Source organism: Papaver somniferum, chromosome 6 (genome assembly GCF_003573695.1).
Source record: "Papaver somniferum cultivar HN1 chromosome 6, ASM357369v1, whole genome shotgun sequence".
Taxonomy (NCBI): Eukaryota; Viridiplantae; Streptophyta; class Magnoliopsida; order Ranunculales; family Papaveraceae; genus Papaver; species Papaver somniferum.
Window position 1 is genome coordinate 94,657,305 of NC_039363.1, and position 72,089 is coordinate 94,729,393.

The 72,089-nt window shown below is 36.8% G+C and overlaps 4 protein-coding genes and 5 non-coding genes across 9 annotated transcripts; 8 read left to right on the top strand and 1 right to left on the bottom strand.

Annotated features, from left to right (window-relative positions):
• Nucleotides 1–21,630: 21,630 nt before the first annotated feature.
• On the top strand, nt 21,631–26,454 carry LOC113288459 (tubulin alpha chain-like). The gene is made up of 4 exons (XM_026537501.1): nt 21,631–21,845; nt 24,720–24,954; nt 25,039–25,409; nt 25,545–26,454. Exons 1-4 carry the CDS (start codon nt 21,753–21,755, stop codon nt 26,199–26,201), a joined length of 1,356 nt encoding a protein of 451 aa, XP_026393286.1. The 5' UTR covers nt 21,631–21,752; the 3' UTR covers nt 26,202–26,454.
• Nucleotides 22,142–22,228, top strand: LOC113292270. The gene has a single exon (XR_003331754.1). It is a non-coding gene; the product is annotated as a small nucleolar RNA U61 (small nucleolar RNA).
• On the top strand, nt 22,354–22,435 carry LOC113292280. The gene has a single exon (XR_003331766.1). It is a non-coding gene; the product is annotated as a small nucleolar RNA snoR14 (small nucleolar RNA).
• On the top strand, nt 23,055–23,134 carry LOC113292282. Its single transcript, XR_003331768.1, has one exon. It is a non-coding gene; the product is annotated as a small nucleolar RNA snoR14 (small nucleolar RNA).
• LOC113292269 lies at nt 23,263–23,349 on the top strand. Its single transcript, XR_003331753.1, has one exon. It is a non-coding gene; the product is annotated as a small nucleolar RNA U61 (small nucleolar RNA).
• On the top strand, nt 23,780–23,861 carry LOC113292281. Its single transcript, XR_003331767.1, has one exon. It is a non-coding gene; the product is annotated as a small nucleolar RNA snoR14 (small nucleolar RNA).
• Nucleotides 26,455–28,818: 2,364 nt separating the features above from the next.
• On the top strand, nt 28,819–39,281 carry LOC113288460 (amino acid permease 6-like). The gene is made up of 8 exons (XM_026537502.1): nt 28,819–29,081; nt 35,331–35,494; nt 35,586–35,819; nt 35,972–36,065; nt 36,323–36,537; nt 36,732–36,877; nt 38,009–38,236; nt 38,515–39,281. The coding sequence occupies exons 2-8, from the start codon at nt 35,365–35,367 to the stop codon at nt 38,938–38,940; spliced, it is 1,473 nt and encodes a 490-aa protein (XP_026393287.1). The 5' UTR covers nt 28,819–29,081; nt 35,331–35,364; the 3' UTR covers nt 38,941–39,281.
• A 200-nt stretch (nt 39,282–39,481) lies between these two features.
• On the top strand, nt 39,482–41,997 carry LOC113288462. Its single transcript, XM_026537504.1, has 4 exons — nt 39,482–39,865; nt 39,995–40,439; nt 40,525–40,727; nt 40,854–41,997. Exons 1-4 carry the CDS (start codon nt 39,797–39,799, stop codon nt 41,754–41,756), a joined length of 1,620 nt encoding a protein of 539 aa, XP_026393289.1. The 5' UTR covers nt 39,482–39,796; the 3' UTR covers nt 41,757–41,997.
• A 474-nt stretch (nt 41,998–42,471) lies between these two features.
• Nucleotides 42,472–47,472, bottom strand: LOC113288461 (pyruvate kinase isozyme A, chloroplastic-like). Its single transcript, XM_026537503.1, has 7 exons — nt 46,692–47,472; nt 46,198–46,285; nt 45,883–46,073; nt 45,320–45,438; nt 44,776–45,019; nt 44,024–44,258; nt 42,472–43,107 (listed from the first exon to the last, which is right to left on the bottom strand). The coding sequence occupies exons 1-7, from the start codon at nt 47,199–47,201 to the stop codon at nt 42,782–42,784; spliced, it is 1,713 nt and encodes a 570-aa protein (XP_026393288.1). The 5' UTR covers nt 47,202–47,472; the 3' UTR covers nt 42,472–42,781.
• Between the last annotated feature and the right edge of the window lie 24,617 nt (nt 47,473–72,089).

Below are 72,089 nucleotides of genomic sequence, written 5' to 3' on the forward strand. Positions count from 1 at the left end.
AATCCTTATTCTGTTCAAACTCTAAAAAATGCGTTCGTATGAAAAGGGGTATCGACCCTCTTCTGTTTTTGTTGTTCGGCCAGCTCCGTGATTTCATCTGCAATATATGGATCCTCTTCGTCATTTGTTACCGGTGGTAGAGCGAGCATTAATGGTAACAAAGCAATATCCAAATCAGCATCAAGGCGATCCAGGAGAACTCAAGGTAGGTGCTCTCGCATGTATCCACCCAACAGTTCCATCGATCTTCTCCAGAATGTGTAATAAGGTTCTGAATCCAGAAGGATAAGTATCTGACAGTGGATTTCAAAATTTACCAAACTCCAATGCACTCTAGGGATGGATGGATGAAATAATGTCAGGGCTAATCTTTGAGATTATGGTTGCGTTGTTGGTCCATCCTTGACTTTAGGTTATTTGGTACCTAGACTTTCTGATTGTGATGACAATATGTCGTGGATGCTTGTATGGTCGAAATATTCCGGAGCCATTGGGTGAAGTAGATGAGTTGAGAGATGTTCCATTGCCGATGTGCTACTATCAAGTCCTCGAGGACTTCTTTTCAAACGACATCCTTTGAACCATCTTCTGAACCTTGGACAATTGTATGTAATGGGATGCAGTGAGCAGTGTCCAGTTATACTTCTGTTTGATCCAATGGTGTGGCCAGATATGTGAATGTATCTCTGTGGCGTGCTTTTGGGGACTTTGATGCACGTGTACGGCTTCATGTTGAGAAATTCTTACGGCTTGTAAAACTTCGACAGTGATGATGTTGAAATTAGAAATAACCTGGTTGAGAGCAGTGCGTCCCGTTCTGGTAGTCCCCATGTGTAATTATCCCGAGCCTATTTTCTCGTGGAAGATGTGCTTCTGCTGCATTCGCTGGTAAGGTGGTGACTGCGTTTAAGCTTCTAAACACGAAGGAGGCTTCAGTCTCCAGGTGTGGTTTACATGCTTATATCCGGTATGAACGGTGAGTTGACCATGATAAGGATATCACCATCTCGCATCCGTAGAGGTGACTCTATTACTTCTTCCATATGAAACTAAAACATGGAGAAGTACGGATTACCCTTGTAGCGGTTGTTTCTATGATGAAGTTCTGGATGGTATCGACAAACGAGCAGCAACAGTTCTTGGCAGCAGATGTGATCAGAAGAGACTACACCGCGTGGGAACCAAAATAGGTCGGCTGTAATTGTATGGGCGTCCATGGAAGCAAAGGGATCGGCTGTATGCATAAGCGAGTAAACTGACCGTGACCACGAGGTTTGGAGAGGTGGATCAAAAAGAGGCCATAACTGCGATCCTTGGATGGCTGTGATCACGATCCTTGATAGGGAGGAGTGTGGTGGCTACAAGCACGAACTTTGGAAGGAAGGAGTGTGGTGTTGAAGCGACTTCGGCTCTTGGAGAGGACGTTAAAGCTTATGGAGCAGAACGCTGAAACTTCGGCTTCGGAACCTGGAGTAATTTATGGAAAGGATGCTGAAGCGGAGCGACTTTTGGCTCTGGAAGCGGAGCGGCTTCCTGGGAGAATGTTGAAGCGGTTTCAAGGGCGAAACATTAAAGCAGAGCTGCTTATGGATCTGGAAGCGGAGCGACTTCCCGAGAGAATGTTGAAGCGGTTTCCAGAGCGAAACATTAAAGCGGAGCGGCTTCCCGAGATAATGTAGAAGCGGCTCCTATAGAAAACTCCAGTGAGGGTGCCATTAACCCTTGACTCCAAAAGAACGAATTGATACGATATGGCATGGGAAGACGTCACAAATGGTGCTGGTCAACAAGTAGCGTTTTTCTCCTTATGGGAAAGAATACACTTCTTCAGTTTGATTCTCCCTTGCACCTCTCAGAGCCTTGACGGCTACAATGTTGAAGTCGGAGGCCGCGTCAATCAGCGTGCTGTCAAACTCGACATCCTTCAAGTGAACAGTGGTTAGGAGTCCCCAGTTCCGTCTATCAATCGTGCTTCCCAAGAGAGGTTGGGGTTCGGGAATTGCTTTCCTGGCTGGAAGCAGCTGCTTTCCTGATGCAGTGTGGTTGAGGGTTGCGAGTATGTCTTGACGATGCGCCCTGTAGAAATACAAAATCTCACAAAAATGGTTTATCATGGATTGCAAGATTTGGATGGAGTCGCAAGAAATTATGCATCTACTGATGGGAAGAGAGTCTCTGTGAACCCAGGAGGGTTGCTGATTTTCTTTGCCTCGATTTTGGAGAAGTCGTTCTTACATGTGATGAAATTGGATTGCTGATACGCGAGCCTCTTCATCTATAAACACACGTCCTGCTGAAGTGCATGCGCCGGATGTTAAAATTATTTCTTGTCATCTCCCTCTTGGGTTGACGTGACTCTTATGGTGGTCGCTCTGTCAGTATCTCGAGGAAATAGGTATCTCTTTCTGAGTTATAGACACGTCTGTCTGAGCCTTAAGAGAACCTTTTGTCTTTCCATCAAATCAACAGTGGTAAAAGGAGGTCGGCTTCTTCCGACTCCTCTAGTATATTTCCCTGATGGTGGAGTAGCAGCGGCTCTGGTGACGGTTGGAGCTGTCATACTTGAAGAAATGTTGGAGTGGTGGAAATGGCTCTGGTTCTCGTGATCGTAGGTGTATTGTGCAGAGATGGCGCGGTTTTGATCAAGGAGTGATGGATCCATGGCGTTGTTTCGAAGGGTGAGGATGACGCTGCTTTGGCTGGTTGTGGAGCGGATAAGATGGCGCTCGACTTTGGGTGGCTGTGGAGCGAAAAGATGGCGCCGAAAGGGTGCAAGTTGTTAACGCTGGAAAGAATGCAAGCTGTTAGCGCTGGAAAGGATGCAAGTTGTTAGCATTGGAAGGATGCAAGTTGTTAGCGCTGGAAGGATGCAAGTTGTTAGCGCTGGAAAGGATGCAAGTTGTCAGCGCTGGAAAGGATACAAGCTGTCAGCGTTGGAAAGGATGCAAGTTGCTGGCGCTGGAAAGATGCAAGATGCCGGCGCTGGAAGGACGCAAGCCGTTAGCGCTGGAAATGATGCAAGATGCCGGCGCTGGAAAGATGCAAGCTGCTAGCGCTAGAAGGACGCAAGCCGTTAGCGCTGGAAAAGATGCAAGCTGCTGGCGTTGAAACGACGCAAGTTGTTAGTGCTCGAATTATTGGATTTGTTTCCATGTATTGGTGCTAACGGCGGAGTGGTAGCAATAGAGCAGGCGAACATATTCCAGGTACGTATCTCCATGTTTCTTCTTTCTGTTTGCTATTCTGGTGTTGGTGCAAACCCTAGCCATAGGCATGTCCGCCATAGTTTTATGGGCGACACTGTCCTGACCGCAAGAAGTCCCCAGTCACTCCTTTTCGTGTGATAACTGGTAACTGAGCCGTTTGGTGACCGATCCATTGATCCCCGAGTGGATCGTTTGCTTTCACCATCTTAGAATCTGGGTTGAAGAATGAAATCGGGAATTGGAAATTGATATTGTAACCGAGAGATTAATCTCCCACTGTGGTCGCCAATTGTTTGTCGGTGAAAACCGTTTCGGCTGATTTCGGTAATTTTGTGTGAGTGCGGGTGAGAAAACGAATCTAAACCCAAAACAATGTACTGCACGGGAGTACTTTTGATTCGAGAGATCAATCTATACAACCCTGTCCTAAACCAAGAAATGGTCGTTCCAGGTTTGCTTCGGTCACAAAGTGAATGAGAAGGGTTGGTCTTAGGGAGGGAAGCGAAGAAAGTGTTGAGGCCAGAATAGTTGATTCTAGAAGTGTGGGTGTTTTACGACTTGTATCCGAGAGTTAAACCGGCAAGCTAAATGGAAAGCTACCAGGTGATTTCTGCATGTGTATTGTTCTCCTGACCAAAACTTGTTTTTTGGTAGAAATAGGTGAAACCTATTTATGCAAGTCGTAATAAAACATACCCTGGCCTCGTTAGAAATGGAAGCGGTTGAGTAATGAAAGAAAGCGGTAACGGGTGACGCCTGGAATTGATGTTTCCATAATGAAGGAAGCGTTTCACCATTACTTCTCGTATTTACTAACCGCCTCACTCTTATGACACTTTCGTGTAACGGGCGTATTGCACGCCGCACATTGTAAACCGCCAGACCAATATCCTGATGAGTATCCCCCAGTTTGTGACATGTTTTGATGTCTCGAGTGTTTTCGTGGAAAATGTGTAGCAGGTTGCTATGTGTTGTATGGTGGCATGCCAGTGGCCGTGGCATAGCGACATGATTGTAGTTGCGGCATGGTGTCCTTCTAGTGGCCGTGGCATAGCGACGTGCTAGTAGCTGTGACATGGTGGTATGCCAGTAGCCGTGGCATAGCGACGTGCTAGCAGATGTAGCATGGAGGTGTGCCAGTAGTCGTGGCATAGAAACGTGCTAGTAGCCGTGTCATGGTGGCGTGCCAGTAGCCGTGGCATAGCGACGTGCTGGCAGCTGTGGCATAGCGACGTGCTGGTAGCTGTGGCATGGCGACGTGCTAGTAGTTGTGGCATGGTGGCGTGCCAGTAGTCGTGGCATAGCGACGTGCTAGTAGTTGTGGCATGGTGGCGTGCCAGTAGCCGTGGCATAATGACGTGCTAGTAGCTGTGGCATGGTTGCGTGCCAGTAGCCGCAACATAGCGACGTGCTAGCAGGTGTGGCATGGCGGCGTGCCAGTAGTCGTGGCATAACGACGTGCTAGCATCTGTGGCATAGCGACGTGCCCGTAGCCGTGGCATGGTGGCGTGCCAGTTGCGACATGGCCAAAGTTAAAATTAGCATCGTGGACTGATTCAGTTTCAACTTTGCATGAATTAGGGTTTGGCGTGTTGAAACCCTATTTAGTGCGTGTAGTATGCGCGTGCAGGCGCGTTTGGAAGCTAGCACGTTTTTGGGAAGGTGGCATGCTTTGGGAAGCTAGCACGTTTTCAGGAAGCTAGTGTGGTATAACGACCTCTTTTGAGACCGTGGCAGGTTTGAAGCAACCTGATTGGTCGACGGGATGTGGGGCCAGCATACTAGGGCGTGGCCATACTTCTAACGCGCAGTGGAGGATTTGAAGCGACCTGATTGGTCGATGGAAAGAGGGCCGATATGCTAGGGCGCGGCTACACTTTTAGCGCGCTTTGGCGGATTCGGTTGCCTAGCTTGTTTAAGCATGGTTCGACCAACGGGGTCCAGTATACTGCGCGGGGCGCGAAACCTTAATTTGCAAATCGGGTTTATGAGTTCTTTGCGAGTTATCACAATAATTAGCTGGATTTTGTATGCTGCCATACAGAAATCTTTATCTACAGAATGCAGTGTGCTTTCTGTCTGAGCATTTCTTGCAATGTCCTTAAATTTGGTACTTGGAGGTTCATGCTACTCCGCTGCGAGTGAACATAAATCCGTCATGCCATACCAATTAAGGATTCTGCTGGGGAACATAGCACAGGAAAGTACTCAGTGAGTCTAGTATTGGCGAGGCGCCAGAAAAGGTATATTGAGCGGCTCAATAAATGTGTCGGTGGAGAGGTTAGTACTCGCAGCACCGTTTCCTTGCAGAGTGACGTCACATCTGATGCAAAGTTTTACGATTTTAAGCCTAAACTAAAAACCACCATCAACAAGTAGTTAACCAAATGGTTAGCCATATGAGCACTTTCATATCAACCATATTCTTCTTTACCACAACTAGATCAAATGACTCAAATGAAATAGTTAGAGAGTTTTTCAATTGCTTAGATCTTTATAATATACACAATTGAAACAAAAACGATTTGATTCACTCTAATCCATTCATGAACTTTATAGTCACGGTTTGCAAACTTGCATTCCTTAGTTTATATAAGTTTAAGTTCACGAATAATCGTTTTTAGAAAATAACCAACTTAAGTTCACGGACTGGTACGCGGTCTTAAGTATCCGGAATAAGTTTGTAAACAGTTCATAAACTCCAGTAGATTTTCTCGGGAAGAGAACCTCTGACAATACGCGGACTGGGTACGCGGCCTGGGTTCGCGGACTCTGTTCTGGTTTTCCTGAGCAGCAAAGTACGCATACTTTGGTTCAAGGAATAAGGACTTATACATGTATGAGTTACCACACAATGCTTATATCCAACTATAGTTATATAATCTAAACTCTCAATCGTTGAAACATTCTTAGAGGACGTTATATAGTTGTTGTTCACAAACCATTTTTTGTCAAAGCCATTTTCAAGTGATTGAAACTTAACATGACTTTCATCACTACTAAATATGAACTTGGCAAAAGCGAAAGCTTACCAACACATATTTCCAGAAATATATAAGCGAGATAAAATCGGCTCGAAACAGCAAATGTGTATAATCAAAGTCTATATAGAAAAACGACTTTTGTCTCAAGATATGAGATATAGTAGATAGACTTTTGAGTGATAGATAAGTTCAAGTCTTCACATAACTTTTAGTCGATGAAGTTCCACCAGTTCCTTGAGTAGTTCTTCGTCTTTGTATAATGATCGCCATGGAGTCTTGTGCCCAACTACACTTTCTATCCTAGTCCGAGACTTAGTTATAGACTAGAAATCAAGACTTATAGTTTTGATACATTGACAAACATGCTTGAGATAGCAACGCATGCGAGTTACAATGAGCAGTGCTCTAACAACACTGATTCGGTATCTTTGTTTGTTATTCACATTCTTTGCTTTCATGTACACTCATTAATATTTTTGGCATGTTATTAGGTATCCGGCAAACCCTTATTTGCATTTGTGGCCAGAAAATGAATTCATAACGATTGACCACATGATTAATCTTCCCATCTGCGGTCAATACCCTAAAAATGTAGGACTTTATACGTTATAATGACAACTTTGTTAGCGATGACATTCCCATTCTTCAAAGAATTTGTTGGAGTCACCGGTTCAATGGCATTATGCCCATTGACTGTTTACTTCCCTATTGAAATGTACATTGCAAGAGCCAAGATACCGAAATTCCCAGCTACATGGATATGGATTAAGGTGTTAAGTTGGGCATGCCTTGTTGTCTCACTTGTTGCTATGGTCGGGTCTCTTCAGGGTTTATTTGAATCTGTCAAGACCTATAAACCCTTCAATAACAAACATTAGCTTATTTTAACATTAGCTTATTTTACATTCAAGCATCATATGTAAGAATACTTCTTTTCAATATGAATGATTGTTGGGAAAAATCCCAAAATTCAATAGAAATGCAGTTTTCAGTAGGAAAAGAAAAATGTATATCGATAATGTTGTTGATGTTGAAGATTGAAAAAAAATTTATCTTGGTATTTAAAGTTATTTTTTCCATTTTAGTACTATCAAGTCTTGGTTTGTAATTGCTAGTATAAGAATGTTGAGTTCAGACATGGATGTGGATTTTTATGCACTCATCTCGTAATCAATTAAGAATGTTGATTTTTTGCGTGGTATTCAAAGAAGTGCACTTCTCTTTTCAATATTCTTGTTTTCCTTGCTCAACCATTCAAAATAGAATTCTTTGCCCGGACATTATAATATTGTTAGAACTGAAGGAGGTACACATTTGAAAGTGTACTTTGTTCTTGAGTATTATAAAGCAAAAGAAATAAAAAATAAATGGTATTTTCAAGTAAAAATATTTCTATGATCTTAATAAGCTAATTTTTACCCAACAAGGACAACCTTAGATTCTTGATAGTAGGGAATGCAGTGATGATAATCAAATATTGTTGAACCTATAATCATATATCTTGGATTATTTATTATCCCAAGAACGAAGGACAACACCAAGAACAAGGAGAAAGGATTGCGGTATTATTTCACATTCTTCTGAAATTTGAATAGATTCAAGCTTCAAATTCTTTCTCATGGCATTTTGTGGAAAAGAAAGATTTTACTTTCTCTCTTTTCTTTTGTGTAAGTTTCTTATGCCAATATTATAACCAAACAAACACAAGAATCTTTTTGAATCCATGGAGAAGAAGAAGGATATTAGTACCACTTAGCTTCACTTAGTTAAGAAGTTGAACTAATGAATGTTTGGTAAGCATGTTTTGATTTTTCCCTGACCTTTTTTCCAATTTCTTTGTCTAAAATGGGTTGTATTTGGAAACTAATACTATCTTTGTTATTATGATGATGATGACTATCATAAACAGAGCAAAGAAGATAAAAATCACACTCTTAAGAGAAAGAATCAACAAGCTACTAGGCGTCTGAATCACGATGTATCTTCTGCATGTCAGCATTGCACAAAATCGATCTTTCAATGGCCATATGCACCTCCACCCATTATTATATGTAGATATGGCTATTGGGAATATTTAAAATTAATTATGTATGAAAAAGAAATGTTTGGGAATAGGTAAACATACTTGTATGTTCTATAAAAGTCTGTCTGAATTCTGCAGACTATAGAGGTTCGCAAACCCGGTTTTCAAACCCTTTACATATGAGTTTAGGAGTTAGGTAGATTCTAAAACCCTATTTTCAAACCTCTACCATCTGACTTTGCATACTGCCAAGGTTTCGTTAACCTGGTTTACAAGCCCTTGTGGCATGACTTCGCGAACTGTCAAAGGTTTGCAAACCGTAGAAGTACACGAACTATTTTATATGTTTATATTCGACTGCTACGATTCTCATAAACACTTCTAAAACAAACTTTATTTACTAAATCAATTTGTGTATGTGGATCATGGATTAAGTCTTGAGTATTATTGAACACCATTATGTTCTTGTAAGTTCAATGACTACTTAGACACTATGAACCATCATTGTGTACGGATCCAGAACCCTGAACCATAATGCATATTCTTCTGTGTAATTTGAAGGCATACTTCTCACATGCTTATATGAATTCCCAATAAGAATTTCATCTAAATTAAAAAAATTTCTGCATGAATTTCAAGCAACTCTAGCTTGAATTCAAAGATACCTACAACCTTAAAAATATAAAATACAGGGACTCTTACGGTAGGATTTATTAGTCCCTGGTACTTTTGTGTCCTAGTTGCTAAGCTAGGTCTTCCTTTATAACCTAGGTTTCCTTAGGTGAACATAATTAAGTTACGACTTTGAAGACTTCAATTAGGGATTTATGACCGATCAGATTATCTTTTACATGATAGTTCGTGTATCTGGATCTTGTTCTTATTGATCTTTGAGGTTTTCGTAATCTCATATCAGGAACGAGATAGATAAAAATCATAAAGTTCTCTTCATCTTTGTGATTCCTCAATATATCTATCTAAAACACTTATTTATTGATCGATTTAGATTGTTATTGAGAGGTAGTTAGTAATCCAGGCTTATCAACTATCTAAGTATAAGTTTTCCGGATCCGTGAGGTTTGCTAGATTTGTCTATTCCAAACAGATTTCCAAGCATTGATCTAAAATATCTAAAAGGAAATTAAACAGGTTTATTTGTTAGAGGCATATTGGTATCAAAAGTCTTCACTTAGGTTGAAGAAACTCTTAGGCTGTAAAGAACGTCATTTAACGCAATTAATTGTGTAGAACCTTGTGAGGTTCAAGATACGTAACGGGCACGACTGCAGCTAAATTTATTGGAGGGATAATTCGTATCAAATTCATCCATTACGAAGTCTGATAGTAGGCTAGTGTCTGTAGTGGCTGAATATAGTTTTGTGTTCAATTCTGGACGAAGTCCTAAAGTTTTGCAGGTGCAGTTTTCCTAATTAACAAAACCCCTGGTGCCTTGTGTTTTTCCTTTTCCATATTATATGGTTTTATATTTATAATAGGAATAACACAAGTAATACGTATTCAATTTAGGTAGTTTAAGTCCTCATTAGTTGTGATCAATAATGAAACTTGTTTTTGTTGAATTCTTATCTTGAAAGATAGATAACAAGTTTTATGCTTGGCAGAATTCGGGTCCTCTTGATTTGGATACAGCTGGAATGATTACGACATACCGAAAAATTTCGCCTGGCACGCATGCCATAACTTCCCCGATGTGCCATGACGATGCTCGTGGATCATGATGCGGCTAACTTAGCTTCCACACCGTTCCAACTAACCCTTGTTCTGTTAAGGGTTTAAAGCCTTGAAGGCTATGGACGTTGCACCTCACATGCATCACTGGCTTTCGAGTCTTGTCCAGGCATAAGGCATGCTTGGACTTTCACCTAGGCCATTGACGGAATAATTCCATCTCCCTCCCTTAGGCTCATGCAAGCTCCGCTAACTGCATAGCGATGTAACTTACTTTCGAGGCCATGCCCAATGCGTCATTTGTACATGCCTAAGTCGAATGCCTTGATAGGAAGTATGAGCATCCAGTAAATGGAATGAAACTTGCCTCATCAAGTTTGTTCACAATCATCTCTTGCATCGCGATACCGATCCAGATGATATGAGAGTCAAAAATGCCACAATTACCTCCAAATTAGGTGACATGAGCAACAAACACGGGGTGTTAAATGATCTTGGATATTGATTTGTAAGATTTTCCAAGAATTATTCTGCATAATCAGGTTCACAGACTTCTTAGTCTAGACACATTGTTTGTGGAAGAGAAAGAAAAAACTCTACATGCATATTGTTCAAGGATCTCTAATTTAGATCTACTTGTAATTTTATTAGGTTTTGTCCATACATGTTGCCGAATGAAAAAAATTGTGGTGTAATTAGTACCCTGTCCTTTTCACATTTTACCCAATATATATTTGTTATCCGAAATCTCATTCTGAATATCATAGTTCTTGTCAATTCTAAAAGTCCGTGTGTTTTTCTATACGGTCATTCAAGATCTGTTTAGTGAGGAATAAGATTGATAAAAACTACATGAAGTTCTTTGGACCTGATTTTGTAGTTCCGCACATTAACATAAAAGCTGGAGTTAGATAACTACAACCATTTCCCCCTCAAAAATTTCTCAGACTTAATCCTGATATTGTAGCTACAATCGCATCCCTTTTTGAAAAGTTACCAGACATAGTCTTCATGATGTATCTATATATGTGTCTTCCCCTCAGAAAGTTACAAGATCTTTAAGTTACAAATAAAGTCTTGGAAACAAAAGTTATTTCTTTAGGTTAATCTAAAGTGTGCTCTAGAAATAAAAAACTAATGAAGACACAATCACAGACTCGCGACTTTTGTTGACGGTGTTGGCAATGTTATAGGATATATCGTTGCCGATCGTAGTATTGTTTATACTGCTTTCACTGGTATCTTCTTGAATATAGTTGAAAAAGGGATAATGAGAGAAAGGAAAAAAATATTATAGCTTATGAGGAATTCAGGGGAAAACAATGTAATAAAGCTAAGATATATTATTGTATGTAGATGGTGATTTTTTCACATGGGTTAAGGAGTATTTCACACTTAAACATGAATCAAGACTCGTTCACTCTCTCATGGAACGTCCACGGTTGACTCCATGAGATGAGAATGATCCGAGTATAAGCTTCATGAGTGAAACTCATCTCTCATCCTCATGAGCGAGATTTATCTCTCAGTTGGACCATAGCATAACTCACACTATGATATATAAAGTAACACTTATGGACATGTCCAATCTGACCTGAGCCACTTGAGCTCGACTCAAGATTAAACCTCATGAATTCCACTCAAACCTAAGTCTTATGAGTGTGATCCAAGCACGATTTACTCTTAGTAGCTACGATGAACACGTCCCAGCTGACTCAATAAGACCTGATCTAACTCCTCTTAACATCCGAACTGGTATGCTCCTTAATCTCGTTTATAATACGAGATATGTAAAGTTCATGCAACTAAGTGATACTCATTTTCTAGAACTCATGTGTTTGTCTAAAGAAACCCATAAAAGGAAAATGAGCGGAACTCAGTATCAACATTATGAGCAAGACTTAGCTCCCAACCACATGAGATTCTTGATTAGACACACCTTTTGTTGGTCCCACTAGTCATATTAAGGCCCGCTTTAAATCATTTATTCAGAGGCATAAACTTATCATAATCTCGTACAAATACAAGACTCAGACATACTAATATGCCTCATGAACGAGCCATCCTAAGTCTAATCAGTATGTTCACGGCTAACATCACGAACCCGAGTCACATAAAATCGTTAAAACATGTAACAATACTATACACAACCCCTTAGAGCTCGCATGCTCGTCAAAGGGATTGACAAGGGTTTTCTCATTCCTATTCATTGGTACCGATCAAAGAATTCGTCCACCATAAGACATCATGGCCGACCACACAAGGTTAATTCTCAAGTTCGCTCGTATCTCACACACGATCCTCATGTTATCTCATGCTTTTCACTCAACTCAGTATAATAATAAAGCACAAATAAAGGAATACTTCTTTACTTAGTAACATCGGTTGCAGATAGTATTGCATACTTGTTAAAACATCATGAACGAAGACTGACTCAGTCATGTAAATGGAAGGATATTAATTAGGATTTTGGTATGGTGGTCTATGGAACGCGTAAGGATACCTAACGGTATTTCTCACTGCTAAAGAGAATAGTCGACACTAGAGGTTACATGAATTTAAGGAAAAACTCGACTTATCGTTTTATCTTTTGTTATTCTTGCGATCACGGATGAGGATCTTATCATATCCTGAGATTATGGGTTCTGCAATTATAAATACGCCATCAGTCAGTCATTATAAGCACAACAACAGACAAAACATTAGTATAACTTCTTTACCAGAGTTTTTTTTCTTTCCAAACTTTGATATCCAAATGAGCATTACCTTGTTCCAGGCGAAGATTGCTCATCATCAACCTTCAACAACTCATACTAAATTCTAAAAACTCATCTTTACCCCTTCATCTATTTTAGGTACCTACAATTACTTACCATCACTGCCAACACTATTTACTTCATATTGTAACTTGTTAGTTACAAGCTTATTTGTCGGGCAAAAAACAAATAGTGCAACTCCAGAAACTTGCATTTGCAAATATACGAGTTCTTGCTCGACAATTTTTTTTAATTCAAAAATAGAATTTATTTATTGATCGAGTAGAATACATCTTTCATTGTCCCCTTGGATCCAAGAAGTAATATCCAGAGGAAAATTGTCTACATATTCAAAACTAGTACCACTAGTTCTACACTTCTTAGCAATTAAATCTGCAATTTTATTCTTAGTTCTTTTGACTGATTGACAAACAAAATTAACTTGACTCTGAAATAAAAACTTAATGTCTAGGACTAAACCTTGGTTTAGCCAATGAACATAAGAGATGTCTTCCTTTATTTACTTAACTAGAACTTCACTATCAGATTCAAAAATAACTTTAGAAAGATTCTTAGAAATTGCCCAGTTCACTTCTTCATGCATTGCCAGATACTCCAATTGCTCCACTTCTTGATCTTTGATCATTCCTCCGTTGTACAAGCTCCCTTTAACTCCATAGCAGTGTCCTGCAAAATTCCTAGCTATTAGTCCAGTGCCTCCTGTTAAATTATCTTTTAAGAAAGAAGCATCAACATTAATCTTAATGCATTCTCCTCCTGAAGGATCCCAATATTGAGGTTGCACCTTTAGACTAGAAGATCTGTTAGAAGCAATAGAAAAATTCTTCTTACAACTATCTAGTAAAGACAGAATGTTATTAATACTGAAAGTTTTGTCAGGTTTTTTCCTTTGAAATACAAATATACATCTATCTTTCCATATAGTCCAAATGGTAATCATAACATTATTAGAGACACTAGTAGTAAACCAACTAATGATCCAATCAAGCAAACTGCCATGCATATTCCTATCATTACTAACATTCATATTAACACCAAGCCAAATGGATCTAGCATAGGAATAATCCAATAACATATGTTCAACAGTTTCAAAGGTAGCATTACAGACACTACAATGCACATCAATTCCTTGTTTGTATTTATAAAGTTTGTCCCTTGTAGGAACTATGTCTTTAAGACACTTCCAAACAAATTTTTTAACCTTATGTGGAAGTTTACATTCCCAAAGAGATTTCCAAACATGACTACTTATCCTTTGAGGTCCAGAGACATCAACAGAGTGACTGCTAAGAACTGTATATGCACTTTTAACATTACACTTACCTTTCCTGTCATGAACCCAGTTGAGGGTATCATTACCACATATAGGAATTTGCATTGAGATAATTTTATTAGACGTGGTCATCTCAAAGTTATTCTGTATAATCTGAACATTCCAAGTTCAAGTGCCTGGAAAAAAAGATCATGAACATGATTAAGATTAGACAAAGCATTAGAGCCAGCTTTAGGAACAGGAGGTTTGTCTAGACCAACTACTGATGAGTGCCAAATAATGTATATATTTATCCCTTTATGTTGGCATTTAACTCATCTTTTGTGCAGTAATTCTACATTTTATCCCATATTCTGTATTTTCATTGTTTTCAAGAATAAATATTTTTCTTACTTAATTTTGCATTTTTAGGTAATAAATAAAGTTTGGATGAATAGCAGAGCGGAAAAGAGCAGAAAAGTAGTGAAAAGCCGGGAGGAGTTACACAAGGAAGCCGCGAAGAATGTTGTGCACAAGACCAAAAGGCTAGAAGTGGGCTTGAAAAAGAAGAATTGTCCTTAAAGAAGATATGGGCTTGGCATACCCAAGGCCCAAAACCCTTACTCAAACACATTTCCACTATCCAAGCCCGTCTCGGATTTCAGCCGTCAGATCTAAGCATTTCAGCATCCTACGGTGGCTCCATCATCGCACATCAAATTCCGAAGCCCCCGCTTTACATCGCAACGCCCATCTCCATCTTGGGTCGTCCGTTTTGCTACATCCCTTCATCCGACGGTCGCTCCACGCTTACCTCCGTATCGCCGTTGGATCCACCTACCATCTTCCCATCCATCGCTCCTTGTCGCAGATCATCAAACTCCGCTGAACCTGCTTCACACCCTAGCAACCGAACACCTACACCCCAAACAAACAGACCCTAATCCCATTTCCATCGAGTTCTTCCCCTTCTTCCCAAAAATTTGCAGAGCTCTGCAACTCCATCACCACCATCTCTTCCATCTCCACCTCGAACACCACCACTACCACCTTCCCCCGACAAACTCAGGAGTCAATCACCACCCTTGTCTCTCCCTTTCTCGTCGGTAGCATCGAGTCCTGATGCTGCAAACTCGACAGTGAGAGAAGCTAGGGTTCACAGACGTCTAGGGCTAGGCCAACAGCGCAACAAGAGCTAGAGGAGGAGCAGTAGAACATCAACAGGGCATGGGTCGAGCAGAATTCACACATGGGTATGTCGAATTTGATTTTCCCCAAAAGTTAGGGTTTGCAATTTAGGGTTTGGTGAAATTTTGTAATTTAGGGTTTTGGTTGTAAACTATAAATAGGAAGTGATGTAGGATGTTAAAGGGTGTTCTTGGTTAGCCGAGATACCCCCAAATTTGGGTTAATCACTGTTTAATTTTAGTTTTAATTTTCACTGTTAATTTTTAGGGTTCTTGTTTTGCAATTTTCATTCACTGTTTAGTAGTTTGAATGTGTTGTTCCTGTTAAATGTGTGTTGTTTAAATGTGTTGTTTAAATGTGTGTTACTGTTTTGCCATTGTAGTTTAAATGTGTGTTGTTCCTGTTAATCATGTTTAGTTCCATTGTAGTGTTAATTATGTTCTGAGTTCACTGTTGAGGCTCAGATGAAACCTTAGTGCACTAATGAATGATGAATTGCTAGGAAGGCCTGTTTTGCTTGAGTAATGGGAAGAAGTTGGTGCTCTGATATGCCTGTGATTGATTGTTCTGTCAAAAGACAGTCAATGCTAGGGGCAAATCAGTGAGCAAGCTGATTCTCTTCCCATTCTAGTTGGATGCTTAAGTTTTTGCATTGTTTAGCTAGGACACAAGGTGGATTCTAAGCCTTAGCTTAGCCACAGCTGCAATCTCCTCCCTGCCCTTGGCTAACAGCCTTGGTTTATTTGATTTTGTTTCCTGTTAACTGCCACTGTTACCATTTGTTTCATTGCTGCTCCCTTGCCTTAGGCTAACTGCCTTTGTGCCTCATTGCCACTGATTTTTGCTTCTTTCCCATGATCATTGTTAGTTTGTTTCACTGCCACTATTTGCTCTTTCTTCTCTTTTGTTTCTCCTGTTCTTGCTACTGCATTCACTGCCTTGTTTTCCCTGCTGAGCACCTGCCCCTTGCTACTGCTTCTGCTGCTGCTGAAGCCACCACTGCTGCTGCTGCTTCCTCTCCAGTCCAGCCTTGGCTGCTGCTGCAACTGAGCTTGGCTCAGCTAAGACCACAGTTCAGGTTAAGGCCTAAGGCCCAGTTCACTGTTACCAAGCCCAGATCCTCATACAAGCCAACTGAGCCCAAAGCTCAGTTCACTACACTGAGCCCAAGCCTAAGTTTAAGGCCAAAGCCTAGTTCACAGTTCATCCCAAAATCATTCAAAGGCCCAAGGCCTAAAGCACTTCATCATTACAACAAACCCATTAAGCCCAATTTACTCAAAGGGTATTCAAAGCCCAACAGTTCCAAAGGGTATTCATAACCCATTGGTACCACTAAGCCCAAAGCACAATTAGAAGCCCAATAGCAAATTTAGAGCCCAAATAGCTAGAAACTCCAAACACACCCAGCCTCTGTGGATCGACCCGTACTTGCACGAGCTACAACTGACGACCGTGCACTTGCGGTATTACTGTAGGCCCGTTTTCATTTCACTTCAATTTTATACGCTTTCCCGGGCCCACCAACTACCCATTTATCCAGCCAAATCTTAATTCTGGCACCACACCTAACTTCCCCAAAAGTATTATCCTTAATGAACTGAATCTGTCTATGAATGCTAGACCCAAGAGCTTTATCAGTAAGCTTGTCCAAATGAAGAGGATTAGTAGATTTAAAGTATTTAGCTTCTAAAATCTTGACATAAAAATCATCAGAGTTAGAGAAAATCCTCCAAGCTATCTTGGAAATAAGATCCCTATTAAATACCTCCAAATTTATAAATCCTAAACCTCTTAATTCCTTTGGTTTTTGAAGATTAGGCCAACCTAAAAATTTAATACCCATGTTTGCTTTGTGCTCCCACCAGAAATTTCTCTGCAAAGAATCAAGTTTGTCTATTAGATTAGAAGGAATATTAAAGCAGCCCATCTAATAAGTTGGGAGAGAGTTCAAGAGAGATTTGATTAAAGTGGTTCTACCAGATTGGTTTAGGGTAATACTTATCCAGTTATTGAGTTTAGCCTCAAAAGATTGGACTATGGGGTCAAAAGCTTTAACTTTATAATGCCCTAATAGAAGAGGAGCTCCCGAGTAAGTTTCAAAGTCACTAACTATTTTCATATTTAGCTCTTTTGCCAAATCATCACAGACAGCAGGGTCCAAGTTACCACTAAAGTAAACACAAGATTTATCAAAGTTTAGAGTCTGACCAGAGAGAGTGCAAAATCATTCAGAATGTCTAAAATGCCAGCAATATTCCTCATATCAGCTTTTGCAAAGATGAGTATTTCATCTGCAAATAAAAGAAGATAAATAAGAGGAGCTCTTCTAGCAACTTTAATACCTGTAATTTCTTTGTTAGCTTCAGCAACAATCAATTTCCTAGATAGATATTCCATTGCCATGATAAAAAGATAAGGAGATAGAGGATCTCCTTGTCTTATGCCTCTTGAAGGTACATACTCTTGACATGGAGATCCATTCAGTAAGACACTTATACTGGTATAGTGGAAACACATTGATAGATTAAACCACAGAAATCTTTACTAAAGCCAAACCGAGATAAAAAATTTAGAAGAAAGGACCATTCAAGCTTATCAAAAGCTTTAGAAAGATCCAATTTTAAGGTCATAGTACCTCCAATACCTTCCTTTTGCTTCATTGTATGAATAATCTCATGTGCAATTATAATATTATCATGTATAGCTCTTCCTGGAACAAAGGCAGCTTGATAAGGAGAAATTAATTTCTTCAAATAAGGCTTTATCCTATTAGCTAAGATTTTAGACACTATTTTATAAGAGACATTGCATAGACCTGTAGGCCTAAACTCAAAAGGTTTTTTAAGATCTTTAACCTTAGGAATAAGACTAATATAAGTCTTATTTAGATTTTTGGGCATAAAACCAGTATTAAAGAACTGTTGAACTACATCAATGACATCCTTACCCACAATTTCCCATTGAGATTGATAGAATCCAGCTTGGAGTCCATCAGGACCTGAATAACTCCAAGCTGGCATTGATTTAACGACACTAGTAATTTCATTAGCAGAAGGCACAACAATCAAAACAACATTGTCAGAATCATTAATGATAGTAGGAATAACATCAAAAGCATCATCAGGCAAAACAAGATTACTAGTACAAGCAATGGTGCTAAAATGAGTAGTAATGAGACTACTAATATTAAGAGCACTAATATTTTTTCTATGTAACCTTTTATTGACTAAGGAATGAAAATATTTAGTGTTATTATCCATATCATGTATGTGCTTATCTCTAGATTTCTCTTTATAAAAACTAGTTTGAATCTTATACCAATTTTCCAGATCATAATAGTTTTGATCTTCATTTTTTGACTAGCTGAATTTGGTTCTTTCTGAGCTATATCCAACTTATCCTGTAATAACTTAATGTTTTTATGAATATCTCCAAACTCAATCTTATTCCACCTAGCTAAAGTGAATATAGTATGCTGCAACTTGTTTTTAAATTTATGTGCAGGACTACGCTGAACATCTATGTTCCAAGCTTGTTCCATATGAGTTTTAAAAGAACCATGTCCCATCCAAGTACCAAAAAACTTAAAAGGTCTCCAAAGTTTATTTGGAATGGGATATGTAATAACCATTATAGGACAATGATCTGAAGCAATATGGTTCAAATGACAAATTTTAGCATTGGGAAATTGCCAAAACAAATCTGTATTCCCTAGGCCCATATCCGGTCTAGCTTTTTTGGTGCCAGTTCCAAAACTATTACTAGTCCAAGTATAGTCATTGCCTTCATAACCCAGATCAGAAAGACCAATATCCCTAACCCTATTTTGAACCCAAGTGTCAGGGCTACTACTATTTCTGGCCAAATGAAAGTTTAGATCACCTATTACTAGCTAAGGTTGGTAAACTACTTCACTAAGTTCATGAAGAAAATTCCATTGCTTCTTTTTAGGGTCAGTGTAAGTAGAGCCATACATAAAAGACATTAAGACTTCTGGTTTGCTAGGATCAATTCTAATGAGAGCATGAATTATATTATCAGCTGAACTAGCAATATCACAGGTTATACCATCCTTCCACATAAGAAGAAGACCACCGATCAGACCCACTCTATCAATCCAAGTATAGTTATGGTAATGTAAAATTTGGGAAATAGAAGTCATTCTCCGAGGATCAACTTTAGTTTCACAAAGGAAAATGAAATCAAGGCTATGGGGTTGAACCAAATTTTGTAATTGTTGGAAAGTAAAACTAATAGCAATACCGTGAACATTCCAAGAAATAAATTTCATCTTGAAACTAGTATTTGGTTTAAAAAACAGATTGCAATTATGATGAGTAAAACTATGAAAAGGTGAATTTGACCTGAAAGAGTATGTGGTTACCTGATTCTCCTTTTCAGTATTATCGGTATGTCTGTCTCCTGTTGTGCCCATGTGAGTATTTTGGATGCCTGTGATGTTATCCCCTGCATTATTATGGGAAGAAGGTTCAGCTACATTGAAACTGCTATCATCATCTCCATTAACCCTATGTCGTTTTCCAAGCCTCATATCTTCAGTGGTCTCGGATAAGCTATTCTTAAGTAGGAAATGCAGATTAATAGCAACACCATCCTTTGGTGGTACAAAAACAATGTTCTTGACAAACTTTTTCTGAATTTTTTGCAGATACATGAGCAACATTCAAATTAATAATGGAGATATTCTTCGTAAGAGTATTGGGTTTACCAAAATAATATGGATTTTCATGAGCTTCTGATATACTAGCAACTGCATCTTTAATATTCGGTGCAGATACCATTAGGCTGCCTTTCGTAAAAAAAACTCTGCGAGCGAGTAACTCCAACATTTGTAATTATTTTAACTCCCCTTCGTAATGGCATATAAAGATATACATTGACACAGACTTTAACATGATCTTTTCCATTTGGCATAACATCTTTTGGATCGATCCCCGTTACTTCACCCATGATTTTTCCAATCATGGTTACAAATGCAATATTCATTAGCTCCGGCAATAGATACGGCACCTGAATCCAAAATTATCGGAACCCCCAATGTTTCTCAGTATAAATCATATCTGGGATATAATCATGGACATTTAAAAGTTTCTTATTGATAATCCATGGTCTTTCATTAATCACAGTATTCAGAAACTCCCACTTGCTAAACTTAAAAATCATAAAATTTAGTTCAATCTCTACAATTCTCAGATTTTCCGGAGCTAGAAAAGGCCAAGTGAACTTGATGTATTTTCCAACCGAGTCATAAATCATTCTCCCTTCAAAGTTGATCTTACCAATATCACTTGCTTCCCACTTTGAATCTTCTGTATCATCATTGGTGACATCCTTCTGAACGACCACTGCTTCATTGATATCTCCCAACTCTAGAGTAGACTTATTAAACTTACTAACCAATTCACCCATGTTACTAGTGCTTTCTTCTTCCATATTGTAAAGAGTATTAGGGTTTCTGAGTTTTAGAAGAGGTTACAGTTTAATGGACTTAGAAAGGGTATAAGTATAATGGTTTTGAAATATAGTTGGAATTGAATGCAGAAAGATATTCTGTCGATAATCAAGGAACCGGATTGCATTAGAATCTCTTTTAGATAGGAAAGAATGACAACTGGCTATTGACCATAGGAGTAAGAATATGTAATAAAATCTCCTTTTGTAAGGATTTTTTTGAATTTTGAATTTCGTTGACTTGACTTGAAGGTGGGATAATCTAAACCAGCGATTCTCCAAGGTGACACAATAGCTGACCTTCTTCCCAGTGACTCCATTGATAACCGAGATAGCATCACTGAACAATCCTGTAAGCAAACACTTAATAATATACTCTTCAAACGCTTGAAACACAACATACATTAAGGCAAACGCCAATAGAGACATTGCAAACTGAAAATATATGGAAAATCAAAAAGTTAGTTACACATAATAGAGAAAGAAAAAACTGTGAAGAGAGTTGAAATCATATTTTGAGATATAATGTTTATAAATCAAGTTTCATCACATATTCTAGCAAAACATGTAAAATAGAACAATGATGCAAAGATTTAAACCTATTTCAAAGGATTAATCATTAAAACGGAAAAAATTAAAAATCGAGTTTGACTCAGAAAATTCGCCGATCGCCAGAGCTCCTTCTAATACCGAGAATGAATCTCAGCTAACCACAAAAAAAAATTGTGGCCAAGAATTGCAGCTAGTAGAGGTTGTTGTTGCTGCCTCCGCAGTACATTTATCCAGCTGCGGATCAAGACTTTTCAATGTCATCTAGGGAAATGGTGTTGCCCTCCAGGCCTACGCGAATCAGTGTCCAAGCGTTTCTAGTGCAAAGAGATGGCCCATGGAGCATTTGGGAAGCGTATTTCAGTAACAACAATCAGTTAACTGGCATGAGCTGGCATTCTAAACCAGGGTTAAGTTAAAACGAACCACCGGAATTTTTCTTGTTTTTTCTTCATCATCATCCGCTCCCTCAAAAATGACTATAAATATAGAATAGAGAAGCACCGAAAAACATTACATCCGGGAAAGCGTCTTAATAAACGCTGTTTCTTTTTGTTCTTCAAAAATCTTCTTTCTTCGTCTTCTCTGTTTATTAATCTCCGTCCGAAAATGAGAGAGTGCATTTCAATCCACATTGGTCAAGCTGGTATCCAGGTTGGAAATGCGTGCTGGGAGCTTTACTGTCTCGAGCATGGCATTCAGGTATTTCCATTTTCAATTTATTCTTCGTTTTTCCTTTCTGGATTTGTTTGCTTTTGATTGTTTTTCATTAGATCTAAGGTTTTATAGGGTATAGTTTCACAGATCTGTAATAATATTTGTTAGGCTTGGTTAGATCTTAGTTTGTGATGTTAGATCCTTGTATGTACGAAATGTTGGATGATGAATTAGTTCGGAATTTTCTTTTGTTGCAACTTGTAACGTTGTTATGGTTTTGTTCTGCTTTTCTGATTCATATTTGTTTATGAACCCTTTTCTTTGAAATCGTTTGTTAATTTTTGCAATGAGGAACAAATCTGTGCTAGATGTTAGATCTCATTGATCTTTTAGTGATGGCTACACAACCTCTAAGAAGTTCTGAGCAATTGTTGATTCTCAATTATTTTTAAGGTTTTCAGCTGGAATCTGTTTTTGCAGTTTCATTGTTTGATCGTTTTTTAGGAATTATTATCTGTTTATGCACTTCTAAGGTAGATTGATTGATATGAATGCGAGATGACGATAAAATTCATGGTCTGTCAATCCACTGAATTCTGTGATGTTACTCTTGAATCTCGACAGGTTCTGATCGCCTTATGATTCAATCAATCGATCAAAACAGATCAGTAGCATTTAGAATGGTCTTTGTTTAAGGAAATTCAATGATTTTTTTTAACTTTGTAATGTCGTTCTATGAATTTGTCGCAATGAGGAACAAATCTGTGCTAGATGTTAGGTCTCAATGATCTATTGATGATGGTTACACAACCTCTAAGAAGTTCTGAGCAACAATTTATCTATAATTTTACCTTGCTGATCATGTCAAACATAGATTGTATTTGAGATTTTAATGGAAGAACAAAACATTGATATTAGTTTATACTTTTTAGTGTTTGATGGATATCATGACAACCTGTGCTAGATGTTTGATTTCTTCGAAAATCGTTAAGCATTTTTCGCAATGAGAACAAGTCTGCTAAATGTTGGATCTTGTTCATCTTAGTGATGGCTACACAACCCCTAAGAAGTTCTGAGCAACTATTGATTCTCAATTATTTTTAAGGTTTTCAGCTGAAGTCTGTTTTTGCAGCTTCATTTTTTGATCGTGTATTGGGAATTATAATCTGTTTATGTACGATTATGCACTTCTAAGTCGTACATCCAAGGAATATTATTTAGTTTTCTTTTATGCGTAGATTGATTGATATGAATGCGAGATGAAGATAAAATTCATGGTCTGTCAATCCACTGAATTCTGTGATGTTACTCTTGAATCATCATGTTCTGATCGCTTTATTATTCAATCAATGAATCTAAACAAATCAGCAGTATTTAGAATGGTCAACAATTTCTTTAAGGAAATTCAACGATTTCTTTTAATAATTGTATTGTCTTTTTTACCATAAAATCTATGGATTTGTCGCGATGAGGAACAAATCTGTGCTAGATGTTAGGTCTCAATGATCAATCGATGATGGTTACACAACCTCTAAGAAGTTCTGAGCAACAATTTATCTATAATTTTACCCTGCTGATCATGTCAAACATAGATTGTATTTGAGATTTTGACAGAAGGATATAATGTTGAACATTATTTTACACTTTTTAGTATTTGATGGATATCAAATGACAACCTGTGCTGGATGTTTGATGGATTAAGTTTTTTCTTCGAAAATTATTAGTTATTTCGCAATGAGGAACAGATCTGTGCTAGATGTTAGATCTGGTTGATCTTTCGGTGATGGCTACACAACCTCTAAGAAGTTCTGAGCTACTAATGATTCTCAAATTTTTTTAGGGTATTTAGCTGACGTCTGTTTTTGCAGTTTCTTTTTTTGTTCATTTCATAGGAAATGTAATATGTTCTGCAGTCCTAATTTATGGATCCCAGGAATGTTATCTATTTTTCTTACATTGGTAGAGTGATTGATATGAAAGCGACGTGATGATAAAATTCATGGTCTGTCAATCCACTGAATTCTGTGATGTTACTCTTGAATCTCGACAGGTTCTGATCGCTTTATTATTCAATCAATCAAACCAAATCGATCAATGCTATTTAGAGTGGTCACAGTTTCCTATAATATTTATGTTGTCATTTTACAATAAAATCTATGGATTTGTCCAATGAGGAACAAATCTGTGCCAGATGTTGTTAGGTCTCAATGATCTTCCAGCGATGGCTTCACAACCTCTAAGAAGTTCTGAGCAACAATTTATATACAATTTTACCCTGCTGATCATCTTTAACGTAGATTGTATTTGAGAATGCTGATGGAAGAACAAACGTTGAAATAAAAATGTTGGTTTAGTTTATATTTTTAGCATTTGATGGATATCAAGTGATGTGACCTTTATGATAGGAAATAAGAAAATAGCTGAGTAGATTCTGGTATGATAAATAGTTTTTAACAATATGCTTCAGAAACGTTCTAAAAAAAGAAACAAGTTTATGATCACAGGATTTTATTGGGCGCTTTTTCCTAGTTTTTGGTGGTTACAACTGAAAGGAGTTGAGACTTACGTAGCTGACCATGATTCTTTGAGTACCAAATTTGGGAATTTGGTGAGTTAGACCATTGTTGGTCAATTAGATGAATTTGATTAGATTACAGCCCATCGAAAAAAGAAGAAGATTAGATTGCTTGTCGATAATTTATGGTATTAAGATCTGTTTCAGTAATAAGTGAGATTCTCATAAGTTTTTTCGATAGTATAGTTAATTTGCATCATGCCTTGGTTTTGTTCTCAATCACTTAAGGTTCTAGGTTTTGTGATTTCTTTCTGTAAATTGCTCTTATCATACTTGATTTTTGTTCTGCAAAGTTTATAACTCTGAACCATTTTCTAATAATTTTGTTATGCATTTTGTTGAAGCCTGATGGCCAAATGCCAAGTGATAAGACAGTAGGAGGAGGAGATGATGCATTCAACACCTTTTTCAGCGAAACTGGTGCTGGAAAGCATGTACCACGTGCCATTTTTGTAGATCTTGAACCAACCGTCATTGATGAAGTTAGAACTGGAGCTTACCGCCAATTGTTCCACCCTGAACAGCTCATTAGTGGCAAAGAGGATGCTGCCAACAATTTTGCTCGTGGCCACTACACAAGTAACTGAATTTTGTTTACTGTTTTCTCGTTTTACTAATTATTTATTTTGCATTGATACTAATGTTTGTTCTATTGGGTTTCAGTTGGCAAAGAGATTGTAGATCTCTGCTTGGACCGTATCAGAAAGCTCGCCGATAACTGCACTGGTCTCCAAGGTTTCCTTGTTTTCAATGCTGTTGGTGGTGGCACTGGTTCTGGGCTTGGATCACTCCTGTTGGAGCGTCTCTCTGTTGATTATGGAAAGAAATCCAAGCTTGGCTTCACTGTTTACCCTTCTCCCCAGGTTTCCACATCCGTAGTGGAACCTTATAACAGTGTTCTTTCAACTCACTCCCTTTTGGAGCATACTGATGTAGCTGTTCTCCTTGACAATGAAGCCATCTACGATATCTGCAGGCGCTCCCTCGACATTGAACGCCCCACCTACACCAACCTCAACCGCTTGGTGTCTCAGGTATATATCCTTGTTGTTTTAAAACTTATCTCAATACGATCTCATTATACATGTTTTGCATGGGTATTCTCTGTTTTTTTTGTAAAACAATAGGAAGTGTGTTTCATGAATGATAGTTGTGTGCTTGTGTTTCAGGTTATTTCATCTTTGACTGCCTCCCTGAGGTTTGATGGTGCACTAAATGTGGATGTAACTGAGTTCCAGACCAATTTGGTCCCATACCCAAGAATTCACTTTATGCTTTCATCATATGCCCCTGTCATCTCAGCAGAGAAAGCATACCATGAGCAACTCTCAGTAGCAGAGATCACCAACAGTGCCTTTGAGCCCTCATCTATGATGGCCAAATGTGATCCTCGCCATGGAAAGTACATGGCTTGCTGTCTGATGTACAGAGGTGATGTTGTGCCAAAGGATGTGAATGCAGCTGTTGCCACCATCAAGACTAAGAGAACAATCCAGTTTGTTGACTGGTGTCCTACTGGGTTCAAATGTGGTATTAACTACCAGCCACCAACTGTTGTTCCAGGTGGTGATCTTGCTAAGGTTCAAAGAGCTGTTTGTATGATTTCTAACTCCACTAGTGTAGCTGAGGTCTTCTCCCGTATTGACCACAAGTTTGATCTCATGTACGCAAAACGTGCCTTTGTTCACTGGTATGTCGGTGAGGGTATGGAAGAAGGTGAATTTTCTGAGGCTCGTGAAGATCTTGCAGCACTGGAGAAGGATTATGAGGAGGTCGGTGCTGAGTCTGCTGAAGGCGAAGATGGTGATGAGGGAGATGAGTACTAAGTAGTAATGTTACAATGTCTATCCTTATAACTACATCATTTGGTGTGAACTGTAGTATTATGTTTTTCCGTCTTTCTGTATGTTGAGACAATGTGAGCTGGATATAAGTGGATAAGTTGCACTAAGTAGTAATGTTACAGTGTCTATCCTTGTAACTATAACTATCATTGTTTTTTCTGCTTTCATCATTTACACAATAAAATGGTAGACCTCAATGTCATCTAAAAAAGAGGAAGCGTATTTACTGGATGAAGATTATTTTGGAGCTTATAATCTTCTAAGAACTTGAGGTCCGGAAGAATCTACTCGGTAACAAAAACTTCTTATCAGTTATTACTAAGCACAGTACCTTCGGGGGGTTTTGAAGCTTGCAGTTGGGCTCACAGTTCACAACTGTCCAAAGTCACTCCAAAGCAACTGTTGAATTTTGAATGGGTTTTGCTTTACTATCAGGTCTAGCCAAGCACGGAAGGTCATTTGTAAGCCGTCCTACTTTCATGTTGCACTTACTTACCCGAAATGAACCTTTTTTGATCTGTAATTTCCGTGCACCTTCCTGAAAATGTGTTCTCCTTTTGCTTTTCTGAAAATGCTGCTGTCTATTTATGTTCCCTTGGTGATTAGGTGAGCAAAAACCAAAACACCTACTAGTGTTTTCTGTAGACATTAGAAAAAAAAATTCTTCCGAATTTCTACTCTTTAAGGTATGCCCTTGCGATGGACCGGTTTCTCTAGTGTGGGATCTACTCTAACATTAACATAGCTTTCTAGTAGTATATGCCCCATGTGAGAAAGCTGTGTTTGAATTTCTGTGTAAACAGAAAACAAAGACCAACAGACATTCGCCTTTTAAGGTCTTTTGGATAGAGACGAAGATAAGGAGAGAAAAGGATTGTGGTTGATTTGCTGACCAGATTTGTCTTCCTGGTCCAAACCTTATTGGTGTCCTGTTGCTGTTAGAGGAAGAATCAAAAAAATTGATATTACACCAGCATACATGTTTATGTCAATTCTCTAGTAATCAAGTATGGGTTGGTTGTTCTTCCTAGGCTTGGAACTGTTGCCATACGTTATCCTTACCTAGCTCTCTATCTCTAGAGGACCACTGGTTAAGCTAAGTTATGATCCTAGAGGCCAGCTTAACAGCTTTAGTTGTGTGGATATGAACTTCTCATTTGTCTGGTCAGTAAAAGTTTAGATGTTAATAAATTTGAGTTCTCATCGTAGTAGACATTAACATTCTTTAAGGCTCTTGTTCGCAATCAATTCTTCATTTCCATACTCCAAGTGAACTTCAAAAATCTGTTGCACCAGAATGCAGTGGGGGCCCGTAAACAGTCATCACACTGCTTCGTTCTTTCTTTTTCTGTATTCTACTGAAAGTTACAGAAAGGGTAGCAGATGCAAAGTCGCAGACATATTTCCAAAGACGTCGACGTCGTAATCTCAAGTTGGCATTGACGGACATAGAGTTGAAACTTGCAAGACCCACTTCCCTTCATTATTAATCTTTTCTCTTTCTTTTTTTTTTTGAAGAAAAAACCTTTTGTCGAAGCTTCCTGCGGCCTGCCATTAAGAAAAGGATGTATTCCCACTTCATTCAATGTAAAACAATCACAGTCTTGAATGCATCAAAATTATCGCATATCATTGAGCACATATTCAGTCCAATAATTAAGAAAAAAAAAGAAGAAGCAAGCACAATTTCTACATTTTCTTTTCTGTACTTTCTTGTCCTAAAGAAAATCTCACAAATTGTACTTGTTCTTACTAGAGTCTTTTTACACAACGTATCGAAAAATTTCGGTTCAACCACAATGTGGCACAACTGAAATATGGTCTCTCCTCCGCAATGTGGCACATTTGCTATATCCCTCCCACCATCTCTTGCACAAGACTTCTTCAAGGAATCATGGTTGCCAAGCACAAGGTTTATCTGTTACAGTTGGATTAGGCGGTTCGATTGTGACGTGGAGACCTCTAATAGGACCCCAAAAAGGGGGGATACTAGTAGTTAATGTAGCTACCTACAATTACTGGATAGAGCCACTGTCATTAACTCTCAACTTCCGAAAAAGCAGAATAGTTTCTGGAGTTGATGGATTCAGTCAGGAATCTTCATTTTGACAATGCAAGAGAGATTCCAATATGAAAACTGCAACCAGAAAAAAAAAACAAAAATTCATAATAACATTGAAAAGAACTTTTAAATGGATTCAGTCAGGAATATTCAATTTGACTATGCAAGAGAGATTCCAGTAAAAAAAAAAAAGAAAAAGAAATCCAGCTGACACACATTGTCCAACTGTTAGAACCAAAATGCTTGTTAGTTAGTTAGACCGTGTGGGAGAACAGGAAAACAGAATAAAAAAACCACCCTTAATTATAAGGGGTAGTATAGTTTCTGGCACGACTTGTTGGCATACCAAATAAGGAAAAAAATACAAGTAAAAAATAATTTTTTTGTGAAAATAGCTCCGGAGCCAGTGGAGATCCGCTAATTCCTAGCTATTCCATGCGTGGTTGGTCATGCAGCACGATCAACCACACACGTATATAACTTATACTTTCCGGTTTTCTGTTTTGAGTTCTTTGTTTCATTGTCATATCTCAAGTATTATTTTCATGGCACACACTTCAAAATATTGTGGTTTTCATTCAGCTTTCAGTTTTGTGTCCGAGGTCTTTCGTTGTCAACATCATCTGACCTCTGGAGGCTCTGGGTTTATACGTGTTGGTTCCTTTCAATGGCAAGCAACAATTTGGAATGCAACCTAACTACTTTCCATTCATCTCTTGGACAATGATGCAACTATAACATTTTTGATAATTGGGATAACCGGCCAAATGCACTTTTCAGAAAAAGATATCAACAGTCAGGTATGCAATTTCCATGCTATAAGGAAATGTAGCGACTAAGTTTTCTTGCATGCGTATTACCAAATTAAGTTGGTTGGGCAATAATCATGCATTTTTTACGTGGTGGTTGGCCATGGTATTGGATTTTTCCCGACGTTGCTTGGTTGTTGTGATATTGTTGCTAATTAAACTTGTATCTCGGAATCCCGCCATAAGCCTAATCTTTAGTTAAAATTTTGGTAACATTGAGATTAAAAATGAGAGGTGGGGCTAGTGAAAATCTTAGAAAATCAAGCATCAAATCATCCGTTAAGATTAGAAGCTTGGCTCCCTTGGCCGGATTGGCATAACGGTTTTATGATCAAGGAAATACCAATTGGTCCTACAAATAATATATTAGAGACAGTCTAGTCCAGTGGACCTAGTCAATTGTCTGTTTGGTCCCATTTGGTAATATAAATTATAATTTGGTCCTAAAAATTATGGTTTGGTCCTAAGGTGATGTCATGGATGATGTAAATGTCACCTTGTGGTGGCAGAAATATCCTTTTGGATAAGGACTATATATATAATCAAAAAGTAAGAGACAATAAATCATTATCAGATTTACTTTCTCTCTCATCTTTCCAGATCTAATCTCTCTCTTTTTCTTTCTTATTCTTTTTCCTCCTGTTAATGGTGTCTCCATTTTTTTCTTCTATTTATCTTCCTGCTGTTGTAAACGATGGTGATGAAGGTGAAAATCGATTTAGATATTTAGATCGGTAGTTGTAGACGATGAATATGATGATGTTGGTACTGTTGAATACGATTTTTTTAGGGTTTTTTTTCTTTTTTCTGCTGCTGTTGACGATGAAGATGATGAACATATGTTGTTGTTGCTGCTGTTGACGATGAAGACGATGGTGTTAATCTTGATTTTGAAGATGATGATGAAGAAGATGAAGACGATGGTGTTAATCTTGATTTTCTTTTTTCTGCTGCTGTTGACGACGAAGATGATGAAGAAGATGAAGATATGTTGTTGCTGCTGCTGTTGACGATGAAGACGATGGTGTTAATCTTGATTTTGATGATGAAGAAGATGAAGAAGATAAAGATCTGCTACTGCCGTTGATGATGAAGACGGTGGTGTTTTTGAAGACGAAGATTTTGTTTTTGTTGTTGAAGACGACGAAGATGATGAAGATGATGATGCTGCAGTTCATTCCAGAAATGAACTCTGCTTTTATATGGAGTTCATTCCAGAAATGAACTCTGTTTTTATATGGACTTCATTTATGGAATGAACTCTGTTTCTTTAGGTTTTTATATGGAGTTCATTTCTGGAATGAAGTCTGTTTGTTTAGGTTGTTATATGGATTTCATTTCTGGAATGAACTCTGTTTTTTTAGGTTTTTGTATGGAGTTCATTTCTGGAATGAAGTCTGTTTTTTAGGTTTTTGTATGGAGTCCATTTCTGGAATGAAGTCTGTTTTTTTATTTTTTGTATGGAGTTCATTTTTGGAATGAACTGCTACAAGAAAATAAATAAAATTAACACAGTAGGATATTTTTGTCAGTTTAGTATTTTTAAATAATTATGAACCAAACAGTAAAGGCGTTTGACCAAAGGACCAAACAGACATGGGCCCACCTAAAAAAGGACCAAACGATATTTTTTCCTTTTATGATTGTGTAGAACTGTCGCATCAAGCTATGCATTTGATTCTTATAGTTGAGGTCAGAACCGAGTCTTGGTTATGACTATAAATTTTCTATTGATTTTATATAATCAACATTCCCAAATTTTTTTTTTTTTTTTACGGACATGATGATACGTACATACCAGCTAGGTTTCAACTAGTTCACCGGTTTTCAAGTCTACTTGAGTGTACTGCTTATTGTTTATTGCCACAATAAAAAATTAATTGGAGTAAGAAATATTTTTTGATTGTAAACATAAAAATCATCTGAAAAAAACCTTTAAATTTGGAGAAATTGGGTCCATTGTCCAAATATTTTTAAAACATGGTTCTAATGGACGAGTAAAAACTAATATGGGTGAAATGGACACCAAGAAAATAGCAAGAATGAATCTGGATTCATCTTGGCTTAAACTTAAAAAATAGCGACAATGAAACTGGATGCATCTTGATATAAATTAAAAATAAGAAAAATATTTGAAAATTGGTAGAATGAAACTGCTTACATCCTGGCTATTTTTACATTCTCATCCATTTAAACAGTATCAAATTTACATGTCTTTTTCACCCAAAAATTTGTCATTATTTGGTCAATTGACCAATTTTGTGTTAAATTTACTTGTGATATCCTAACATTTTAATTATGGCCGACCATAACCAAATTCAATATCACATAAAGAATTTCACAAAATTATTTAAATTCTTTTGACATAAAACAATCATCTATTTTTGAAACAATAAGAAAAAAGAATAGGCCCGAAGGAATTGGAAACCCCCTAGCTTTGTCTGAATTCTTTCTTTTTTCAAGGACATAAATAAACTAAACAAGCATTGATCTTAGAACAAATATGGCTAGACAACAGTCTACGTTGCCTGGTGATAGTTTTCTCTAAGCATTTTATTCAAGAAAAGAATCATAATTAATTTTATGAAGTGGATCTTGAGTAAGACAGTTTATATATATGCATACTAATAAATGTGTTTAATTATACATACTTTCTGGTATAAAATATAATAAGTTGATCCTCACTTTCTAGTTTGAGAAGCCAATAACCTCTCTAGGTATAAGCATCTTCCACGAAAATATACGATTTTGGTAATGTCTTTATAACTAATTCTGGTCCGTTTATAATTAACATAGATTTTTACCGCTACAAATCATATATAACTGCCATTGATCACATAATATTCTTACAGTATCATTTCTAAATCAAATCTAAAATCATTTGACACATGTACTTGTAAGAAAAACTTACATATGAACCACTGATATACCCCGTGTTTTGCGAGCTTTAGTTAATCCATCATTAAGTTTGGAAAGTAGAGGATCGTATGATAAGACACTTAAACATGACACAACCTTCCATCATCGATTCAAACACAATGATTTTCTTGGTTTGCTGATGATGCTGATATTCTAAGTTTAAAACCCACAAAATACAACTTTCCCAGGAATGAAGGATACCAACCATTAAAAAATGCCAAATATTCTCATCGTCGTCACCTTAAAACCATATAATATTAGACAGACCAGTAATATTAGATACCAGAAAAGTCATAATTAAGTCAGTTTCAACCTTTTTTTTCTCAACGGATGGACAAAATGAAAACCTTTACAAGGTATTGGGTTCAAGAACCACAACCATCAATGGTGCATGCATGACTAAAATATATGGTCATGGTCAAAAGGGTTCTTAATTCCTGCATACATATGATTGTTATTGGCAAGTGTCATGCCACCCCACCCCGACCCAACCTACCCTAGAGGCTACTACTACCCTAAAGCCTTTCAGACTTGTGGTAATTGGTTTTACATTTTTTTACCCACACCAATGGCCTCGTTTAGGCATCTCTTAAACGTTTGTTTGTTTTGTTGAATAACTATTTATCACTTTCCATCAACCCACTACCGAACAGATCATAGATGAGATGGAGAAGGTTCAATGAATTCTAGGGATATATATAGACTATGGGGAGCCAGACATTGAAAATACGGGGAACTAAAAAAAAGTTACATACACTGGTGGGCTAAATTTAAAAATCAAGTGGACTAAATATAAAATTTATTATAAAACTAAGGGCTTTTTTTATGGTTTTGGTGATTTTAGGGGGTTAGAGGCAGGGTCTGTTGATCCCCGCATTCAATATAGATGATACATTTTGGTAAGTTTCAATTGATACTGGATATATTTATAGGGGTTAGTCAATTGGGATTAGTAGAGATATATAGAGACTTTTTATGCAAAAGATTTTGGGTGACTCTCTAGTTTGAGACTTTGGAAGACTCTCTGAATGATTATTTTAGGAATTATGGTGATTCATAGAGACAACAAATCATATATGAATTTCACCTTACACACGTAAAACAAGAAGTATATGAATAATTCAATGGAAATGTATTAGCCCATGCATGGATAATACAAATTGCAACCATTTTGCCAATAAAAAATCGAAACAAGACGAACATAATGGATTTGAATCTCTGGTGAATTTATTTGGTTTCGGAAGATAGCATTTTTTTTATTTTATTTTCTTTAATGTGGTTATTGTTCTTAATTGTTTGATACTTAATCCTTAAAGAAAAAAGAAAGAAAAAAAATCTCTCAAAATATCACCTATTTTGGAGAGATTTTGTTTTAGTCTTTTATGGTATATTTTGTAATAAAAGTCTTTGCAATTCTCTCAAAACCATAAATCATTAATTTCAAATTTCAAATCCAATAACATAGAATTTTGAAGACTTCAAGAAAGTCACAACCCAATAACAAAGATTGTTTGAGATTTTGAAAGACTCTCTGTTCACTAACAAGAGATTTCAAAAGGCTCTAAAATTCTTTCAATTTCTCCATAAATCTCAATTGACTAACCCCCTGTTAGACCACTTTCCAAATTTTCGTGTGATTTTGATATCCATTATCTACCTACCCGCTTTTACTTCACCGATACAGCCGCAAAATAAATTGGCAATTTGTTTTGAAAAAATTACGTAATCGAGCTTAGGTGCCTATAGTTATCAACAACAGTTGATCATATTTGACTTCTCCCTAAGTTCTATACACGGTTTCGCTCAAGGTTTTATACTACAATATAACTTCAATAAATTAATCTTCAATAAGTTAATTACTTCGCTAAAATAATAAATATGTTAGATATCGACTAGACTTGTACAAGCTAAATTTTAACTCAATAAATTAATAACTTCGTTCAAATAATAATTTTTTTTTGGTCTGAAGGCTATTAAAGTTTTACTATATGTTCTAATGAATTTTGACTCTTAGAATCCTATATGACCCAGAGGAATGATTCAAAGAACATAGGATAACAGGTATAGTTTGCGAAACTGAACACAAGTGAATATTTTTAATCGTATACAATATTTGGTAAGTCTTAATTAATACTCCGTAGTCCGTATTTATGATATACTCCCTCCGTCCAAGATTAATTGAGCTATTTGTAGTTTGCACAAATTTTAAGACAGGGAAGAAAGTGGCTATGTTTAAGTATTTTTTTTACAATTATGCCCTCATATATAATAACTAGTAAAACTTAGAAATGATTTATCTCCTAAACTATACGACAGTTTTTCGTAAACTTTATACCGTTGGAAAGCATTTTAAAACACATACGTAACGAGTACAAACATGCCTATCAAATTATGCATATTTCTTATAGTAACAATAATCAATTAAAAGGGTATTTTAGAAATAATCTCTTGATTAGTGAAATAGCTCAATTATTTATTGGACAAAGTATAAAACCAAATAGTTCAATTAATCTTGGACGGAGGGAGTAAATAATATAAGTCTTGCCATATATCAAGGTTAAGATGAAGTGATTTTTGTAACCATTTACAACATCTTTTTGCTTCAAAGTGGAATTTTTGTTTCTTTTTTGCATAACTTAATACAAATATCTTTGAGTCATATGATTTCGTTTGTAAGTTTTCAATGTCGTAGCCGAGTTTTATGTGAATTGCGTGATAACAGATTTCATATATTCATGCATGTAAATAAAATCCACACTTAAATACTAGTAGTATTTATATTTATTTGGGTACATTTTTGTGAAATTTGTGATTTCTATGCATATGAATGTATTTTTTCATTTGATCCATTTAGCGGATGACATTTAGGCAGAGTTGTTGTATGACACGGAGGTTAAGTTTAAATGAGGTTGTTGTTGATATTTACCTGTCTCTTCACCCACCTGTAATAAACACATTAAAACTCCCGAAATAAAAATGTACCTTATAAATATTTTCACCACTAAATGCGCAAAGTAATTATACTTTTTCCTTTTTATCTCATTTTTTCCTTTTTTCTTTTAGTTGTACTCTCCAAGATTAAATTCAGTGTATGTGTAATAAAATCTCTATATATAACTTCACTTCTCCACTCGTTCCAAACCCACACCCAACACAAGAAGAGGTAGAAGAGGGAGAAGAAGAAGAAGAAGAAGAGAGTCTTAGAGTGACCAGACCAAGAGAAATCTCTGTGTTGATGCCCAGAGAACTCTCCTTGTTCATGCTTGATTGTATTGCCTTCTTTACATTCACAACTTATATTTTCTTGCCCTTGCATATCAGGAAAAAGAAGTAGATAACAAACAACAACAACAAAATGGCTATTGAAATGCAGGAGAAGAAGAGCAACAACTTCTCCAAAGGTGGTCATGGACATGACCCAGAGATGTTTAATCACCAAGAATACAGCAAGAATTTTGATGATGATGGCCGTCAAAAAAGAACTGGTATGTAAAAATCTTGCATAATTTTGATTTTGCAATATTTTTCTCTCAGGTTATAATTTTGATTAATTTTTGGGAAATCTTATTATTGCAGGAACACTGTTGACGGCAAGTGCTCACATTATCACTGCAGTAATTGGGTCTGGAGTATTGTCATTGGCATGGGCAATAGCACAATTGGGATGGATTGCTGGTCCAATTTGTCTCATTGCATTTTCTGTCATCACTTGGTTCACTTCAATCCTTCTTGCTGAATGCTATAGATCTCCTGATCCCATTACTGGTCAAAGAAATTATACTTATATGGATGCTGTTAGAGCTAACTTGGGTAATTAATTAAATATATATTCTTCTTAATTTCCTTATAAAACTGAAAATTTTCAACATTAATAAAAATCTGTAACGTTTTTGCAAAATAAAGAAGAATATCTTTAGAAAGTTTAAATTGTCCTTGTAAGTAACGGGATTTTTTCTCTGCAGGAGGTGTGAAAATTCAACTCTGTGGTGCAGCACAGTATGCTAATCTTGTTGGGGTTACTATTGGTTACACCATCACTGCATCAATTAGCCTGGCGTAAGTTCAAACTAATCCCCTCCCATAAAAACCAAGATTTCAATTTTTTAACTTTTAAAAAAATTCTCACCACTGATTTAAAAACGTGTGGTACATGATCTACGACATTTACAGCTTAGACCAAACCAACTAAAAATCCCGAAAATATTGTTTTTTTATTAATTACTCTCCTTAAACATTCATGTGTGATGATATTAATATTAATTACTAATTAATATACTCCACTAATATTTTTCTTTTTGTTTATTCTGATGTAGGGCTGTAGCAAAATCAAATTGTTATCACAAATATGGTCATGAACATGATTGTACTGTATCGACCTACTATTACACGGTCATCTTTGCAGTCATTCAGATACTTCTATGTCAAATACCAAATTTTCACAAACTTTCCTGGTTATCCATTGTTGCTGCTGTTATGTCTTTCGCTTACTCTTCCATTGGTATTGGTCTTTCCATCGCCAAAGTTGCAGGTAATATTATTCATCAAAACCCCCATTAACAACTTACCATAAAAAAAAGAAAAAATTTAAAATGATATTTCCCGTTACAGTGGGCTCATAGGACTGACACAACACAGTTGTACTGGAATAATCCAGCATCCAAAAATGTCATTTTTATGTCAAGTGGTTAGGATTATTTTGACTTAATTTTTTTTTGGTTGCAGAACCTCATCACCATGCAAGAACAACCCTCACAGGGGTCCAAGTTGGAGTAGATGTAACAGGTGAGGAGAAAGTTTGGAGGACTTTCCAAGCCCTTGGCAACATTGCCTTTGCTTATGCTTTCTCTAATATCCTTGTGGAAATCCAGGTAAAAAAAAAGAAAAACTTATTTTTTTACCCTCTGTAAAATACTTTAGGATAAACATGCTTGCTTTGCCAAATGTGTGCTGTGCAGAATAAATTCTTGTGTTCTGTCTTCTGTTCTGTCTGTGTCTTCATAAATGAGAAGTATGTATGTGTAATGTACAGGGTAAATGTTCTTGCATGCATGTCTAAATACGTGGACACCATTTTTCTGAGCATAAGCACTTGCTGTTTATCTCTACTAAGGTCCATTGAGAGATCAACAGATGTTTGGGTGTTATAAAATATTAATGACTGACTAGAATTTATAGCTGACCTCCTAAAACTTACCAATTCTAGCTTGGATCCAATGGAGGTGTAAGTGTAATAAATTTTTAAGACACAAATATTGACTTCATCATCTTGCCTTAGATCTGTTTTTTTCTTGTTCATTTACGTGTGAAATCAAAAGGCTTGCGTAGAGAATCTTGCAAGCCTGATCATCTGTTAGTTATAATCAAGTGCTTTGTATTAGGAGAAGTTTACTTTGACGAGACTAATCTTGCAAGCATGAGAGATCTCATTTGAGTCAAGTGCTTTACCAAACAGGGGACACCCTTAATCAACTCTAGAAAGCTGTTAGAAAACAGTATAATTACACAAGATCAGAAACAAATAAGTATGTACATATATCTACTAGCGGAGTCAAGTAATGGCAACGACAAAAACATGTTATTTTCTTCCCATTTTACCCTTCCTACCTAGAATCCTGACTCCACCACTTCAGTAAACATCCCGCTTGATCTATCATACAAAAACAAATGGTACTCTCGTGTCTATTTTTATTTTGTCATATGTCGAACAATTTGCTGGTGGCTCTTGCACCTTTTTTACTTTTTGGATGATGCATGGTCCCTAATCTTTTTGAATCCTCCATCTCTGACTATATGGTCCTACAGTGTCCAGTCTCTTATCTTTACAATCAGCGTGGGTCTAGCAGTTGACAAGGAGTCAAACTTGAGATGTGATAGTTTATTTTTTTTCTTTGTATATTTGTTGCTGTTGAAAGATAACAGTACAATGCAACAATTCGTTAATTATGGGCTGCAAGTTGGGACCTAACTAGAGAGGGCCTAATGTCCTAATGGAATTGCAGGATACATTGAAATCAAGCCCACCGGAGAACAAAGTAATGAAAAAGGCGTCTACAATAGGAGTTGCTACTACAACCTTGTTCTATGTACTTTGCGGTGTGGCTGGTTATGCAGCTTTTGGGAATGATGCACCCGGTAACTTCCTCACAGGCTTTGGTTTTTACGAACCATTTTGGCTCATCGACTTTGCCAATATCTGCATTGCTGTCCATCTTGTTGGTGCCTACCAGGTATATATTACTCGTACCCTTAGCACATCGGATACATTTCACAAATTTGTACCTGAAACGGCACACTGGGATGTGCTGGATTTCTGGTAACACTGAATCAGAATCTTGTTTTATATATCATTCACATTCTTTGTCTTTTAAGAAATGTTCATTAATCTTGTAGTTTTGTTAGGTTTTCTAACATGAGTTTTCTGGTAACACTAATTCGGTATCTTTGTTTTGTTATCCACATTCTTGGCTTTCATGTACACTCATTAATCTTGTTGTCATGTTATTAGGTATTCGGCCAACCCTTATTTGCATTTGTGGAGAAATTGTGCAGCGACAAATGGCCAGAAAGTGAATTCATAACGACTGACCACATGATTAATCTTTCATGCTGCGGTCAATACCCCTTCAACTGGTTTCGGTTAGTATGGAGGACTTTATACGTTATAATAACAGCTTTGATAGCGATGATATTCCCATTCTTCAACGAATTCGTCGGCTTTATTGGTTCGTTATCATTCTACCCGTTGACTGTTTACTTCCCTGTCGAAATGTACATTGCAAGAGCCAAAATACCAAAATTCTCAGCAACATGGATATGGCTTAAGGTGTTAAGTTGGGCGTGCCTTGTTGTCTCACTTGTTGCTATGGCCGGGTCTCTTCAGGGTTTATTTGAATCTGTCAAGACCTATAAACCCTTCAATAACAAGCATTAGCTTTTTCAACATTCAAGCCTTATATGTAAGACTTCTTTGCAGTATGAAAGATTGTTGGGAAAAGTCCCAAAATGCAATAGAAATAAAGTTTCCAGAAGGAAAAAAAAAATGTATATCGATAATGTTGATGTTGTTGATGCTAGTACAATATAAGAGTGTTGATTTAGTGGTATTTCAAGTTATTTCTTGATTTTAGTATGTCTAAGTCTTTTGGTTTGTAATTGCTAGTACAAGTCTATAAGAGTGTTGAGTACTTCGGACATGGATGTGGATTTTTATGCACTCATCTCCCAATCAATTAAGAATGTATTGACCGGTTTTTTGTGTGGTCTTCAAAGCAATGCACTTGTCTTTTCAATATTCTTGTCTTCCTTCCTCTACCATTCAAAAAAAAGAATTCTTTGCCCAGACATTTTATAATTGTCAGAACTGAAGGAGGTACATTTGAAAAGTGTACTTTGTTCTGGAGTATTATAAAGCAAAAGAAAAAATAAATGGTCTTTTCAAGTAAAAATGTTTCTATGATCTTAATAAGCTAATTTTTACCCAACAAGGACAACCTTAGATTCTTGATAGTAGGGAATGCAGTGATGATAATCAAATACTATTGAACCTATAATCATATTTCTTGGATTATTTATTATCCCCAAGAACAAAGGACAACACCAAGAACAAGGAGAAGGGATTGCAGTATTACTTTCACATTCTTCTGAAATTTGAAGACATTCAAATTTCAAACTCTTTCTCATGGCATTGAATAGCATTTTGTGCAAAACCCACATTTTTCTTTCTCTTTTCTTTTGTGTAAGTTTCTTATACCAATAATATAAGTAAACACAAGAATCTTTTGGAATCCATGGAAAATAAGGACAGCAACAACAAGTTAGCTCCGGTCAGTCAAGATGCTGAAACTAATGAATGTTTGGTAAGCAGGTTTTGATTCTTCCTCTGACCTTTTGGTTCCAATTTCTTCTTGTTGTCTCGGTCTTAAAATGGGTTGTATTTGGAAACTAATACTCTTTGTTTGTATGATGATGATGACTATCATAAACAGCGCAAAGAAGATCAGAATCACAATGTTAAGAGAAAGAATCAACAAGCTACTAGTCGCCTGAATGAAGATGTATCTTCTGCAAGTCAGCATTGCACAAAATCGATCTTTCAATGGCCATACCCACCTCCGCCCATCATCTCACAGTTTTCGAAACCCTCTGTTTCTGCCGCCCAACAAACATCATCTGTCTCCCTGAACCAATGGCACCAACACCAGAATTCTATCGCCGATCAGCAGAAACCTTTTCCACAGTTGCAAATGCACCAACCAACCACTCCTTTTTGGCTTCCGCCAGGACCAGGTTTTCCTGTAATTCGAGCACCTGCTCCTTCAGGTTATCAATGCGTTGTTCCAGTTGGAACCACAGAAGCCTCATTGAGACATGACCCACTGGCTTCAAGTCTGAGTTACCAAGCTGGATTCCCACCTCCAATGGGATTTTCAGGTAAAACAGAAGATTGCCAATTTCTTTGTAGATTCAATACTAAGGTGAAATGAATAAACATAGAGCATGTATGTATTGTCAATAGGTCCTTGGGACCCCACATCTTGGTGGGGCCAAGCACAACAATCGCACCCACCTTATACATTTCCGGGACCATATGGCTACTTTCAATTAGCACCGCCTGTATTTCCCGAAACCCCAGTCACCTTTGGAGGATCAAATCAAAGAGGAATTATCCAACCATTGGAAAAACTCTCTAAAAAACACCAGCTGATGTGGGATGCTCAGGTGCGCATTTCCTAGTTTAACAGATGTTTTTGTCTGCTTTTGACTATCTATGATGTTTTGTGGAGTGAAAATGTAGTTGACTTTTAGTTATAATTTTGCAGTCATCAGTTGGTTATAATTTTGCAGTCATTAGAAAATGTTCAAATGTGGGCAGCTATTACGAAGGTGCAAACAGAAATGACTACTTACGGAAGCCGGCTAGCAAAACTCGAAGCAGAGGTTTCATCTATCAAGTCGACTCTTGAGGAATATTCTGGTGCTGGAACTGGTACTAATACAGCTGGGCAATCGACGAAAAGAGGGAGACCGAAGAAAGTTGCTTCAGCTGAAGTTTTTCTGGAGGAGTCTCAACCACGAGCTCGTGCGAGAAAGATTATCTCATGTAAACCCCAATCTGAGAATATATTTCTGCATGGAAAAAAAGAAAGGTTACTCAGCGATAAGGAGAAAACATTTCAAGCTGCAGCTGTTGATGGGGCCAATATCCAGCAAGAGACTGATGGGAAAATCTCAGGCATCTCTACCAATACTATTGAGCTTAACGAGAGTAATGTCAAGGTGCCTCTGGATGTCAAAACCACACCAACAGTTCATGACAAAGTTAATCAAGAGATTCAAGCTGGTGGGTTCAGCCTCAATTTCACAAAAGAAATAAACGGAAGTGATTGCAGGACGAAAAACAGGAAGATTGAATTATCATTTCAGGCAGAGCAAGTTACAGGGACAAATAACATGATTAGTACAACCAATTTCAAAGAACAAAAGGGTAATGGAAGCCATGGGTGGGTATCTAACGTTTTACCTGATGATTGTGGAAGAAACCTATTGGAAATAAGATCTCACACTTTCTATAATACTGGTAGTGTTAGTGTTATCAGACAAGGAGGGGAAGTTGTCCCTGGATGGAGTTTCGTGAATGAGGTGAATCCTACAGAGGAGGATGTTGGCATGCTGTTAAGATCAGGCAACGATGAGGAAGAAGATACCAGCACAGGAGATGATGAAATGGCTCACAGAGGATGCATGTGAAGTGGCTGTTGCTTCAAGGGATACAAAGAGAACCTTTGTAGTTAAGCAATCAGATTGACTTCTGGCACAATTTAAACACTAGCTGATTACAGATTTTCTAATTAATACGAGATGTCTGCTAACTTGAGTGAATTATTTTATGTTTGTGAAAGAAGAATGCCTAAATTTTGTAGGAGCCAGACAAGTAGTAGAAAGCATTCCAGAAAAATACAATCATAGTTAGTAACAAATTGTAGCTTTCAACTCATGACATGAAGTTTCAACCCGTTAATAGCTAGTCTCTTTCTTAATCTGGGGTAAGTGGATCTCTGATTTCAAATTTATGTAATAACATATGAACCACATATTCTATGACTAAATATCTATGCATCAATACGCGCAAACTGATTCACGAACAAATTTGTAAAGAAATGATAAAAATAATGACCAAAAGAACTCACCTCCGAGATGTTTCCATCCCCTGATCCCCATGAAGTTGGAACATGCACTAAGTAGTAGTGCAAACTGTAAATGGTTGGCACCTGGAAAGATACTAGATGCAAACAGTGATCCATCTTCAGTTGCTGTTGTCTTGATCACGTTGACAAGACTTTATGCCATTGCTGTTTGGAAACAACTGAGTCTGTTGTAGAGAGGTTTTCCATGTAAACTAGAGGTTTTCCACTGTAATAGCGAGAGCATGATTTTTGCCCACTTAAAACAAAAACATTCAATATAGGGCTGAACCTGGGAAAATATGATACACAAATGGTGGCCAATACATATTGAATTGCTGTTATACAGGTAAACAGCACAACGTTCTACAATAAACTCCAATAAACTTGAAGGAAAATTAACAAAAATTATAAACTCAAGCTGCTTTTAATACTAGATTAGACTATTACTGCAGTCATGTGACCATGGACATGCAGGGAGTTCAAAATGCTAAAAGAAGAACAGAAATTACAGATAATGCACTACAGCATTTTACTTAGGAACTATCAATACCTAATATAAGTCCACATTGCAATGTAACACATAGCAAATTAAACTACAGTTTTCACCTGAATTGACTGAAATGCAGAAGTTGCACAAGTTGGGGTGACATCTGCAATCACCAGAACGACATCACCCTCTTTCACCATCCCCCTTGTCCTTAAAATATCAAAAGTTTTCTGAATGTTTTTATCCATATCATCCGATAGTTCCATATAGAGGGGGGTGACACCCCACTGCAAGTTTAGAGCCATCCTGGTGCTATTATTGTCGGTAAATGCAAAAATTGGTGGGTTTGGACGGTTGCGTGACATAAGGGATGCCATCTGACCATGCCTTGTAAACACAAAGATAGCATCCACACCAAGATTGTTTGCTGCAAGAAAATTGTAGAGAATGTGAATTAGAAACATACATCACTTGAAGACACAATATTTTCTTTATGACATACATAAGGATATTTGTGTAAATTGTGTATATTCAGAAACCAAGGTCAATGAGTAATTAGGGTCTGGGTACTAGTTTGTCAGGTTTAGCATTTCGGTACTGGACTGGAAGGCTCCGTAGGGATCTTCTTTTGAAGGAGATACAAAGGGATACTTCTGCGCCCGGGTATTGTCATTTGTCCAGTTTAGAGTTTGAGTACTGAACTAACTGTTGAAAGCATTGACTGCCACAATCTTTTGACAGGCTAGGGTTATGTTTGTCCATAAGGAAAGAAAATTAAAGATAAAAGATAATGTCAGAGGTTTCTTGCATGCATAATTCCCTATTTAAGGTTAACCGACTTTCTAATTATTAAGCTACATTATCAAATTAAGAAATCAAGTTTTAAGATTCCAAAATATTGTCTTTGGGATAAAGGGCCGCAATGGAAAAATTCAAAATTTCGTTATTCACTTTGTAAGTTGCACAATAAGTTACAAATCCTGGCCTTTTTCCCCCAACAAGTGCCTTAAAAATATGAGCCAACTTTCCACTATGTATTATGCAGATGTACAAGATTTGTAGTACTGTGTTACAAATTGGGAAGGTATATGTTTTCATTTACCTTCCCAAGCACCTCTCCCTACTTTATTTGCATGACAGTAATGTTGTATTTCTAAGAGAAATCCAATCTCAGTAAACAATCCTACCTAACTTCCCACGTCTGAACCATCCTAACTTAACAGGGGAAACTATGATTTCAATTTGATGGTACTCCAACTCAAATTTTCAGATCCTAAAAGGTGAATTATCAATGTTAAGATAGAAATAAATTGAATAGTTAGATGGCAAGGAAAGCAACATACCCATTTCTACAGAACAATCACAAATTTGCTCAGTAATTCTATCGGGCAAAGCCACCCCAAGTTGACGCTGGGATAGAAGACTCTGTCGGTTTTCCTCACGGCTCCATAGTTCCATGCGCATACTAGCACTCCGTAAGACAGAAAGAGCCTTGTCTACATAAGATCCAACTGCAGACTCACCAGATAACATTAAGGCATCTGCATACTGCCGAACTACCTCAGATACATCTGCAACCTTATTATAAGAACAGAAACAAGCTGACATTAGTTTATTGAAAAATAATCTGGTTTAGCATGTTCTCATCGCCGAAAAGACAAGATAACTTATTTTTGTGAAAATGGAGGCTAAATCTGAATTCTGGTTTGGTGACTTTGGTCATATTTACAACATATAACTAATTCTAGACAGAACTCTGTTGGGTAGTGCAATTTCCATACTGAAGTGTATCCCATATCCGCGCTCAAACTACAGGTGTTTAGATGAAGGAATGAGAACCAATACTGGCAGATAGTCATAACTTTACACCTCCACAGAGCAAGATTAACACATGAAAAGTACAGTTATATGTGCAATCAATGATTCATCCATCAGAAATTTTCTAGCTACAATATGGCTGTCAAACCAAGAAAAGAGTCAAAAGACTATAGGGGACAGAGTATTAAGGATATGAGTACTTGAGTAAAGCCTAAATTCTTCAGATCGTTTAAGTTCATGGTATTTCAAGAATTAATATACTGGATAAGTGGTATACCTCTGCACGAGTTGGCGTAGGATATTCAATCATCGACTCAAGAAGCTGAGAAGCTACAATCACTGGCTTGTTTAGTTGCCTACAAACATGAACAATTTCCTCTTGGACGGCTGGAATCTGTTCTAATGGTATTTGAACACCAAGATCACCACGAGCCACCATGATTCCATCAGAAGCCTCTACAATATCTTCCAAATTTCCAAGAGACTCCAAGCTCTCAATCTTCGCTAAAACTCTTGTGGACCTGTGAAATAACAAGCTATTATGATTGTGAAGTAGTTCCTCTTAAGGTTGATCTCAAGATGCAGACAAGCAAAGTGCAAGCATTAAATTTCAAGCTTAATCACTAAATTCTTAAGCCATGCCAAAATCAAGACTGTTTAAGAGAATGAGAATGACAACTCCTCAAATCAATAGCTCATAAGAATGTCTGCATTATGTCAAATAAACTAAGACTAGAAGAAGATTTCATGCTAAGGCTGGGAAGAATATAAAAGCAAAATAAAATATCACAGTTCAGAAGATTTTAAGCTTGTTTTCTTACTCCGAGGATCTTGCGGAGAGGTAGTTCTTCAGATGCTTGATATCATTAGCGTCGTTTACAAATGATACAGCAATAAAATCAACTCCTTCAGAAACCCCAAAGTCGATATCAGACAGGTCCTAACAATCATATGAAAAGGTTCAATAACAATACTGAAAGAACAACATAAGTATTACATAAATTTTAGAGTATGCACTTAAAAGGACAAATTTGTGCGCAATGACACAGCACAAGTCTCATAATCGTATCTGGAAAAAAATAAACGGTACAAGTAATAATTTGTTGCTAAAGGATCATATATTGCTGTCTACTAAAGAACAGATTTTCATAGTTTAGTTGGTCATTGTTCGGTAGATAATGAGCCAAATACTAATTGATAATGTCAAAAAAAGAAAACATGGATATCCAGTAAGAATATCTCATTTGATTTTTTTTTCTAGCTCCTACTCTCAAAGAGATAACAACAATCATATTGCTTTCAGGGATCTTCAAAACAAAAGAAAGAAAATAGAGAAAAACACAATAAACAAGATTAGGAATTTTTAAGAATTTACGAGTGTCACCTTAGCTGATAATGTAGGTAGGCCAAACTTCTTTCCCACAAGTTTGCCATCTCTCCAGAAGCTTAACTTGGCTCGAGGTAGCAGCAAACCAGGGTCAATGCACTTGCAACTTAAATCATCCCCAATCTTTTCAATGACTTCAAAGCTTGCCATACCTCCATCAATAACTAGTACATCACCCACAGTAATACCTGATACATATGCAATAAGCACATACATAAACATACCAACGAAGAAGGAGCAAAAACAAAAGCAATTGGGAGAACAATCCCATTCGATTGGAAGCTTAGCTCTCACTTGCATTATATTTCATACCTTCGGAAAACCTCTCATAGTTGGTTTGAACTGTAAACGGACGATAACCGTCAAACTTTTGAGTGGTAAACAACCAGATAGATCCATCCTAAAGTAACAATTTTACAAGAAAACATTAAAATTGATGAAAACCACAGAGACGGGCACTACGATATCAAACAGTTATGTACGTCTAGCCAGGGGACAACCCACGTTCAACAACTCCTTAACACCCAAACCATGGGACTAATACCTTTTAATCCACCACATCTCTTATCTTTGCTTACTACTGTTAAAATCACAGCTATGACACAATGTTACTGATCACAAACTTAAATGGTATGTAAACAATTACAACAACTCTCCTGACTGTTTACTACTACATTTTATTCGAACAAGGTAAACTCTGGATCACATTCATAACTATCCCATACAGACCAATTAAAGACAAAACATAGTGTTTCTCAAAATAACCTAAATAATAAGTAAACTTGGAATCTAAGTTCAGAAATTACCTCGGCTTTGACGGAAGACGCAGCACCATGATCAACCATATGCATCTGACTACCTTCTGTATCAATCATCAACGAAATGCAAAACCCCTTTTCTTGATTTAACTTCTTAATATTCCTAATTACATCACAATGCCACTCTCTAGTGTTATGACACATATTCAGTCTAGCAATATTCATCCCTCCTAAAGCTAAACTTTCCAATTGCTCAGCAGAACTACAAGCTGGACCAATCGTGCATATAAGTTTCGTCTTTCTCAACCCCATAAACCCTCTATCTTTCAATTCTCGCTCCGAAACCAAATCCAAACCTAACACCCCTTCCACGGGAGAAGAACGAGAAACAATTTCACGTTCCTCCACCCGCTGCAATGCTGATCGAATACAAACCCTTGACCTAATAATCTTAACTCCAGTTCTGGGAACACGAACTGAAACGCCATGGAAATCGTTCTTCAATGAAAAACTGGGTTTTGCACATGATAAGAAGAGAGAATCTCCGACTACGGCCATGGGTTCTCTGATTATCTCGGATTATGCTTTGCGAAATCGGAAAGACTAGCTAAGAAGGAGATGAGTATGGATGATTTTAGTGTCGCTTTCAGTAGATGAGGTGGTGATATCTACTAATTTGGATGTGTGTTTGCTGTTGAAATCTCCGCCATGTATTTTTATTTTTCTTTGTCTGAGTTTACGAGGAAAAAAGTATTAGGAGAGTATTGAATCTGTGAACAGCAACCAAAAAGAAAGAAATAAAACCCTAATTTCTGAATTCTTTTGGCAGATTTCAAAATATTTTTGAAAAGGTACAAGTGCGGACTGACCAATCCAAAATCGCCAAGTGAAGTCACTGTTGGCGGGTAGATACGAGACTTATCCAATTTTTGTAACGGTCCACCAACTCCCACTAACAAAAAAAATAAAATAAAATGCTAAAAAAAAATTATTCTTTTTTATTCTTTTTTATTTTATTTTTATGAAAGGGGGCCAGAAGGCTTTTATTAAACAAAACCAATAGTCAAGTTACAAAGATTTGGCAGGGAGACGCGCAACAAGTTGCGACCCAATGCCTAAACAGAAAATGGGCTATATAGTCAAAATTGTGTGTTTTCTGGGCCATATGGACTTGTAAGCTTTCAGTCTGGGTCAAATGTCCAAAAGAATCTTTTGTGTGAAATGGACACAACTACCCTGCCACGTCCACCTATACCTCGACAAGTTCTTCTTCTTTCTTCAAAAAAAACTAAAAAACGCCTTCATCTTCATCTTCTCAAAAATTCCGCCACCCTCTACCAGAAACATCTAGTTCTCCATCTCCGCCATCACCAACGTGGAAAAATCAAAATCTCTCTTCAAAAAGATTTCATCACCACCACCAGCACCACCATCAATTATCTCCAAAACCCTTCTTCAACTGCTCTCCACCGAATCCATTGATTTCTTCCATCAATTTCACTGGGAAGTTTCTCGATCCTGATTGTTTTTCATGATTTTATTACCAGAACTCATCAATTTCTCGATCCCATTCTCCACCATTTCCATAACCATCCACAGTCAACGTCTCTCACCATCAACAATACGAATTTGGGGTCTTCTCAAATCGGTTTTTGTATCTTCTCATACCCACCATCAACGTCTCTCACCATCTACAGTGAAAATCAACACTATCAGAAATCGGTTTCTCCATCTTCTGCTAACCCTAATTGAACAACTCTTTGTTTTCAATCGGATTTGGGGCTTATTCTGAATTATTATTAAATCTTTGTAATTTAGGGTTTTGGTTTTCAATTTCCTAACTTGGGTTTTTAACAGAGAAACTGTGTATTGAGGTTACTGTAGCTGGAAAGATTGCTTACATCTCTGTGGAGTTGTGTATTGGATGTGGTATCTGTGTCAAGGTACCACCTTTTTTGCACTTTTTTTTGTTCTGTTTCTTCCTTTCTTATTCAGTTGTCTAATTGGGGTGTGTTTTGTTTATTTTGATGTTGGAATAGAAATGTCCATTTGAAGCTATTCAGATTAATTTTGTGATGAAACCAGTTACATCATGTTTTTAAATTGGGTTGTATTTGTTTTCACCCATATTTAAACTTGGATGAAACCAGTTACATCATGTTTTAATTTTTTAATTGGTTTTCACCCATGTTTAAATTAGGCTTGGATGAAACCAGTTACATCCTGTTTTAAATTTGGTTTCATCGATATTTAGGCAGGGATGAAACCAGTTACATCATGTTTTAAATTGGGTTGTATTTGTTTTCACCCATATTAAGGCTGGGATGAAACCAGTTACATCCTGTTTTAAAAAAAAATTAATCGGTTTTCACCCATGTTTAAATTAGGCTTGGATGAAACCAGTTACATCCTGTTTTAAATTTGGTTTTATCGATATTTAGGCAGGGATGAAACTAGTTTCATCATGTTTTAAAAAATTTTGAATTTGTTTCCACCCTTGTTTAAACTAGGATGAAACCAGTTACATCCTGTTTTAAATTTGGTTAAATTTGGTTTCACTGATATTTAGGCTAGGATGAAACCAGTTTCATTATGTTTTGCAATGTGTTAAATTTTGTTTCACTGATAATGCAGTAACAGTATAATCTCTTTTGACAATTACATAAGCCTTACTAATTTTCTTATTTTAAAAAGTATAGTCTCAACTTATGCGAAGAAAAAGAACAGATATATGGGAAAGTACATGCCATCCTGTACTATTTCTTGACGTACACAGGTACATCCTGTGTTGATTACTGAAACTAAAGTTGGAATAATAGTCGCACCGCTGGATATAACCAGGTGCGTGATGTATTTATTGCTTAATGTATTTGATTACGTCTTGTACTAATATTAAGAATGTCGTGCCGAAAACAATTATGCCAGTTGATGAATGGGGAGGAATTGACAATTGTGAGATTAGTATAGATTGTATTTAAAGGAATATTCTTTGTTTGGATTAATGAAAGAAATGCAAACTCTGCTAAAGAGTGTTTCACTTATGTTAGAAATGAATATTATATAGGCCATCTCTTATTGTGAGTTAGAACAAAAATTTCAGTTGCACTTGCAAAATTAAGCAATTGTTGTTATTGTATCTGTCTAACATTGTTTATTTGAATGATGCAGGTACTGCTATTAGTTGCAGCTGCAGTTGTTGGATCTGGTGGCAGTAATGTAGTTAATGGGTAGTGGAGAAACTGGTTCTAGTGAAGTGTCAGGTGGAATGGTTGGTGTTGCAATGGAATGATGCAGGAGATGACATTACAGATGTGCAGGTGATGGCAATTGTGGTTGGCATGAGGCAGAGATGAAGGATCTGCAATGTTTCACGCACTCTGTTTTTTGCTTTGTTTTAATTCGTAAAACAGATCAATTAAATACTCTGTTTTTTTTACTCTGTTTTTATTTGATCTGCAATGAAATACTCTGTTTTTATTTGATTACTTTGTTCTTCTTCAGTCCAGTAGCTATTTGAAGAAGATAGGGACATATTTGTCTCTTCAGGTTAATAAATAAAAAAGATTCTGGGTCAAATATCCATTTTGGCTAAATGAACAGTATTTTTCTGTTTTTTGGCTATATGAACAGTATCTAAACCTAAGAATATATTTCACCCAGGATTTGTTGCAATTGGTCTTTTTGACCAATTTTGTGATGCCTAAAATGCTAAATTAGTAAAAATGTTAATTAGCAGGTACCGGGATGTCAATGGAGACGCGCAACAAGTTACGACCCAATGCCTAAAATGCTAAATTAGTAAAAATGTTAATTAGCAGGTACCGGGATGTCAATGGGTAACCGATGGTTGCAGTCCAGTTTTGTTATATTTTACATGATTTATAAAGGGGATACCAGTTTTTGCAGGGTGATACCAATTGAACGATCCAACATTTAGGATATGTTAAGATTTGTCTGTCTTATATGTAATGGTATCGGCCTGCCAAAACCGGTATCCTCTTTTGTAAATTGTGATTTTTTAGTCCTAAAAATTGGAATATTAACAAAATTTAGTTACTGTTGGGTGGAAAAAAAATTATCGATCAAAACAGAAAATTGTTGGATAAAGGAGAGTTGTTACAAAGCCCAGACTCCCAACAAACATCCAAAAAGTTGGATTCATGAACATAAAAGCTAATTCTACTAGCATTATCTACTCGGTTATTCTCCTGGAAAACGTGACTGATAATATCAGGTGGTTCATCCCACCAGACCTGATATCTTATGTTATTTCCAACAAACTTTGCAAGCCTATCGATTGCATGTTGTTACAAGAACTTAGTTGGAGAAAAAACAACAACGCACGAATAAAGACTGTCAAGCATAGATTTGAATTCATGAAGAATCTGTTGATCCTCCCACTTGAAACTCGAGACATCTCCATTGCAACTATTGACTACAGATTGATTGTCACTTTCAACATTAGCTAAGTTCAACTTCTTGATTCATTGAATAGCACGAAGAAGTACTGGAACTTCAACTTGGGATGTCTTTGGCTCATGGTGGAAGGTCGTTGACCCTAAGAACTTTCATGTGGAGTCACATACAACTAAATCAAATCCAGCATTAGTATTACTCACTTTCACAAAAGTATCAATATTTAGTTTTATCCAGTTTACTGAGAGTTTAATCCAGTGTTTTATGATGTTTTTATCATGTAAGATTGGAGTTTTAGTGCCTGAATTGTAAGAGCTAATAAAATGGTTGACTATGTGGATGATTTTAATTAGATGATCCACTCTGTTTTCAAACACACTTTCACTGGCTTTCCAGATGTGCCAAAGACTGCGAGCAATAATAAAAACAAATTCTTTATTTTGAGATTCAATGGAATTTGGGTTACTAAACCAAGAAGCAATCATATCCTTCATAGTATTGTGAGCTTTTTGAGAATGGTGGAGAGACGCAAAAGTACAGAACCAGATAACTTTAGAAAATTTGCATTGAAGGAGAACGTGGGTGTTGGTTTCATCTTCTTTATAACACATAGGGCATCGGGTATCAAGTCTATTAAGTTATTGCATCTTGTTGCCGAGAAGGAGAATGACATGACATCATTTCCATATAAGTTGTTGGACTTTTTGTGTGGTACTTCCATGTGTCATAATTTAAGACAATGTTTCTCTTCCATTTTGTTAGTAGAATGTTGCATCTGTATATTTATGGTGAGTTCTTTGTAGACATATTTGGTGGTGAAATCTCCAAAATTTGTGAGAGGTTGTCCTGACCACTTTTTGGAATTCTTAAATATATATATATATATATATATATATATATATATATATATATATATATATATATATTGAGAATTTGTTTCACCTGATCTTGATCGAAGTGTTGATTTAGCATTTGAATTTTCTAGCTTTTGATTTCATGATCAATAAGATCTTAGACCAGTAAGTTTCTTTTTATAGTTTGTTGGTCGTTGTTGAGAGAAGAATTTTAGCTTTGACTAGGAAACTAACTGTGTTACAAAGTTTTTAATTAAGGATCCGCCTCCTACTTTCCGCATGTATTGTTGTTTGACAATTTAAAGGCCATGTTAGATACTTTGCCATACCTAAAAATCTTTCTTTCTGGAGATATCTTCAGTAAGAGGGTTTTTATTTCTAAAATACTTTGCTTTCAGGACCTTTGCCCACATAGCTTGAGATTCGTTTAGCATTCCAAACTAGCTTTGTAAACTTAGCTACATTGAATTTTTTTTGCATCTTTAAAACCCAGATGGCCATATCTCTTTAGTTTTCATATAGCATACCATACTTTAGGTTAATATCCTTTTTTTTTTAATTCCAGAACTATCTTATTTGTGTCTGATTTATTCTTCGATGAGTTTTTTTAGGCGACAAAAATATTTTGAGTAGTAGAGTTGAGAAAAGCTTGAATTTGAGCGGATCTTCTTACCTGACTAATAAGTTTCCTTGACATCCTTGAAGTTTCTACTATATCTTCTGGATAGAAGGATCACAACATTTGTCTTTGCTTATACGAATGATGAGATTAGTACCTAAGTATTTCTCAATTAAATACATTTTATTCATTACGAGTATACCAACTATCTCTTGAAATGCTTCTTTGCTGAGATTTTTACTAAAAAAGACATTAGTCTTTTTAAGTTTACCATATGGCCTGAAAAAGCAATGAATTTCTTGTTGATATTCATAAGATTAAAATAGATTTATCACTCCCTTTGGTAAATAGATGGCAGTCATCTGCACAAAAAAAAAATCTAGACTAGTATGTGCTAAATTTATGGGATCAAACATCCTTTGCAGCATTGGTGATTAGTGCTGCAACCTTCCATGCATAAAATGAATAAGTATTGACAGATATCGTCACCTTGTATGAGTCCTCTAGTTTGGGTAATATGATCCATATGATAGAAAATGTAGTTGAGCATTAGACCCTCGTTTTTTCAAAATGAATAAGTATTGACAGATATCGTCCCCATGCATAAAATACTTATAGCTAAGTCTCAGATTAGGATAGAAAATGTAGTTGAGCATTAGACTTCACGACGATCATCGATTGAAGACGAATAACTACTAAGGGGAGCTTGTGGAACTTCATCAACAAAAGGTACGTGGATACTTCAACTCATATATCACTCAAAAGTCTATCTACTCTATCTCCTATTTGAGACAAAAGTCGTATAGCTATATAGACTTCAATTTCGCACATTTGGTATTTCGAGTTGAGTTTAAGTCGCTTACATATTTATCGAAATATGTGTTGGTACGCTTTCGCTTTAACCAAGTTCATCTTATATAATTGAACAAGAGTCAAAAGATGATCATGTGAAAATCACCTGGTAACATCTTACATAATTTGTGTGAGACAGTCATTTGATGTAGGCTCGAAATGTATTGTATTGATCATTCGATCACTTGAAAATTGCTTTGAAGCTAATAGTTTGTTTGAGACAGTTATTATCGTCTTCGAGAATGTTTCAATGATTGAAATAAGAGTTTATAACACTTAACCATGATTGGATATAAGCACAATATGCGTACTTGCATATGTGTAATCCAAGTCCGGGAACCATAGTATGCATACCTGTATGCGTACTGGTTGGTTAATGAAAGTACGGGAACTATAATATGCATACCGGTATATGTACAGGCGTAAGTTCAAGTTCCAGAATATTCTGCTGAGTTTGGTTTATATTGAGTGGTATGCGTACCCGTTCGCATACTGGCGAACCCAAACTTAGTCCGACTACTTAGGTATGCGTACCCGTATGCATACTTGAGTAAGTTAAGTTCTAAAATCGGTTTGTTCATGAACTAATATATACATATATAAAATAAGGAATGCAATCTTTTGCAAACCATGGATATAATATTTATGACGTGATTCGAGTGAATCAAAATCGATTTTGCTTCAATTGTGTCTTGTATACTTCTATGAGAATATAAACAATTGAATAAATCTATAACTAGTTTCATTTGAGTCATTTGAACTAGTTATGGTTAAGATGAATAAGGTTGATATGAAAGTGTTCATATGGATAACTTCGGTTAACTATTGTTGAGCGAACAAAGGTGTACACGTTTAGGTACGGTTACTCATATCTAAATGAAGTCATTTTTCATTTGTGTATAACAAGCTAAGTTCGATCTAACGGTTGAAAGATATTAGCTTGAGTCTAATCAGGTTTTCATCTAGCGGTGAATATTAACGCTTTGTTACCAAGGTAACATTGATTGCAAACCATGATTTGGAGACTATATAAGGGAGAACTCTAGCAACTAAGAAACCTAATCCCCACACCTCATGTGTGATACTAGTTGTGACTAGAGTCGATTCTCCTTTAACCTTAGATTTTTTCCAAAACCATGTAGGTTAATAACTTGAAGACTTCATTGGGATTGTGAAGCCAGACCCAACTATTTTCTTTATAGTTGCATGTTCTGATCTTGTTGTTTTCTATCGTGATTGAGTACTATCTTCTTTAAGATTTTCTCGAGATTTAATCTCCGATAGGCAAGACCAAAAGTAGTCACAAACATCTTCATCTCATCGTTTGTGATTCCACAATATCTTGTTTCGCTACCATACGATTAAGATTAGTGTGAGGTGATTGATATTTCTAAGTTGTTCTTCGGGAATATAAGTCCGGTATATCAATCGGTTAATGTTCACCTTGATTTATCAAAAGACGGAAGAAAACTCATAGGATTATTTGTGTGAGACATATTGGTTTATCAAGTCTTCGACTTTGGGTCGTAGAAACTCTTAGTTTTGGGTGAGATCAGCTAAGGGAATCAAGTGCGTAGAATCCTGTTGGGATTCAGAGATGTAAGGAGCACAACTATACCTTGATCCGTGTGAGATTGGTTAGGGCTCAACTATATTACAGTCCGGAGTTAACTTGGAGTAGACTATGTATGTAGCGGCTTAATACAGCATGGTGTTCAAATCTGGACTAGGTCCCGGGGGTTTTCTGCATTTGCGGTTTCCTCGTTAACAAAACTTCTGGTGTCTGTGTTATTTCTTTTCCGAATTATATTTGTTTATATAATTGAAATATCACATATTGTGCGTAAGTTCAATCAATTGTGAATCCAACCTTTGGTTGTTGATTAAATTAATTGACACTTGGATATTGGTTTTTTATACCGTCCAAGTTACTTCTTATATTCAATCGGGCTCGCAAATTCCTATTTTTTTTGATTGCAGATTGAATTGAGAAATTGAGATATAACCATTTGATATACTTTTCATAAGATTGAGTCTGACTGTCTAGTTGATTATCTTGAAAGTATATTGGAGTTAGTCCATACAGATTGCTAAGCGAATATTGGGTATGGTTGTTAGACCCCCGCTTTTTCGGAACCTATGATTAATTTAATCGGAAATGCTCAACATAAGAGAACTTACGGAGCCATACAATATTATCTTATAGAAGTGGATCAGGAAAAGTTCAATACTGCAGAATATTCAAAGATTCATTCTATTTTTCATCAATATTTGCATAATGACATCATAGACTTAATCTTTGTAATCAAAAGTTCATCCTATCTTAAATCAATATTTGCATAGTGACATAATAGGCTTAAATTTTGACATATATGGGACAATCATAGTTCACGGACGCAAACGTACATATCCCTTAACAATTTTTGCAATGTATAAAACCAATAAAGATTAATACTGCAAAATCATCTTCCAAATAAACTTTAAAATTTGAATAAATAAATCTAAAAACATTGCAAGACGAAAATCGTTGGCAATAGCAATGTGTAATCACAAAATAAGCTATTCCAAACCCTGATTATCCTTCTTAAAACGCAAGAATAAATTCTCATAAGAAGTTTCCTAGACATTGTAGAGCTTTCTCCGGGCATCTACTGAGAATTCCTTCTCATTATTGAAGAACTCAATGATTATGGGATCATTTAAATCCTCCAGATCTTTAGAAATATCAGTTAACTCACTAAGTTCTCTTTTTAGTTCACACAAGGTGTTCTTTGTCAGAGATAACATTTGATCATAGTGAGCTATCCTTTCCAAAGAGAACATGATTTGAGATTTTAAATCATTTCTTTTACTGATGAAATCTTTCACCATGCCCTAAAGTTATTATTAACTATGAAAAGTGGGGGTCTAACAACCACACCCAATATTTAGTTCGGCAATCTGAATAGACAAGCTCCAATATACTTTCAAGAGAATCAACTAGACAGTCCAACTCAATATATAGAAAATTATATCAAAGAGTTATATCTCAATTTCTCAATTCAATCTGCAATCAAAAAAATAGGAATTTGCGAGCCCGATTGAATAAGAGAAATAACTTGGACGCTATCACAAACCAATATCCAAGTGTCAATCAATTCAACCAACAAACCAGATGTCGGATTCAATAACTGATTGAACTTAACGCACAACCTGTGATATTTCTATTATACAACAAAATATAATGCGGAAAAGAAATAACACAGACACCAGAAATTTTGTTAATGAGGAAACCGCAAATGAAGAAAAATACCGGGACCTAGTCCAGCTTTGAACACCACACTGTATTAAAGTCGCTACAGACACTAGCCTACTACCAATTAACTTCGGTATGGAATGTAATTGATCCTTAATCAATCTCACACTGATCAAGGTAAAGTTGTGTTCCTTGCGTATCTGAACCCCAGCAGGATTCTACGCACTTGATTCCCTTAGCTGATCTCACCCACAACCAAGAGTTGCTATGACCCAAATTCGAAGACTTGATAAACAAATCTGTCTCACACAGAAAAGTCTATTGGAATAGATAAATCTGTCTCCCACAGAAATACCTATGAGTTTTGTTCTGTCTTTTGATAAATCAAGGTGCACAGGAAACAATTGATAAACCAGACTTATATTCCCGAAGAACAGCCTAGTATTATCAATCACCTCACAATAATCTTAATCGTATGGAAGCGAACCAAGATATTGTGGAATCACAAACGATAAGACGAAGATGTTTGTGACTAATTTTAATCTCACCTATCGGAGATAAATATCAAGCAAATCTTAGCAAATATAATACTAAATAACGATAGTAGAAGTAAGATCAAAAAACGCAACTACGTAGAAAATAGTTGAGTATGGCTTCCCAATTCCAATGAAGTCTTCAAGTCGTTAACCTACAGGGTTTCGCGAAAAACCTAAGGTTAAAGGAGAATCGACTCTAGTCGCAACTAATATCACACAAAAGGTGTGGGGATTAGGGTTCCCAATTGCTAGAGTTCTCCCTTATATAGTTTTCAAATCAGGGTTTGCAATCTAAGTTACCTTGGTAACAAAGCATTCAATATTCACCGTTAGATGAAAACCTGATTAGATTCGAGCTAATATCTTTCAACCGTTAGATCGAACTTAGCTTGTTACATACAAATGAAATGTACCTTCATTTAGGTTTGAATAACCATACCTACACGTGTACACTAGGTTGGATCAACAGTAGTTAACCAAAGTTATCTATATGAACACTCTCATATCAACCTTATTCATCTTAACCACAACTAGTTCAAATGACTCAAATGAAACTAGTTATAGAGTTGTTCAATTGCTATATTCTCATAGAAGTAAACAAGAACACAACTGAAGCAAAATTGGTTTGATTCACTCGAATCAATTCATGAACATTATAGCCATGGTTTGCATAGAATGCATCCTTAATATATAAATGTGTTATTTCATGAACAAACCGATTTTAGAAATTTAACCACTCAAGTATGCAAACGGGTACGCATACTTAAGTAGCCGGACTGAGTTTAGGTTCGCCAGTATGCAAACGGGTACGCATACTTCCAAACATAGCAGAAATTCCCGGACCCAAACCCTTCTCCAGTACGCGTACGGGTATGTGTACTTAGGCTCCCGGAATTTCACAACTAACAGGTACGCATACAGGTATACATACTATACTTCCGGACATGGACCACATATATGAAAGAACACATACTATGTTCATAATCCAATGATGGTTAAGTTTTATAAACTCTATTTCAATCATTGAAACATTCTTAGAGGATGACAATAGTTGTTTTCACGAACTATTAACATCAAAGCAATTTTCAAGTTATTGAAATAATCATTACGAAACATTTCAAGTACTACACCAAATGATTGTATCACACAAACCATGTAAGATGTTACTCGGCGATTTTCACATGATCATATTTAGACTTTCGTCAAGAATATAAGATGAACTTGGTTGAATCGAAAGCTTACCAACACATATTTCGAGAAATATATAAGCGAGTTAAACTCAGCTCGAAATCTCAAATGTGCATAATCGAATACTATATAGTAATACGACTTTTTTCTAAATATAGGATATAGAGTATAAATAGATTTTCCAAGTGATAGATGAGTTTTAGTCTCCACATATCTTTTGTTGATGAAGTTCCACAAGCTCTCCTTAGTAGTTATTCGTCTTCAAACGATGAACCCCGTGAAGTCTAATGCTCAACTACACAATCTATCCTAGTCCGAGACATCACTATAAGTAGATTAGAAATCAAGACTTATAGTTTTGATCACTAACATTGACAAACAAGCTTGAAATAGCAACGCTTGCGAGTTTGGCCGAGCGGTGCTCTAACAAATTAGACATATGGACATGAAATAATTAGAGGGAGAACTTTTTTTTTCATTTGTAGATTTCTCCTTTTTCTTTCTTGAGGATTGGTCCCTTCACAAAGATACAAATTAACTGCTTCTACTGCATCCCTTTTTGTGATTCCTCTAGTTACAGGAGCCATGAAACTGTATCTTTCAAAGAGAAAGGAGTGAAGGTATTTTTGATCACAAATAAATATAAATAGCACCGGATAAGTAAACCATAAACAAAAAGTTTGACAAAGTCTTCATGGCTCACGATCCATTATCTATTTTTGATAAAAAAATATGCAATTGCAAATCTTAACTTAAATAATCTTAAACTTCCAAGGATAAGAAATTAACAACTATACAAGACTTGAGAAACCTTGATGCAATCCTCATATTCTCAAGTTAATAATGAGGATATAAACATAGTTATAGTTGAATAGTGATGGAGTGAGCAGAATGCTCACATCTTGTGTCACCTGGTGACTTATTAAGGTTTGTTGCATAAACAACTTTCTTACCTCGTCTGACTCTGGTTCTATTAGACTTCTTCATGTCGTCAGGAGTTCCCTGTTGATTACCCAAAACCAGATTCATCCTTTGCATGTCATTCTGAAGTTTGACAATTCTTTTGTTGTTCCTCTTGAATTTCCAACACTTACTTTGAACATGACTTGCATTTTCACAAAACATACACTTCAGAGATGAATTTTCGTTTTGCATATTTGGCTCCTGTTTATCACAATTTTTAATATCCACCGTTCCAGAACCGGACGGAACAAAGGAATTATTTGTGCTCACAATCTTGCTTTTGAACCCTAAACCATTTGTGTTTCCAAAAGACTTCTGACATAATAACATTGCTGAGATCTTGTCAGAACTTCTAGATAACCTTTGCAGGTCATACTTAAGAGTATTAATCTCTTTTTCTTTTAAAGATCGGGTTATAGTGAATTCATCATTAAGAGAGTCAATCTCAAGATTTTTCACCTGAAGTGATGATTCAAGTTTCTTCAAACTCATTTTTAGTTGAAGACTTTTTTGGTGAATTTCTTCATTTTTTTTTTCCAAGAATTCAAAAATCTCAGTGTCAGACTCGCATTCTGAATCAAAATTTGAGTTAGAGGAAGTTTCTACTGTGAAAGCTGAAATTCTTGTGTAAACTTTGGAAGATGCGGATTGATCAACTGAACTGATTTTCTTTGTATTGAATCATCTGAAGCATTAGAGAGAGAAAGATGTCCCTCAAATCTTTTGCTTCTTATCACAATTTCCTTGATCTTTTGTAAAATCAATGACCTGTCAGGATCAATATGATTTGAACAACATTCATCATCCCAAGACAAGCAAGTAGGACTACTTGAGTTGGGAACATCATTGAACGCGAATGTTCTAACTGTGTTCTAATCATAATCAATAACTATTAACTTTCCAATGAGTGAGTTCTTGGAAAGTGTTCAAGGTTATTTTCCTTCAACGATGACATGCTTATTAGAATCGTATATGGCCGGTAACAATCTGTGAATTTTCATTATAATATCCTTTTCAGGAAGAGTTTTACCCAATGCAAAAGATGCATTAATAATTTCAGACACTTTGTGATTAAACTCATCAATTGAATCTTCATCAGCCATATGAAGGTTTTCCCAATCAAAGTTTAGGTTTTGAAGACTAACTTCTTTCTCAAAGGAATCTCCTTGAAATACAGTTTCTAAGATATCCCAGGCTTCTTTAGACTTAGTGCACGTAGACACATGGTGCTGAAGATTTGGGGTAATGACATGTATGATAGCATTTAAACCGTCATAATTTTGCTTCGCAACAAGAATCTCGTCAGGCTCATATCTACCAATATCCTTTGGAATAGTTACATCGCCTTCTGCAACAACCGGAGGATCATAGCCATTAACAACACAAACCCATGCTTAAAAATCACGAGCTTGTAGAAAAGCACGCATATCAATTTTCCACCATGAGTAATTCGATCCATCGAAGACCGGTGATACTTTTATAGAGATAGCAACTCTGTCCATAGAGTCGGATTGCTACAACACAGACTTATGAGGTCTTAAACGTGTTTTCCTGCTTTGATACCAATTGAAAAACCGGGGGTCTAACAACCACACCCAATATTTCGTTTAGGAAATCTGTATGGACTAAGTCCAATATACTTCCAAGAGAATCAACTAGATAGTCAGACTCAATTAAGGAAAATACATATAAGAGTTATATCTTAATTTCTCAAATGAATCTGCAATCAAACATATAGAAATCTGTGAGTCGGATTAATATGAAAAATAACTTGGATGGTACCAAAGACCAATATCCAAGCGTCAATCAATTTCAGTCAACAACCAAAGGTTGGATCACTAATTAATTAAACTACACACAACCAATGATATTTCAATTATATAAAAATATAATGCGGAAAAGAAATAACACAGACACCAGAAATTTTGTTAACGAGGAAACCGCGAATGCAGAAAAACCCGGGACCTAGTACAGACTTGAACACCATACTGTATAAAGCCACCACAGAATCTAGCCTACTACAAGTTAACTTCAGAATGGAATGTGGTTGAGCCCTAACCAATCTCACACAGATTAAGGTACAGTCGCGTTCCTTACGCCTCTTGAACTATGCAGGATTCTGCGCACTTGATTTCCTTAGCTGATATCACCCACAACTAAGAGTTGCTACGACCCAAAGTCAAAAATTTGATAAAAAAATATGTCTCACACAGAAAAGTCTATTGAATAGATAAATATGTCTCCCATAGAAATACCTACGAGTATTTTGTTCCGTCTTTTGATAAATCTAGGTGAACAGGAACCAATTGATACACCGGGTCTTATATTCCCGAAGAACATCCTAGTAATATCAATTACCTCACAATAATCTTAATTATATAGAAGCGAAACAAGATATTTTGGAATCACAAAGGATGAGACGAAGATGTTTGTGACTACTTTTTATCTTACCTATCGGAGAATAAATCTCGAGAAAATCTTAGAGAAGATAGTACTCAATACAATAGAACAAAGTAAGATCAGAACATGCAACTACATAGAAAATAGTTGGGTCTGGATTCAGAATCATAATGAAGTCTTTAAGTCGTTAACCTATAATGGTTTTAGGAAAAACCTAGGTTAAAGGAGAATCGAATCTAGTCGCAACTAGTATCACACAAGAGGTGTGGGGATTAGGTTCCCAGTTGCTAGAGTTCTCCCTTATATAGTCTTAAAATCAGGGTTTGCAATCAATGCTACCTTGGTAACAAAGCATTCAATATTTACCGTTAGATGAAAACCTGATTAGAGTCAAGCTAATATCTTTCAACCGTTAGATTGAACTTAGCTTGTTATACACAAATTAAATGTGACTTTATTTAGGTACGCGTAATTGTACCCAAACGTGTGCACATAGTTGGACCAACAATAGTTAACCGAAGTTAGCCATATGTACATTTTTATATCAACCTTGTTCATCTTAATCACAACTAGTTCAAATGACTCAAATGAAACTGGTTATGGAGTTGTTCAGTTTTTTATATTCTCGTAGAAGTATACAAGACACAATTGAAGCAAAATCGATTTTGATTCACTCGAATCAATTTATGAACATTATAGCCACAGTTTGCAAAATATTGCATTACTTATTATATAAATGTATTTTTTCATGAACAAATCGATTTTAGAACTTAACCCACTCAAGTATGCAAACGAGTACGCATACTTAGAGTTCCGGTCTTGGTCTGGGTTCGCCAGTATGCGAACGGGTATGCATGTCGTACGTGACCAAACTTAGTTGAATTCTCGGACTTGAACTTTTAAGCCGGTACGCATACGGGTATGCATACTAAGTTCCCGGACTTCAACTACCAAACCAATAAGCATACGGGTATGCATACTATGGTTCTCGGACTTTGAATAACTTGCAACAGTTAGCATACTGTGTTATATCCAATCAATGGTTAATCGTTCTAAACTTCATATTAATCATTTAAACATTCTTGGAAGACGAGAATAGTTGTCTCACACAAACTATTAGCTTCAAAGAAATTTTCAAGTGATCAATTGATCAAAACAAAACATTCCAAGTTTACATCAAATGACCGTCTCACACAAATCATGTAAGATTTTACCAGGCGATTTTCACATGATCATCTTTTGACTTTCGTCAAGAATAAAGATGAACTTGGTTAAAGCAAAAGCTTACCAACACAAATTTCAAGAAATATGTAAACGAGTTAAATTCAGCTCGAAATATCAAATGTGTACAAAATAAAGTCTATATATCTATACGAATTTTGTCTCAATAGGAGATAAAATAGAAATAAATTTCTGAGTGATAGATGAGTTCAAGTCTCCACATACCTTTTGTTGGTGAAGTTTCACAATCTCCCCTTAGTAGTTCTTCGTCTTCGATCGATGAACGCCGTGAAGTATAAAGCTCAACTACACATTTTATCCTAATTCGAGACATAGCTATAAGTAGACTACAGATCAAGACTTATAGTTTTGCCAAACTTGACAAACATCTTGAGAAAGCAACGCTTGCGAGTTCGACCAGGAAGTGCTCTAACACCATTTATTATTATTGAGAAAGTTGCAGAACTAATAATATAAAAATTTACCATTAACACCATTTTGGGGTAAATCCATATTGGAGAAGTACTTGTCGCAAAAAATTTCATCACATCCTATCAAATGCTTCGGCCATGTCTAGCTTGAATCCAACCAATCCTATACAATCTTTGGTCTTGGCCATATAATCTAAATTTTTTTGAATTATAACATTATCCTGAATATTTCTACCAAGCACATATGTTTCCTTCCACAGAGACATTATTTTGTGTAGAAGAGGCTTTAGTCATGTTGCTACTAATTTGGTGATGATTTTGTAGTGGATATTGCAAATACTTATTGGTTTTAATTCACCTGGATTTGTGAAAGTTTCTTGTTTAGCTATAAGCACTTGATCAGTATGCTTTGTCTGTGGAGGAAATTCACCTCCGCATATTTTTTTTGAATCGGACTTATGATTTATTTATTTATTATATCCCAACACTGTTGATAAAATCCAGCTTGATAACTATTAGGCCTGTGAGCAACCCAAGAACTTATTTTAAAAACAACTCTTTGATATTTGTCGGTCTAGGTATCTGAATTAGCGTGTTGTTTTCTTTATTTGTGATGCATGGTTGAATAAGCTTGAGAATGTCTTTGCACGTAGGGTTTGAGAGCCAGACTTTATAGAATTTGTTCGGTGTCTGATTGGATTTTTCTCGTATATGAGAATAAAGTAATATGGGTGCATGATCATATACATTGGGATAAGATTGTTTAAAATAAATCTTTGTATTTTATGAACTGTTGGTTATTTGGAAGCGATTTATCAATTCTCGTTCTTACATTTTTGTGAGATTGTGACTTGACTACGTGAAGGAAGAGCCTATGAATGAAATTTCTCTGAGATCATACATGTCTATTGGGATGGGTGAGTTATGAAGCTTTGTTTTTCATATGAGTGCAGAGTGATTTCCACATCTCCTAATATAACACATGGTATGTTTATATTCTGTACAAGCCTATTTCCACTGCTTTTGTCTTTCAATTTTGTGGGTTGAAACATACATACATGAGAGATACCAAGCTAATTATTTTACCTTAGAGTTAATAATAACATGCATCATGCTTCTAGTTTTATCAATGAATTTGATGCCTAGACCACCATCTCTACCAACAAAATCTTTCCAAGTAATGTTTGCATACCCTATTGAAAAAAGAAATTGTTGAGTTTTGATTGCTTTATCTTTTGTTTTTGTTTTATACAGAAAGATATGTCATGGTTATAATTAAAAATGCAGTATGTCAAATGTTGTCTAGTAAATTTGTTTTTTATACCTTATTACATTCCATGCCATTATTTTCATTTTCATAACTGAATGAGTGTGATTATAGCGCATAAAACTCTGTTATAATAAAAAGATATTCTAATTGAATAACGCCTAAAACAGATAAAGGGTAACTTAATATTATTTCTAATGACATTGTTAACAGATAGAATATGCAAATGCAAACTGAAATTTATTATAAAGTTACAGGTAGAGCTCAAGACCCGCCCACCATACCCGAACCCGCTCGTACCCGCTAAATCTGTGGGTTTTTAATCCGACCCCGCCTGTTGTGGTGTGGGGTTGGTTATGAAAATAAAAACCCGCTATTTATGGGTGCGAGATTGGTATTATCTAAAACCCGCCCATACCTGCCCGAAAAACCTCGCTAAATATACACCATTGATAAAACTAATCCTAACCGTCCATTATTAAAACCCTAGTGGTACTATTAGATTGTAGATAAGATACATAACCATCTTTCTCTCCACTTTCTAGTTTCTTCGACTCTTCCTCTCTGTTCGGCACCCCCTCAGTTCTTCTTCTTCATAGTTCCTCAGTTCTCTTCACCTACGACAACAACAACAACTGATTTGGCGCATCACCAACAATCGACAACAATCGAACAACGGTTAATCTTCATCTGTGAACTGCCTAGGTATGAAAATTTGGGGGTTTTATTTTTTTCTCATTTAAGATTATTCTATTTCTTTTTCGCAAACACCATCGTATAAACGCATCAAGAGTCGATTTACCTGGATTGATGGGTAGTATCGATTAATGGTAGTATCGATTCAATAGGGGTTTGATTAATGACAGTATCGATTTAATAGGGGTTTCAGTTTATATTTCATTTGTGATTATGTGGTAGTAATTTTATAATTTTATAATTTTCCCCTCATTTTGTTTATGGAGTTATTAACTGGATTGTTGGGTTTGAGATTAAAGTTATTTGCTTTTTTTTATTTTGCTGAAAGTAGTTCTAGGTATTGAATATCTCATTGTTTATCCTTAGGTAGTTAGGTTAGATGTTTTGGTAATGTAATTTTAGTTGATTGTTGCTTTATCTCTTGTAATGAAAGTGATTTGTCAAGTATCTCTATGGTATGGAATATAAATGGTTGTTCAATATTTTTCAGGGAGGTTAATGGATGGTTCATCAACTCCACCTTTGGCTTTGGCTATGGATACTTCCAGCCAAATTTCAAGTGTAGCACCAACTTCAGCAGCACCTCAATCTAAACCTGGTGGGACACCTCAATCTGTACCTGCTGTGTCTGAAACTGAAGTTACAACCCCATATGGAGGTAACAAGAAGTTAAATAAATTTTCTGATGTATGGGTGAAAGGCTTTACTAGGTTAAATCCTCTTCAAGCAATATGTAATCATTGTAAGAATACTTCTGATGCAAAGGTTAGGAATGGGACAACCAGTTTGAAGAATCATGCGGCAAGATGTCCTAAGAATCCTGATAGGAAGAAGGAACAACAGAGTATTGTGTTATTACCCCCAAAGCCAGGTGTTAGTGCTAAACTATTTGCTTCCTCTTATAGTTACCAGAGGTGCAGAAGGAGTTTAGTGGAGTTTATAATTAAGGTAGAGTTTCCGCTTAGAATTGTTGAATCAGAGGGTTTAAGGTCTATGCTTCAAGGGTTTGAGCCTAGATTTCCGGTCCCAAGTCGTATGACAATTTACAGAGACCTTTTGAAAATGTATATTGATGAGAAGAAACTGTTGAAAGAATATTTCAAGGAAAACAAACAAAGAGTATCTCTAACAACAGATACATGGACATCACCAAACAATTTTAATTATATATATGTAATTGTTCATTTTGTAGATCATGATTGGAAGTTGCAAAAGAGAATTATCATGTTTTTCTTAGTGAAGGGTCATCCAGGTAAATCCATTAGTATCATACTAGAAAATTGTTTAGTGTATTGGGGACTCGGAGATGTTTTTGTTGTGACTCTTGAAAATATTAATGTTAATACTATGGCCATTGATTACTTGAAGACCAGTGTAATTGGTTTGACAAGTGCAGTTAAAAGAGCTGAATACTTGTAAGAAATTTATATTTTTTAATTACAAATGATGATTTAATTTCCGATTCAACCAATGCAATTTCTAAGTTTCTGTTGTTTTTGCTCTTATCAGATCAGATGTGCTGCACATGTACTTTCTCTGGTTATAAGAGATCCAATACTTAAATATAACTCGTCGATTAAGAGGATCAGGTCAGTTGTTAAATATGTTACTGGTTCTCCTTCTAGGTTGGATACATTTCAATATTATTGTACAAGAGAAAAGATAGACTCCAAGAAAGGGTTGATATTAGATGTTAAAACCTGATGGAATAGCACATATTTGATGTTAGAGGCGGCTGAAAAGTATGAAAGAGTTTTTAGGGAAATTCCTATGGCAATGGCAAAATCCATGTTTTCGTTGAGCCAGGTGGATAGCCAAACTGGATTTTCCACTATGCTAAAGCACTGGGCGTTAGATAACTAAGTGCGCGAGCTCGAGACAAACGCTGGAGTTTTAAAAAAACGCGGGGGTTGAACAGACAAACGCGGGCGTCAGACAGAAATAGGCGGACGCGGAAAGATCAATCGTGCGCTCAAACAATTCACGCCAGTGCTACTTTTCAATCATTAGCACTACTTTCTTTCGTTTCCCGCCCATTAACTTTAATATAATAATAATAAAAGTTTTAAAAGTATAAGAGTTGTAAGACTTTTATAATATAATAATAAGTTAAAGAATATAAAAATGAAATGTAGCATGTGAGTTGTAGTAAAAGAAAAATCGGGAAAAGGAATTTCACTCAGCGTTTGTGGCATTAACACTGGAGTTTGAATTTCAAGCGCCAGCGTTCATGGCAAGGACGCCCTACGTTACCACAGGTGCGCGCTGGGCTGTCCATCTCGATGTTCAAATCAACAAATATGTTGATTTGAACATCCATTTTTCATGTTTGTTCATTCCATAGTGGGAGCAAAATGAACAAACTCCAAGTTTGTTCATTCCATAGGAACTGCTCTTAATAGGTTAGCAAAGAATGACAAAGAGTTCCAAAAGAAGTATATTTTCCCTGAATATGAATCATTTGCTTTACCTAAATTCAAGACATACTTTCTGATATTGATAATTCTGACCTTGGAGAGTTATCTTCCGACTCTTCGTCTAGTTCTGAATCTGACAGTGAAAGTGTGAATGCTAATCCAAGAGGCAGGAAGCTACTACTGAAAAAGAAAAAGAAAACAAATTCTAAGCAACATGCTCCTCATGCTAAAGATTGGTATTATGCCAGGGGACTTGTGAAGTATTTTAAGCTATTCTTGGACTGTACTGTTAAGTTTTCTGCTTCAACACAGGTTACATCACATACATTGTTATGGCAATTAACAATCATCCATGAACAATTAATTGATTTTAGAGATACCAGAAATCCAGATTCTTATATTTCAAGTATGGAAACTCTTATGATTGGCAAGTACAATAAGTACTGGGATAGGTATGAAGATATGAATACAACTCTATTTTTTTCCCGAATTCTTGATCCAAGAGAGAAAGAAGGTGGGTTAGAGTTTTTGCTTCAGTGTTTGCATGAGAACAATGAATACAGGGTTGAAAGTATTATGAAAAAGGTAAAAGAAGATCTTGTGAGACTCTTTAAAGAGTACAAGTCTATGTTTTCAATAGTGGAGGAAGGGTCATCTAGCGTTGCTGCTATGGATGTAACTCCTGATGTTATGGTAGAGGATTCGATTGAGGCTATTCTTTAGTCAAGGAAAAAAAGGCATAGAAAAAACCCAGTTTTTGATGCAAAATCAAAGTTAGATAGGTATTTAATGGATGATTTTTCTCCAAGTGATCCCAATTTTGATATATTGGCTTGGTGGAAAGAAAATAGTACCAAGTATAAAATACTCGGACATATGGCAAAGGATATATTAGTTATACATGTTTCTTCAGTTGCGTATGAATCTGCATTTAATACAGGGAAGCGTGTTCTTAGTCAATGTAGAAGTTCTTTGTCTGCGAGGACAGTTGAGGCGTTGCTCTGTACATAAAGTTGGTTGCAAAAGCCTGTCGATCTTGATTTTCTAATTGAGTATGTACCAGATGATTCCTCTAGCATTGAGGAAGGTAATCTTCAAAATATTCTTCTTTTTTTTTTCTGTTTTTCTTTTTCCTCTAGTTTTTAGATTTGATTTCCACGGGGTTTTTAGGCTGCTGCTACAGCCTCTTCTAGGGTTTTGTTTTTTTCGATTCTCTCTTTAGGGATTTTCTTTGGTTGCGTTTTTCCCTACCATGCCTGCGTCTACTCGCTGTGCTACTGCTCGGAATTCTCAACCATCATCCACGCCCCAGCAATCTCCTCCATCTTCACAGACCGTAGAGCTTCATCGTATGGTTCTATCTAATCCAGGAGAGGAGCAGAACACATACCATTGTCCGTTCAAACATCTCAATGGATACATCGATGGTGTAAATGGCAGGGGATATGCCAGGGCTTCTATCGTTAGTCATCTACAGGGTAAGCACTTCTCAGCGGTAAACAAGTCTAGTAGCAGAGCTTCCATTGCTGGTGACTTGTAGGTTTACCAATATGTCGAAAGGGTCCTCTCACAACTTCGTATGTGGTTATGCAGTTCATGCATGAAACTACACGCTTGGAGAACTCCTTTCAAAGGACATAAAGGAGATCACTGTGATATCATACCTGGTCCATTAAACGACAATTCTGCAGAATTTATCATTCACGGTATTGATAAGCCGTTGAGTGTCTTACCTGTTTTGCTGGCTGATGCAGCCACAGTTGCTGAGTTGAGTACCGTTGATACCCTGGATGATTTCTACTTGTCAACCGAGCTTCTCAATGCTGTTTTCCAACGGCGTTTCACCACTGTGTCCAGTGTACCGCATCAGTGCAGACTCAGTTTTTCTCGGATTTTGAAGAACTTCCTTGACAGTGTGCTTAGCATACCGGCTGACTTGAATGCTTGGTTACGACTCTTACTCTTCCCAATCTGTACCTTGTCTCTATACATACCCAAATGTTTCGTGGAGGAGAAGTCGAGTAATAGGAAGAGATTTCAAGTAGCTGCGATTCAACAAGCTTTGTTGATTTGGAAAGAGCCTAATGGGTTTTATAAGCTGATATCAAAGTTGTTGCATCAACCATTTCAACAACACACTAAACGGGACAACAAAAAGAAGCCAGAAGTTGCTAACTTGAGTGTGTGTCGTAAGAAGATCGGTTATGGACATTATGCAGATGTGGTTCGAGTTTTGTCGTCGGATGGGATTGCTCCCCGCAATGATAACACCTTGGATGAACTCGAGTCCAAACATCCAGCTGCCCCTTCACCTTCCATTCCGAATACAGACTTTTGCAGTGACCCTGTGACTGTTGATTCGAGAGCGGTCTTGGGTTCCATCAAGAATTTTCCAAAAGGTACTTCATGTGGTCGTGATGGCTTGCGTGCACAACACCTATTTGATACTTTGAGTGGTGCGGTAGCGGTAGTTGCAGATGAGTTAGTGGCCTCGATTACATGAGTAGTCAACCTTTGGTTGGCAGGTAAGTGCCGTAATTCTCTAGGTGAATACATTGCCAGTGCACCTCTCACGCCACTACTCAAGACAGGGGGGGGGGGGGGGGGGGGGGGACTTAGGACTATTGCGGTTGGAACCATTTGGCGTCGTCTGATCTCCAAGGTAGCTACCTTTTCTGTACGGAAGGCCGTGACTTCTTATTTGGGCGATTACCAATTTGGTGTTGGTATTCCGGTTGGAGGGGAAAGAATTATTCATGCGGTAAATGGATTACTAGAGTTTAAGGGTCATTCAGATAAGATGTCAATGTTACTTATTGATTTCTCGAATGCATTCATCATGGTGTGCAGATCACATCTCATTAAGGAGGTCCGGCTTCATTGTTCAGGTATTTCTCGTTGAGTTGAGTTTTGTTATGCTAGGCCTGCTAGACTGTACTATGATCAACACATTTTGTCCTCCGCCCTTGGTGTTCAACAAGGTGATCCGCTTGGTCCCCTTTTGTTCGCTCGGACACTTCACCCCCTTGTGAAGTCCATTGCCTCTCGCTGCAAACTTGATCTGCATGCATGATACTTAGATGATGGTACTATAATTGGTGATACGCTTGAGGTTGCTAAGGCTCTGAGCATAATAGAATCCGAAGGTCCATGTAGGGGTTTACATCGAATATTAAGAAAACTGAAGTCTTTTGACCCTCAGTTGACCCACGTAGCATTGTTGAAGGTGTTTTCCCCAAGGATATTGGTAGGCCCAACAACGGTGTTAAACTTCTCGGTGGACCTGTGAGTTTGGACTTGGGTTACATGAGTGACATTGTTTTGAGTAGGGTAAACAAGACCATTCAGCTAATGTCTACCATCAAAAAACTCCAGGACCTACAGAGCGAGATGTTGTTACTCCGCAACTGCGTTGGTGTGTCCAAACTATACTTTGCGATGCGTACCACCAATCCTGCAGCTTTACAAAAGGCCACTGATTTCTATGACGACCATCTTCTTTAATATTTGAGACTTTTAATCACGGGAGATGGAGCTAGTTTTGGGACTTTGCAGCAGAGATTGGATACCCTGCCTATCAAAGATGGTGGTCTCGGTATATATACTATGTCTGACACTCGCAGCTATTGCTATCTTTCCTCCCAGAGTCAGACTGCTCCGACACGGAAGGTTATTCTTGGCGACTTATTTCCATCAGACAATGGTTCTGCTTACCAGAAGGCTCTTCAGAACTTTATTCAGGTATGTGGTTTGCCTCCGACTTATTGCGTCGATAATACTGCCCCCCCTTCTATGCACTCCTTGGCAGTCACTTATTTTGACGCAGTCAAGAAGTAAATCCATGCCCAATTTTCATTATCTGCAAGAGACTCTATTCTGTGGCAATGCAACCGTGTCAAACATGCGCAAGACTACCTTCTAGCTGTTCCAATCAGTGGGTTGGATCAATGCCTTGGGCCGAGACAGTTCAGATCCGTATTTTGTTACCGCCTTGGTATCCCCTTGTTTGTTGAGGATGGTTTATGCTCCTGTTGTAATAAACCTATGGATATTTTCGGGGACCATGCGCTTCACTGTGCTAATGATGTTGGACTTAAGTTTCGACATGACTTGGTTCGTGATGTAATTGCTGATATCTGCTACAAGGCGGGTGTACCTGCACGCAAAGAAATTGCTCTAGGTTTTCTGTCTGATGATAACAAGGATTTACGTCCAGCGGACATCCTTGTTCTCAACTGGGAAAACGACCAAGACGTGTGTATGGATGTCACAGGCGTTTCTCCTTTCACGGGCGAAGGGGTTCGGGCATTTATCCCAGTCCAGGCTATTTCAAAGGAAATTTCACGTAAAC

Excerpts from the sequence above, each read along its gene's own strand:
- LOC113288459 (XM_026537501.1), top strand. The coding sequence starts at position 21,753 with ATGAGAGAGTGCATTTCAATCCACATTGGTCAAGCTGGTATCCAGGTT. Across the intron at positions 21,846-24,719 it reads GTCTCGAGCATGGCATTCAG|CCTGATGGCCAAATGCCAAG; the intron begins GTATTTCCATTT and ends ATTTTGTTGAAG. Across the intron at positions 24,955-25,038 it reads TGCTCGTGGCCACTACACAA|TTGGCAAAGAGATTGTAGAT; the intron begins GTAACTGAATTT and ends ATTGGGTTTCAG.
- LOC113288460 (XM_026537502.1), top strand. The coding sequence starts at position 35,365 with ATGGCTATTGAAATGCAGGAGAAGAAGAGCAACAACTTCTCCAAAGGT. Across the intron at positions 36,878-38,008 it reads ATATCCTTGTGGAAATCCAG|GATACATTGAAATCAAGCCC; the intron begins GTAAAAAAAAAG and ends ATGGAATTGCAG. Across the intron at positions 38,237-38,514 it reads ATCTTGTTGGTGCCTACCAG|GTATTCGGCCAACCCTTATT; the intron begins GTATATATTACT and ends TCATGTTATTAG.
- LOC113288462 (XM_026537504.1), top strand. The coding sequence starts at position 39,797 with ATGGAAAATAAGGACAGCAACAACAAGTTAGCTCCGGTCAGTCAAGAT. Across the intron at positions 39,866-39,994 it reads CTGAAACTAATGAATGTTTG|CGCAAAGAAGATCAGAATCA; the intron begins GTAAGCAGGTTT and ends TATCATAAACAG. Across the intron at positions 40,728-40,853 it reads AGCTGATGTGGGATGCTCAG|TCATTAGAAAATGTTCAAAT; the intron begins GTGCGCATTTCC and ends ATAATTTTGCAG.
- LOC113288461 (XM_026537503.1), bottom strand. The coding sequence starts at position 47,201 with ATGGCCGTAGTCGGAGATTCTCTCTTCTTATCATGTGCAAAACCCAGT. Across the intron at positions 45,439-45,882 it reads TACCTACATTATCAGCTAAG|GACCTGTCTGATATCGACTT; the intron begins GTGACACTCGTA and ends TATGATTGTTAG. Across the intron at positions 44,259-44,775 it reads CTACGCCAACTCGTGCAGAG|GTTGCAGATGTATCTGAGGT; the intron begins GTATACCACTTA and ends TCTTATAATAAG.